Source organism: Rhinoderma darwinii, chromosome 10, assembly GCF_050947455.1.
Source record: "Rhinoderma darwinii isolate aRhiDar2 chromosome 10, aRhiDar2.hap1, whole genome shotgun sequence".
Lineage (NCBI taxonomy): Eukaryota > Metazoa > Chordata > Amphibia > Anura > Rhinodermatidae > Rhinoderma > Rhinoderma darwinii.
Window position 1 is genome coordinate 22,981,411 of NC_134696.1, and position 72,089 is coordinate 23,053,499.

At 41.6% G+C, this 72,089-nt stretch overlaps 1 protein-coding gene across 1 annotated transcript; it reads right to left on the bottom strand.

Moving 5' to 3' along the window:
• Positions 1-14,170: 14,170 nt before the first annotated feature.
• Positions 14,171-33,542, bottom strand: ERRFI1 (ERBB receptor feedback inhibitor 1). Its single transcript, XM_075839501.1, has 4 exons — positions 33,375-33,542; positions 19,392-19,587; positions 18,752-18,822; positions 14,171-18,401 (listed from the first exon to the last, which is right to left on the bottom strand). Exons 2-4 carry the CDS (start codon positions 19,505-19,507, stop codon positions 17,236-17,238), a joined length of 1,353 nt encoding a protein of 450 aa, XP_075695616.1. The 5' UTR covers positions 19,508-19,587; positions 33,375-33,542; the 3' UTR covers positions 14,171-17,235.
• Between the last annotated feature and the right edge of the window lie 38,547 nt (positions 33,543-72,089).

Consider the following 72,089-nt stretch of genomic DNA (forward strand, 5'->3'; position numbering starts at 1 on the left):
TTGCCGAAGTCTTGAAAAAGAAGGATCAACACTGTAAATATTGAGTCTTTGCATAAACTTGATGTATTTGTCAATAAAAGTTAAAAACCTTATGAAATGTTTATAATTGTACTTCAGTAACCATAGAAACATCCGACTAAAAGATCTAAAAACCCTGAAGCAGAAAACTTTGTGAAAACCAAAATCTGTGTCGGTCTCAAAACTGTTCTCAGATGTGTCCTCTATGGTGACCCGGCTCTAACAAGCGGTACAGAAAGTCGGTTTAGACGTAATCCGTTAAAGGGGTTTTCCACCTTCTGACAACTGATGACCTATCCACCGGATAAGTCATCAGTATATCATCGGTGCGAGTCCAGCACCCGGACCCCACATCTTTAAACCGCTCCAGTGGCCTGCGGGCACCGGATGTTATGGCACATAATTTGATGTACAGAGCTGATCTGTGCGGGGTCGGGGGATCGGACCCCCACAGATCATGTACTGATGACCTAACCGGTGGATAGGTCATCAGTTGTCAGAAGGTGGAAAACCCCTTTAATGAACTCCTCGGCTTCTCTAGATGTTACTGACACCGTTCTCTTGTATAATATTTGTGCAATATCTTTAGTAAGAATAAGGGTATGTTCACACGCACTGTTTTCAGACGTAATTCGGGTGTTTTACGCCTCGAATTACGCCTGAAAAACGGGTCCATTACGCCTACAAACATCTGCCCATTGCTTTCAATGAGTTTTACGATGTTCTGTTCCCACGAGGTGTAATTTTACGCGTCGCTGTCAAAAGACGGCGTGTAAAAAGACACCCGTGTCAAAGAAGTGCATGTCACTTCTTGGGCCGTTTTTGGAGCCATTTTTCATTGACTCCATTGAAAAACAGCTCCAGTTACGTCCGTAAAATACGCTGCGTAAAACGCCAGTTTCTACAAAAACGTCTGAAAATCAGGAGCTCTGTATTTACAGATGTTTTTGGTCATTGCGTGTGAACATACCCTAAGAAGTATAAGCTACTGTACAGTGGGGAGAAGAATGGTGATGGGGGGACGCACAGGACCATATGCACATATATCACGTCTTTGTAATTTGATTATCATTTTTTTTTCTACTTGATTTATATTGAGGTTCCTCCACCCCTTAAAAAAGCGCTCCTGTGGAACATGATGTCTACGTCTGCCATTCTTTACCAAGAAATATAGATTAAAAAAAAAGCCCGTCAGTCCTGCGAATATCTTTCTCAGCTGCTGGCGATAAAGCGTTTTACTAATAAGGTGCTAGTGGCATGTACTGTTGTGTCTGAACACATAAGCTGCAGGACGACGGCTCCACCAGATTACATTTTTCACCTCATAAAAAAAAGCGCGGTAATCTGACTTTCAACAGCAGTCACTTTTGACCACATCGTCTCATGAGATCGCTGTGACTGGGGGGCTTGGGGCTAAATTGTTGAGTTTAGGAACACTATGGCGTTAGCCCTTGTACCTGGGTTTGCTGCATGCAACTTGTGTTGCACACTAGGGCATGACCACACAGTGGCTTGGGGCTTAAGTGCTTAGGCCTGGTTTGCTTTGGATTTCGCCCATGTGCCTGGGTTCGAAGCTTGTGTGGTAGGTGTCGTTCTCCTTACTTATATGAGTTTGCTGCTTGTGCTTAAGGTTGACAACAATTTTGGCAAGCGGCTGACTCTCAACAGGGCAATGCATTTCTATTTTAAAAGGATGCCTCGCCTTGTCAACCTGCACTGGTGAAAGGCCTTCAAGGAGGAGATCACAGGGATAGAACCCACACGTTCCTTACTCCTAATTTATTAGCAGAGAACGTTACCAGTGCACTACTTCTGGTGTCGCAAGCCGGCTGCAAATTCTTCCAAAGATTAAATGTTCTTATGCCTGCTGGAAGTAATGATTTCAATTGGCCTCACAGAAGCAATATGAAAGTCCTGAGCTGGTGGTCTGGTGTTTAAGCTGCACCCTCAACAGTGAGTATCTTCTGTGCAGCCACTGGTTCAAGTCCTGATGTGTGTGCTTGTCTAAAAGGGAGCTTGGTTGGGTGGTGTGGAAGCAGTGCAGTAAGATTGTTGCTGCTATAAGAAAGTTACTTATGCAGCTGTCTCTTTTGAGACAGCTGCATTTATATAGTAGACATTGCATATTTCAGCAATATACTCATCACTCAAACAGGTATCAGAATCCATTACTCCATAGATGGCTCTTTGGGAAAGGGGGAGCAGCCCAAGGTCACCAGGAGGACAACATGGGGGTTAGAACCCACATTGTATAGAAGTGATTCCTGCACTCAACTCAGATCACACAAGCTGTGAGCTAGCTGCACAGCAGCTTTACAAGGATGCATTTTTCACACCTTAAAAACAGGTAATCTGACCTTTTCCAAGAAAAACTTTAGATCACATGGGGGTGGGGGGCGGGTGGTGTAGGTGGCGGCGGCAGTATGACAGCATGGTGGCTTGGGGCTTAAGTGCCTAGTCCTGGTTTGCTATGGAGTTAGCCCATGTTCCAAGGTTCAAAGCATCCTGCATGCTGCTTGTGTGGTAGATGGTGGTCTCCTCACAGTTTTGTGCTTGGTGCCATTTTTCCAACAATTTTGACAAGCGGCTGACACTCAACAGGGCAATGCATTTCTATTTTAAAAGGATGCCTCGCCTTGTCAACATGCACTGGTGAAAGGCTTTCAAGGAGGAGATCACAGGGATAGAACCCACACGTTCCTTACTCCTAATTTCTTAGCAGAGAACTTTACCAGTGCACTACTTCTGCCGTTGAGAGCCACTTGCAAATTCTTCCAAAGATGATATGTTCTTATTCCTCTTGGAAGTGACGATTACATTTGGTCTTATGGGAACAATAAGAAAGCCCAGCAGTCGACCTGAGCTGGTGGTCTGGTGCTTAAGCTGCACCCTAAACAGTGAGTATCTTCTGTGCAGACACTGGTTCATATCCTGATGTGTGTCCTTGTCTAAAAGGCAGCTCTGCTAGGTGGTGTTTATAGTGGTGTGGAGGCAGAGCAGTGAGATTGTTGCTGTATAAGAAAGTTACTTATGCAGCTGACTTTCTTTTGAGACACCTGCATTGTATATAGTAGATTATTGCAGATTTCAGCAATATACTCATCACTCAAACAGGTATCAGAATCCACCACTCCATAGATGGTACTTTGGGAAGGGGGAGCAGCCCAAGGTCAACTCCAGAATTAGAAGCCACATTGTACAGAAGTAATTCCTGCACTTAACTTAGATCACACAAGCTGTGATCTAGCTGCACAGCAGCTTTGCAATAACACTTTTCTCACCTTTTTTAAAAATGGGTAATCGGACCTTCAACAAGAAAAACTTTAGATCACATTGGAGGGGAGCAGCAGCCTGACAGTGTGGTGGCTTGGGGCTTAAGTACCTAGGCCTGGTTTGCTATGGAGTTAGCCTGTAACCCTAGGTTCAAAGCACGCTGCATGCTGCTTGTGTGGTAGATGGCGGTCTCCTTACTTATATGAGTTTGTTGCTTGTGCTTGAAGGTGCCAACAATTTTAGGAAAAGGCTGACGCTCAACGCGTTTCTTCTTTAAAAGCATGCCTTGAATGGTGAACCTAAACTAGTAAAAGACTTTCAGAACTGAGACACAAGGAGGAGATCCTGGGGATAGAGACCACGTTTTCCAACTCCTATAATTCATCAGCAGAGAACATTACCAGTGTACTACCTCTGCTCTTGAGAGCTGGCTGCAAACTCTTCCAAAGATGAAATGTTCTCATTCCTGCTGGAAGTAATGATTTCATTTGGGCTTATGGAAGCAAGAAGAAAGTCCTGAGCTGGTGGTCTGTTGCTTAAGCTGCAGCCTAAACAGTGAGTGTCTTCTGTGCAGCCACTGGTTCAAGTCCTGATGTGTGTCCTGTGCCTAAAAGGGAGCTTGGTTTGGTTGTGTTTATAGTGGTGTGGAAGCAGTGCAGTAAGATTGTTGCTGCATAAGAAAGTTACTTATGCAGCTGTCTCTTTTGAGACAGCTGCATTTATATAGTAGACATTGCATATTTCAGCAATATACTTATCACTCAAACAGGTATCAGAATCCATTACTCCTTAGATGGCACTTTGGGAAAGGGGGAGCAGCCCAAGGTCACCAGGAGGACAACATGGGGGTTAGAACCCACATTGTATAGAAGTGATTCCTGCACTCAACTTGGATCACGCAAGCTGTGAGCTAGCTGCATGGCAGCTTTACAAGGTTGCATTTTTTTCACACCTTTTAAAAACAGGTAATCTGACCCTTTTACAAGAAAAACTTTAGATCACATTGGGGAAGGGGGGCAGTATAACAGCATGGTGGCTTGGGCTTAAGTGCCTAGTCCTGGTTTGCTATGGAGTTAGCCCATGTCCCTAGGTTCAAAGCATGTGGCTTGTGTGGTAGATAGTGGTAGATAGTGGTCTCCTCACTTATATGAGTTTTGTGCTTGGTGCCATTTTTCCAACAATTTTGTCAGGCGGTTGATGCTCAACGGGACAATGCTTTTCTCCTTTACAAGGATGCCTCGCCTTGTGAACCTGCACTGGTGAAAGACTTTCAAAACAAGGAAGAGATCGTGGGAATAGAACCATGTCCCTGACACTTCTAGTTTATCAGCAGAGAACATTACTCTGCTGCTGAGAGCCAACCATAAACTCTTCCAAAGATGACATGTTCTTATTCCTGCTGGAAGTAATGATTTCATTTGGTCTTATGGGGGACAATAAGAAAGCTAAGATGCCCATGTGAACTGGTGGTGTGATGATTAAGTGGTGTCTAAACAGTGAGTGACTTCTGTGCAGTCCTTGTTTCAAATCCTGATGTGTGACTTGTCAAAAATGGTACTTTGCTGGGTGGTGTTTATAGTGGTGTGGAGGCAGCGCAGTGTGATAGTTGCTGTATAAGAAAGTTAATTATGTAAAGAACGTTAATTATGTAAAGAAAGTTCAGCAACATACTCATCACTCAAGCAGGTATCATAATCCATCCCTCCATGGGTGGCACTTTGGGAAAGGGGGAGCAGCCCAAGGTGCTCCAGGACGACAACATGGGGGTTAGAAACCATGTTGCATAGAAGTGATTCCTGTGCTCAACTTGGATCGTGCACGCTGTGAGCTAGCTGTACGGCAGCTTTACAAGAAAGCATTTTTCACCTCTTTTAAAAACGGGTAATCGGACCTTCAACAAGTAAAACCTTGGGAAATGACAGCACAGTGGCTTGGGGGTTAACTGCTTTTAAGGCTGGAGATCCTGGGGATAGAACTCACATGGTCCTCACACCTCTAACTTTTTAGCCAAGATCTTTACCAGTGCGCTACCTCTGCTTTCAACTGTTGGCAGCAAATTCTTCCAAAGATGACATGTTCTTATTCCTGCTGGAAGTGACATTTACATTTGGTCTAATGGGGACAATAAGAAATCTCAGAGATCAGCCTTAGATGGTGTTCTGGTGCTTAAGCAGTGTCTTCTGTGTAGACCTGGTTCATATCCTGAAGTGTGGCCTTGTCTGAGAGGATACCTCGCTGGGTGGCGGTGGTGTAGTGAGGAGGTTGATGCATAAGAAAGTTACTTATGCGGCTGAACCAGTTCTCTTTTACAGAACATTATTGCAGATTTCAGCAATATACTTATCACTCAATCAAGTATCACGTTCCGTCACCCCGTAGGTGTTGCACTATGGGGAAGGGGGAAAGCTGAATGTTGAGCACATAAGCTGTGAGCTTGCTGCTCCACCGGTGATCTGACATTCAACAGAAATCACTTTGGACCGACGTGCGCTGTGCGCTGTGACTGGGGGGCTTGGGGCTTAGGGCTAGGGCCTGTTTTAGACAGAGTGCGTTGGCTGCCTGGGCTGCTTTTTTTGTCTCAGTCCGGCTCCGGACTTGAGCCCATGGAGGAAGCTGTGAAAACGGAAGATAATAGGACATGTTCTATTTTTCAACGGACCCTTCACACGGTCCGTTGAAACAATGGCCATGTGGACGGCCCCTTTGAAATACATGCATCAGTGGGATGCCCGTTGTTTTAAAGGGTTATTCCCAAGTTGAGTTAAAAAAAATTCTAGACATTCTAAGCTGGAATTAAATAATGAAACATTTGCTGTGAAAAAATTTAAAAAATTCATTCCCTAACTACCTTTTTTTAAAACTTGATAACTCAGCTAGTGCTGGTTATCTTTTCTGCAGTGTGCGCGCTCCCGACGTTGCTAGATACTGTAGTTCTAGCAGCATCGGGAGAATGTTCGTCTCAACCAGGCATGATAAGCCTGGTTGAGACGAACACACCGTGAATGTTAACAACACGCAACCCTTCTATGCAACTCTCTATTCACCCCGTTTCGGCAAGCCACTTCTCCCCCCTCAGCTAAGCTGCACGCCCCGCCCCCCTATGTAATATCTTTAGTCGCCGCACCGGTCATGCATCAGCACCCGGCGAACAACAGTAAATATATTTTTTTTAAAAACTCACCTAAGACGTTGCTACGGAGATCTGAACGGTCCCGTCACTTTCCATCTTACTGCTACTTGGCACCTCTCGCATTCACAGTAACAATGCGTTGTGGCGCAGATGACGTAATCATATCACACTCACGTGATTATGTCATCTGCGCCCACCACTCTGTTATTGTGAATGGGAGCAGTAAAAAGAAAAGTGACGGGACCGTTCAGATCTTCATGGGAACGACTTATGTGAGTTTTTTTTCTTTTCATTGGAGCGAAGTCACCAAACCTGGGAGCATGGACATTGGAATAACTACTATATGGGGTCATGATGTATGTGTGTGTGTATGTATGTATGTATGTATGTATGTGTGTATGTATGTATGTATGTATGTGTGAATGTGTGTATGTATGTATGTATGTATGTGTGTATGTATGTATGTATGTATGTATGTATGTATGTATGTGTGCATGTGTGTATGTGTGTATGTATGTGTGTGTGAATGTATGTATGTATGTATGTATGTATGTATGTATGTATGTGTGTATGTATATTTGCATGTATGTTTGCATGTATGTATGTATGTATGTATGTTTGTATGTATGTATGTATATATGTGTGTATGTACACTACCGTTCAAAAGTTTGGGGTCACCCAGACAATTTTGTGTTTTCCATGAAAACTCACACTTATATTTATCAAATGAGTTGCAAGATGACTAGAAAATATAGTCAAGACATTGACAAGGTTAGAAATAATGATTTTTATTTGAAATAATAATTTTCTCCTTCAGACTTTGCTTTCGTCTTGGAATGCTCCATTTGCAGCAATTACAGCATTGCAGACCTTTGGCATTCTAGCTGTTCATTTGCTGAGGTAATCGGGAGAAATTTCACCCCATGCTTCCAGAAGCCCCTCCCACAAGTTGGATTGGCTTGATGGGCACTTTTTGCGTACCATACGGTCAAGTTGCTCCCACAACAGCTCTATGAGGTTGAGATCTGGTGACTGCGCTGGCCACCCCATTACAGATAGAATACCAGCTGCCTGCTTCTTCCCTAAATAGTTCTTGCATAATTTGGAGGTGTGCTTTGGGTCATTGACCTGTTGTAGGATGAAATTGGCTCCAATCAAGCGCTGTCCACAGGGTATGGCATGGCGTTGCAAAATGGAGTGATAGCCTTCCTTATTCAAAATCCCTTTTACCTTGTACAAATCTCCCACTTTACCAGCACCAAAGCAACCCCAGACCATGACATTACCTCCACCATGCTTGACAGATGGCGTCAGGCACTCTTCCAGCATCTTTTCAGTTGTTCTGCGTCTCACAAATGTTCTTCTGTGTGATCCAAACACCTCAAACTTCGATTCCAATCTTCCTCTGTCCAATGTCTGTGTGCTTTTGCCCATATTAATCTTTTCCTTTTATTAGCCAGTCTCAGATATGGCTTTTTCTTTGCCACTCTGCCCTGAAGCCCAGCATCCCGGAGTCGCCTCTTTACTGTAGACGTTGACACTGGTGTTTTGCGGGTACTATTTAATGAAGCTGCCAGTTGAGGACCTGTGAGGCGTCTATTTCTCAAACTAGACACTCTAATGTACTTGTCTTGTTGCTCAGTTGTGCAGCGGGGCCTCCCACTTCTCTTTCTACTCTGGTTAGAGCCTGTGTGTGCTGTCCTCTGAAGGGAGTAGTACACACCGTTGTAGGAAATCTTCAGTTTCTTGGCAATTTCTCTCATGGAATAGCCTTCATTTCTAAGAACAAGAATAGACTGTTGAGTTTCACATGAAAGCTCTCTTTTTCTAGCCATTTGGAGAGTTTAATCGAACCCACAAATGTAATGCTCCAGATTCTCAACTAGCTCAAAGGAAGGTCAGTTTTATAGCCCCTCTAAACAGCAAAACTGTTTACAGCGGTGCTAACATAATTGCACAAGGGGTTTCAAGTGTTTTCTAATCATCCAATAGCCTTTTAACACAGTTAGCAAACACAATGTACCATTAAAACACTGGAGTGATGGTTGCTGGAAATGGGCCTCTATACACCTATGTAGATATTGCATTAAAAACCAGACGTTTGCAGCTAGAATAGTCATTTAGCACATTAACAATGTATAGAGTGTATTTCTGATAAATTTAATGTTATCTTCATTGAAAAAAACTGTGCTTTTCTTGCAAAAATAAGGAAATTTCTAAGTGACCCTAAACTTTTGAACGGTAGTGTATGTATGTGTGTATGTATGTATGCATGTATTTTTGTATGTATGTATATATGTGTTTATGTATGTTTGTATGTATGTATATATGTGTGTGTGTATGTGTGTATATATGTGTGTTTGTGTATGTATGTATGTATGTATGTATGTATGTATGTATATATGTATGTATGTTTGCTTGTATGTATGTTTGCATGTATGTATGTATGTATGTAGATATGTTTGCATGTATGTATGTTTGTTTGTATATATGTCTGTATGGCCATGTATGATACTGTCTGCTGGGGCCCTGTATCTAAGCCAACTTTGTGGTAGGCTTCTATACATGGTATAACAGTCAGTATCACACATGGGCCTGAATCTAAGCCTACGACATGTTTTATTACTTTTTTTTGTTTGTGGTTTTTTTACAGGTTTGGTCGTTGGACTACGTCGGTTTCGAGGACTACTTTGATGACGGCTCTTTTTTTTTCTACAATAAAATGGTTAATGAGGGTTGTGTTGGGGGTGCTTTATTTCAATAAAATATTTTATCTATATCTTTGTCTTTTCTTTTAAACTTTGATTACAACCATTTTAGTAATGGCCGCTGTCTCAGTGACAACGTCCATTACTAAGAAGAGGCTTAGTGTTAGCCGGTGCAGAGGCTAACACTAACCCCCATTATTACCCCGGTACCCACCACCACCAGGGGTGTCGGAAAGAGCCAGGTACGATCCAGTACCCAACCATCTGTTGTGTTGGTCGGACAACGGGGCTGCCGCAGGCTCGTATCATGAGGCTGGAAAGGGACAAAAACAGTGGCCCTTCTCACCCTTGTAATGCTAGGCTGCTGTGTTGTATCTGGCTGGTTATGAAAATTTGGAGGACCCCACGTCGTTTGTTTTTTTTTAAATTAACAAATTTAACAATAGACGTGGGGTCCCCCACATTATGACTGGTGCCTTTTCCTGCATCTACTGCGCATGCGCCGATTTGAGCCGATATGCGCGTTCATGAGAAAAATGACATCCTCTTCTAAGAACGAAGAGGATATCATCGCACATGCGCGGCCACCGCTAAAGGTAAATAGCGGTGGCCGGATCCCTAGACAACGAGCTACAAACAAAGGGGGACGGACAGCGACTTCAATTAAGAATATCACGAAAACGACATCGCTGGACTACAGACAGGTAATTAGAAAAATTCTTAACTTTAGAAGAGTGAGCTTAATTTATGAAGATGGGAATAACCCTTTAACAGCCATCACACGGACGTATTCAACGCTCATGTGAATCCGGTTTCAGCAAATTAATATTGTTATTTATATTATTAAAAGTTATACAATTTTCCAAATATACTTTGTGTATTCATTCATCACAGTTTTCAAGATCTCTGCTTGTTGTTACTCAGTGGGAACATTCAGTGTTTACTTCCAGTGGATACAATTCTGTCCATGGTCATGTGACTGAGACACAGCCGCACATCTCGTTACAGTATGTCTATCACAGCTGTGTCTTCTAAAGATTCCAGAACCTGTGTGATTATCACATGACCATGGCGCTCAGCTCCCGCATGTTTAAAAAACGGCTGAAAATAGCCCGTGTGAACATACCCTAAGAGAGAGCAGAATATCTATACAACACATTCAATGCATCATGAGGGTATGTGCACACGCTTAGCTAAAAACGTGTGAAAATACGGCGCTGTTTTAAAGTGAAAACCTCCTGATTTTCAGACGTTTTTTTAAGCAACTCGTGTTTTTCGCTGCGTTTTTTACGGCCGTGTTTGGAGCTGTTTTTCTATAGAGTCAATGAAAAACGGCTCCAAAAATGGCTCAAGAAGTGACGTGCACTTCTTTTTCGCGGGCGGTTTTTACGTGACCGTTTTTCAAAACGGCCGCGTAAAAAAAACGCCTTGTCGGAACAGAACGCCGTATTTCCCATTGAAATCAATGATTTTTCGGCCGTTTACGACACGAAAAACGTACGAAAATAAGCCGTGTGAACATACCCTCAGTCTGCTCTGTATGTTGCATATATCCATAGGGATCTACTGTATATATATATACACACACATTCCGGTCAAGAGAAGCACTCTTTAGGCTGGGTTCACACGACCTATTTTCAGACGTATTGGAGGCGTTTTATACGTCGGCAAACATCTGCCCATTCATTTCAATGGGTCTTACGATGTACTGTGCCGACGACCTGTAATTTTACGCATCGCTGTCAAAAGACGGCGCGTAAAATAACAGCCTCATCAAAGAAGTGCAGGACACTTCTTGGGACGTAATTGGAGCCGTTTTTCATTGAATCCAATGAAGAACAGCTCCAAATTACGTCCGTAATTGACGCCTCGCAAAATGAGAGTACGAGCAATTACGTCTGAAATGAAGGAGCGGTTTTCTCCTGAAAACAGCTCGGTAATTTCAGCCGTAATTGACGTTATCGTGTTCACATACCCTTATGTGGTTGCCAGGCGTTCACATTAACTTGATGGCACTTAATAACTACAGTATTTGTACATTTTGAGATAAAACGTTTTATTCGCTCTGCAGGTCGAGCATGATGTAATGAAATGATAAACGTGTCTCTCGTACTGATCAGATCTGTCTGGTTGCTTGGATACACTTAACGTTTACGATGAATGATTTATCTCCAGTGTGCTTTATGGCTTCATGGGTGTTGGTATCTCCTGGCACAAGGCGCATGTGGTTATACTGAGGAGATGTGACGAGATACAAAACAAAGACCAAAGAACAATATACCAGCTTGTCTTTTGTCCCCTTTCACACGGCCCAATGACCAGGCAACCGAGCGTTCGTAAGTTCGTAAAAATCTCATTCCCGATCATTGCCCTGTGAAAACAGCGCAGTGATCAGCCAACGAACAAGCAAACGCTTTTTTGTCAGCTGATCGGATCTCTTGTGTGGCCAGATAAAAGGTTGCTAATCGGCAGCACATCTCCCTGTGTAAAAGGGATGTGCAGTCGACAAAATGGAGATGTATGGGGATGAGCGATTTACAATCGTTCGCCCTCATACATTCCGATCTTTGCTACATTTGAATGGAGCAAATGAGCGCTGATTGATGTGCTGTATTGTCGATCGGCGCTAGTTTACCGGGAAGAATATTTGCCCTAAGGCCGCACGCTGCAGAATTTCCAACCGGATTTTCCGTCTGCAATGTTTCTGCGCGTCTTTTCTGCAGAGTTTTTTCTGTTCAATTGTGTATGAGGTTTGTTCCTACTCTAAACGCTATGGATATTCCACACCATATACGCAACGTGTAGCCTTACCTTTAGTATCTGCAGTGGAGTCCCTCCCTATATGTTGTTAAATCCTGACCCAAGATTTTCAGCCACGATACTTAGGTTTCCTTTAGCTTAAATGAACAACTCCAACACACGTATGTGTTGTTGGTAGACAGGACCGCATCAAGGGCTATAAAGCTCCTTGATCAAAACATGGTTGGCGGGACCCTTTCCCATACGGTCACATTAATAACCAAATAGTATCATAATGTGCCTAAATAATACGGCCATATACAGTAGTGCCAAATAATACTGCCATGCAATAAGCATACAGCACCTAATGAACCGTGCTATATAGTACCCAAATGAAACCACTTTATGGTGCCTACCTAATATCACAGCAGATGCTTGGACATAAGTTTGCGAAAGCCACCAGAGAAGACGTTTAGACCTCTGCATGGTTTGGGTCGTGGTGAAAGCAACAAATAGTGGAAGAACTGGGTTAATGCCCCTTTTGCAGACACTGTAATCTGGCCCTGTATGCAAGACATCTTGAGATGTTAACTAAACCATATAGTACTTCTGGAAGTATTGAGGGTTACAGAAGAAACTCTGTGAGGAGTTTCAAAAATAAACAAAAAAGGACTGTCGTACTGCTAAGGGTATGGTTCACAGATTGATCTACCAATGTGGCCACCATCACAGAGTTAGAGAAGACAAGGAAGAATGGGTCCTCCATTGGCAGCCATAGTGGTGGTCATCGCACAATATGTATAACCACTAAATATTTGGACCCATAAGGATTTTATCCGAAAATACTTTATGACTATTGTCGTGCCAGATCAAACTTTATTTTAATATATGCAATGTCGTTCTCTCGAATCATTGTTTTCATAGGGATTTGCCCAACTGTTGAGTTCAGGAGAGGTGTGTGCACCAACACAATTGAAGCAATTTAAGGAGGAACTAGGAGTTTGTCATAGATGCGACACCCATTCTGGTGTAATCTCATTAAGTGTCCACACCCCTAAGTGTATAATTGTGATGACAAAATGAGCCTTCCTTTGTGTAAGCACTAAAAGATGAGTGTCTTAGGTGTGCGGTTGTAAATTAGGTAATGTAAATAAATGGCAACTGAAATCTGTAACACTTGGAAGCCTTTTGGTGACTGCATTCGATTTTTAGATTTTAATTGGAAGACGTAAAAGGAGGACATATGTGGCTGGAGGTCTCCGGGTCATTGAGACTTGCGCTCGTCATTGGATACCCAAAGGTGCACAAGACGTTCAGCACTTCTCTTCTAGATCTATTGGATGTAGATAACTTCTGTGAGGGGGTTGACTGCGGTTTGATAACCCCGTTTCATTTGCCCTATCAGGACATCTGTGGCTATAAGAAAACACCCTATTAGCGAAAACTAGATCAATGGCCAGAGTAGATCTCAACACTAAAATACATCAGAGACGGTTCCTATCAACAATCAATGGTATATATGTACATGAAATTCTCCTTCGTATAGGCCATCAATGTTTATTCGATGATGGTCCGAACCCAAGGATCACAACCAATCATAATGTAGGTGCATTTATTGTTCACATAGGCAGAGCGGCACAGGCAGCCATGAGACGAACTAGGGTGACCCCACAGTACAAGGCACTGTCGAGTGTAGAGAGGAGCCACTGTGCCTAGGTAAACCATAAAGGTCCCTTTCTTGTGGTGATTGGTGGGATTACCAGAGCTTGGACCTCCACCCATCAGTCAAGGCTTATCCTAATTATAAGCCATCAATTGTACAGTCCCGGAGTACCACTGTTAATAGTGAGGTTTCCGACTATTTCCAAAGAATTCAGGAAATATTTTCAACACATCTGGCCATGCCATGTAATTCTCTATTGAAAGGGAGCTCACTTCCCAAACAACCTAAAAAAGCTCACATAGCCCTTATTCCGAAAGATGGCCAACTTTTTTTTATGTGGAATATTACCCCTATCATGCCTATGGGTGAAGCACAGATTTCATACTTTACCTTGGGATGAGCTTTCTTATTGTTACTCCCCTCTCCCACTAGATAAATACCCTTTATATGAGCTGCCAAGAGGAGTGGGGGAGAGGAAGTGACAAAAATTCGGACATTGGAAAATTAGTTGCCTCTTTCCATTCTCATGAAGTTCTTGACAAGTTATACATATTTACTACACCGGCAGTAAATAAAATATTGTCCCCATGGACTATAGATCTTAGTGGGTCAAGGAAGAAACTGGCACCATAAGCAATGTCATAAATAAGTATATTATAGCTTTATTAATTTCAAAAAGACATGATAACACACAGTATTATCCAAAAATAACAAAATGAACAGAATCATTCTTTGTCAAATACTGTACATCTGCCGGAATATCAGTGCATTTTATGCTAATATTTATACCTTCATTTAGTCTGTATTAAAAAAAAAAAAATGTAACTTAAATAGTTAATTATACATCAGTTTCAAACTGTAAACAGCATGTGTATCACTGGTCTATGAAGAGACAGATACAAGGGGTGATGTATTAACACTAGTGCACAGGTAAGCGGGGGTGTTACCCTCAGCAACCAATCAGGTCACTGCTTTCATTTTCCTTCTATAGTTAAAATGTGATGTCATCTGATAGGTTGCTATGAGCAACACTACTGTCCATACTTGCACCGGCTTTTATAGATCTTCCCTACAGTGTTGTATCAATTTTTTTTATTCCCAGCAGCAACTCTTTTCCTTTTTAAACATTCCAAAAACAGGGACAACCAAAAAGCACTCACAATGTAGGGACGCAAATCCTTCTGCCCATGGGTGAGGGTGTTGCGCCATACCTGACGAGTAGCTTGCCCATCCCTGTAAGCGTGACATTGGAAACTGCTAATACATCTCAGTTTCTTCTAAATGTCTACATTTTAGGGAAAAGAAGCCAATAAAAATATAGATGAAAGGAAAGAAGCTTTTTTTTTACTTACAAAAAGGCACAAACATACATTTCCTGGTAGAATGAGGGAAGATGATCCACTGTGGGTTCTGAATTAATACTCCTGGTATATTCTATCAGACACCGCAGGTTGCCTCTGTATCCTTGTTGCCTATGACAGAGGCGGCCATTTTAGGGGAGAAGAGCTTGGGGGGGGGGGATTCAACTTTGCTGGCCTTCATAGAACGTGTAGATGGGCCTACTCCGCACAGCTCTGTTAAAAATAGGACCAGAGGGCAACCGTACTCCGTCATGCCACCTTCAAGAGCATGCATTTCGATTGGACAAGGCCTCCTCGGCTATCTCGCCTGGCAATTCTGCTGCAAAACACTTGGAACCAGCAATAAAGTGCCTCAGTGATATCACTGGTTAAAAGTGACTAGAACCGACTTCTCATATTGAAGAGTTCATTGAATAATTCGTTAATTAACTCATTCAGCAAGACATGTTTTTTTTCTCGTCATAATTAGCTTTGATGAATGGATATTGGTCCCTATGATGGACTGTTAATCTATGCATTTACTCCCGATTGTAAATAAAGGGCCAGCAACAGTTAAACATTATAGGCACATATTATATTCTGCTCCAAATGGAAATATACTTTTTAGTTAAGGTTTGGAAGACTGGATCAAAATTGAGTATTCTAAAAAATATATATATAGCATTAGGGGCTATCAAAAATAAAAATCTAATTTCCACCGTTCCAAATTGGGAACCCAATGCAGGGATCTTTTTGAAACGTTTGAGCTTAGATAAAACATCTGCTCAGGCTTGGAGAACTTCATTCTCCCTCATTTCAGTTGTTATGGTTTGTTGCCCACCCAGCCATTACCATGGGCCTACACTGTTCAAATCATAGTCCCGTGTACACTAGTAATTTTTCTTGGTGTAGCCCATTGGCCTCAATCTCGACTTCATATTTGACCCACCTAATGTAAAGTTTTGTTGATAGGAACGCCCTTGGCCCACTCAATGGAAAACTACTGCTCTGTCCTCTATGATTAATCAGTTATAAGACCATATAATTTTTAGCTCTCTGCTTGTCTAAAACGGAGAGTCCTGTGAATCAGGAAAAAAAAAAAAAAGAAAAAAGTCCATATATATGTATACACACAGATTATACCACCACACACTCTAACTCCTCTATTGACCTTGGCAAAACGTTTGAGGTCATGCCACTCGTTCCCAGTAAGTTTGTGCATAACTTCCTGTAGAACGATCGTGCCACGTGCCACCGATTATATTTGCTATAGATTTATTCAACGCACAAGGGAAAAAAAAAAATACTGAATAGATGTGAGTTACACAAGGCCAGCTTGTGCTTCAGATCTATATTAGAAAAAGAGGAAAAGAATGAACAGAGAGAATGTACTGGCAATCTAGAATAAACACTTTACTAGAACCTTAGAAAAGAACACTGGGTTTTCTTCATTTTTCATTTCACTCTTTGGACCATAAGAGGAAGGTAAAGCAGAGTCTGACAAATACGAAACGAAGTACGTGAACAGGAGCTAATTGTTCCAGTCATCTACATAGTAGAGGCAGCCATTTTGTTAGTCACTTGCCTTGACCATACAGCCTTTCGAACCAGTGACATCACAGAGACCTAAGGCACCCCACCAAGTGACGTCATAAGTTCTACTAGAGGTTGGCTTGTTTGGACAACACCATCTCAGATTTGCCAGAAGCCAAGAAAATTTCTGCCTCCACAGTTTAGATTGACAGGTCCATGGAAAACAGATGAAAATTTCCCATTCAGAACATTTTAGAAATTACATTTGTTTGTGCTTTTTTATTATCTAGAAATAGATAAAATAAAAAACGGTGTTCTAATCTAACAGAACACACAGCTAGCAGCTTGTTGAGCTTAGGCCTACATTGAAGTCCTGATCTTCAGACAAGTTAAGAGGCAAAAGTTTTAGGAAGGGTTAAAAACAAAGTAGGATACACAAATACTGCACTATTCTTCTCGAAACCATTCCGTTTTCATAAAATATCAGCAGTAGAAAGTCACAGAGTAATCTTTTCATATGTAACTGCACAACCTATCCTTACTGTGGTCTACAGAAAGGGACTGTTCAGCAGTGACTTCGGCTCCTCGCCCACCCATCACATTGACACAACTATGAAATTATACCTCACATTATTTTAATAAGTAGACCATTCATAGGTTCCATATCGGTTCAGTTTTTGCTTCATAGAAACTGGAAAGGATCACTTAGAACTTAGAAAATAATTTTAGTCTTTGTTTCTTTAGTTCAGTTTGTCCTTGTTCCACCTCTGAACCAGCCATATAGGCAAAGTAACATCCTGTAGTATGCTAATGACCTATTCATCCCATACGTTACAGAGAAACTACATCCGGAAAGTGTTTGCGCTTGGTATGGCTATTGTCCAATTTAGCCTTGGCATCCGGCTTTGTAGAAGCTGAAGATAGGCTACTGTCACTAGACCACGCTTCAGAGCTTGCGTCTTTAGATTCTGTAAAATACTTTTCATATCGGTAAAGGTACGGGGGCTTCTCTGGTAAAAGATAATAATGTGTCGAACTGGCCTTCTTTCCATTTTCTATAATGGGCAAAATGCAAGGGATCTTATTGGCGGATCCTTCACTGTTTTGTCTTTGAAGAGCTTTATTGCTAACGTATTTTGGGTCTGGTGCAAAACTCTGAGTTGGGGGCATTACACCATTGAGGTATGAAGGCAGACTCTTCGGGCTTGGTGTACGAGAGTTGCTCCTGGATAAAGGTTCTCTTGGTGGTACCTTAGGAGGTCGGTCCTCATCACTGTATGTGGTTGAGGAAACTTCTGCCGACCACCTTCTGTAATCTGGTTTTATTGGCCTAGGGGGTATTGGAATCCTTGGTGGAACTTTAGGTTTATCTTCATCTGAATTAGGAGAAGTCCTATATGCATGTATCCGAATAGCAGGTTTATTATATGATCCAGCTGGCCCAGAATGAGACCTCCTTAGCCTCCTATGACATTGTTCGGGTTTCTGAGGTTTTAAGTTTTGTACACATTCATTCTGTTGACATGTTGGGATTTCATCTGCTTTTTTGGTGGCAGATACGGATTCAAAATAGGCATAATTGATCTGTCCACATCCCCTGAAGCTTCGCCTGCTCGGAACACCATACTTAAATGCCAAAGGTCTTCCATCTTGTATGAGCAAGTCAGTCTCGGAACTGGTAAGAAATTCAACCTCACTATCTGCCTCATCCAGAGAATGATCTTCTGAAATTGGGAGAGGCGGTAAAGGTCTTGAGCTCCGATCGCTAAGAGGAATGGCATAAAATTGTGGTGGTCCACTTTTAACAGGCGTTAAAGGAGGGGTCCTCTCTGCCCCTTCATTCATTGACAGTTTCTTAAAAGAAGGAACAACTTGGTCATCTTCACAGTTTGTAGAATGTTCTATGATAGGCATGGTAAGATGAAGAAAGGTAGATTTCTTCATGCAGTTTTCAGAGCAGCAATGTCCATTCACGGTGGTTGGCCTAGAATGTGGACCTGAAAAAGACAACCAGAAATGTAATATTTGATTTCCCTGCGTCTACAGTTATACGAATATTTTTTGATGACTTATATTTGGACTTGGAGTGCAGAATTGGTAAACCCCATGTGAATTACACTGTTAGGGGACTTTGAAGTAGCATATTTTTGCTGTGGTCAAGTATTGCTTTTTCATTTCCAAGATCTGGTAGAACAAATCTGTAAACTAGTTCAGACACAAGGTGGAGCTTCCAACAACAACCATTCGGATTCAAGCTTTGTCCAAAATTAAAACAAAGGCTCCGATTTTGGTCTACAGTTAGACCTGAGGACTATATATTTTTGAAAACTACTAAGGACAGACTTACCAATAGAGGAAGTTTGCTGTTGAGCAGGGGATTTTATAACGTACGGCATAGAATCCATCCCGTAGAATGTACTGCAACAGAAACAAAGATTATTATAAATGACATCATCTGAATTATCATTAGCGCTTAGATTTAACGATTACTTTAATGTTCTGGCCTTATTAATATTACTACTACCCTTTGGCAGATGTAATGGTGGTCATATTGGGTGTCACCAAAAACAGACGTTAACTGAACAGATTTTTTTAAGTCACAATCTCATATTTCCATGGGAATTTTTTATTTTAAGTGGCAAATATCTTCTATAAAGCAGTAAATTTTTAGTCTCAGTCTGCAGCACTAATTTTGCCATTAAAATTACTGTAATCCCAACTTCCTGATGGACACCATTATTAGCCAGTGGGGTCCGTCCGGGTCCGTTCAAAGGCAACTCTGTATAGCGGTCATGGCTTTGTTACGAAGGTAACCAAGATGCTAATGTGAACAGAGGTTTGAAGGAACCAAACAATATTCTGAAACTTAAACCAGTTACTCAACCCCAATGAGTTCTTCCACTTAGGTTGACTTAAATGTTAGGTCTTATTTTAAACTAGAAGAATGAGTTTTAATGTCTAACATGTTATCAAATCCCATTACTTACTTTTCATACTCGCTATGATTTGCCCAACATGATTTGCCGCACATTAAACCCTGCGCACTGTGCATAAAGCTGTTTTTCAAAGAGACGTCTTGAGTTGCGAGCCCAGCTGTTGTCATTGTGTCTTGTTCCTCGTAGACTTTAGCTATTCACAAAGAGTTCCAGACATGGGATCTACGAGCAGCTGTCATTCCTTCAGCTGCAAGAAAAAACAAAAAGAAAGAAAAATAATGATTATACAATGATATAACAGTCTAAACACATGGTGGATATAGGACAGGGTGATATCACTGCGTACTTATGCAATTTTATGCAGATTTACAAGTCACATAGGCCGGGCATTCTTCATGATCAAGAGGAGCGTAGCACATCAAATTATATTAAATGACAGCTTCTTGTATGTCCAAGTACATTTCTCACGAAGAGGATCGTGCCAAGTAATATTTTTCATCTACATTAGATATACTATGGTCCGGATTTGAGTCTCCTATACAGTAATAATAACCAACCCTTACAATAATTATTTGAGGACCAGATAAGGCCCACGTTTGGGGGACAACGCGAGGCTCGCACTCGGACGACAACGCGAGGCTCGCACTCGGACGACAACGCGAGGCTCGCACTCGGACGACAACGCGAGGCTCGCACTCGGACGACAACGCGAGGCTCGCACTCGGACGACAACGCGAGGCTCGCACTCGGACGACAACGCGAGGCTCGCACTAGGAGGACATTATGAGGAACTCTACAATATGTTCTTTGCTCTGGCAAGTCCTGCAGACAAACATTACCTTATATCTAAAGCGTGTCAGACACCTACTCTGTATTTAGACATAACGCAGCTAGACAAACATATGGGTGGTGGATTTGTATTTGTTTATAACCAGTCCCATGAATGAGAAGGGGAACTGTAGTAGGATTGACTTCGCCTACGTTCATGGTCAAGTCTTTTTCTTTTAATACATCCTGGCAACCACATAGCATTACAGAGTGACTATTACATGTTCCTCAATGCAACCTTGTGATGGACAATAACCGTACAGAGCAATGTTGTTCTTGGGGATTCATGATGAATGAATTCATTAGGCTTAGAGATTTTGCACATTGCTTATAAATGTTTGTATCAAATGGTCCATATAAAACAAGCATTCTCTTGTAACCCAGAAATTAAACATATTCAAAACAGCACCCCCGATCTACCATGTGCCATTTATTCTACGGATGTCTTATGTGGCAGAGAAGCCTTTGGGCCCCCTTAGGCGCCAGAGCCCGGGTGCAACTTCTACCTCTGCACTTCTTATAGCTATGCCCCTGCTGGGACCATCAAATGTTTTTTTTATTATAACTGGATTTTCACTTGCTTTAAAGGGGACTGTAAAATTTTGAAATGAACCATATACTGGCTTGTTAAAGGGGTTGTCCGCTTTTCACAGTCCCTTATTGTTGGAATGGTCCGCTGACAATAAGCTGCTGCTGGGACCCCAAGTGATCAGCTGTAATCTTTGGGTGAAAAAAAGTATTACATTTCCCTACAGCGCCACCACAGAAAAAATTAAGCATTACACAGTCTAGACAATGGACTGTCTGTGTAATACGTGGATGTGCTGGGTCCTCCGGAGCAAGAGACGCTCTTTGTAACTGCTCCCCTTTATGGCTAATAGATGTTGGTCCTGACCAGGAATTTCTATTCCTCCAAAATTCTTTCATAGGGTATTTCAAAATATGTATTCTAAACCAGACAGCCCCTAACGTGCACAATAATCAGGCATATCGGTCATTTGGGGCGGGGGGGGGGGGGGGGGGGTTACCTACCGCTATCAGGCTCATACCAACACTAGAGTCAGCCTATTACCTAGCCTGGCTGATAACAGGGAGCAACATGGAGATAACATCGACTAGAAGTTTAATGTTTTTTTTCAAGCCTTAATACTTTATTTGGACATTTTAGATTTAGAAACGTTTCTATTCTGAGTCTTCAAAAATATATTAGGCCATATTTGTATTTTGGAGGGACAGTGCCCTTAAAAACACCCCTGTGATGTTACTCTGTGTACACGCGTTTCTATGGAGCCTCTCATGGAAAGTAGAATTGATTCTGCCCATTTATCATGGAGTCTCGTGTTTTGACTGCTGGCATCAGACTTCATCTGCGTTTTCTTCCATGTATGGACTTCTAAGATCATGGTTTGTTTTTGTGACAAGCACCGAGTCCTAAGCACAAAATGTTCTGATCATAAGCATCCGTTTAGCCATTAGGATGATAACGTATCCTACATGTAGAACTATATTTCACCAGTACATATAAGTCCTTGAGTCATCTTTTTCCGTTATTCCACTCTGGGAAGGCTGGGTGGCTACTAATATGGCTGCTATATAAGCACCCACAGGGTTTCCACCCAGCTTTCCAAAAAGAGGCAAATTTGTCATTCAGGACTCAAGGAAAGATGGTCGACAAACCCTGTTAAGGGCTGTAATGGCCATATTGGTAGTCACCCAGCTTTACCAGAAGCAGATAAAAAGGCTGCATAGAATTTGTTTACAGCTTGACAATAGGAAACTCATTTACATATTTACCTGTGATTTTTTATTTTAGGTAAATTTAATTTTTAATCCTATTAAAAGATTTTGGTTTCAGCCTACTAGATTTTTTGGCGGTGGAAATATTTGGTGACCGGTTATAATTTACAGCATAGGATACCATTAGAATGGTACAGTGGAAATATAAACAGTGGCGTGGTCCGTATCAACCAATCAGATCACTGCTTTCATATTTCAGGTTGCACAATAGATGTAGTGTTCTGATTGGTTGATATAGGCCACTTCTTTACTACGTTTTTTTGCACCACTTTCATAAATCTCCACTTTTATCTTTACTAGAAATAAAATACATAGAACAAAAACAAACTACAAAAATACATAAAGTCAGAGGACCTTTCACATTTTATTCTAGGAGTATCCAGATGTACAGGAGAAAACGGTGCAGGTTACATGCGTCCGCCCCTCCCTTGTCTACAAGATTGACCAGAGTCCATACCTGCGTGAATCATTACGCCACTGTAAAGATTGGAGGAAATACTGTTTATTTAGTCTTTAGTGTTCCATTTTGGGAATGTGTAACCCTGGAGTGTTAACGTTTTACATTGTAGGTTGTAAAGTCCAGCCGGTTAATTTCCTTTGGAAAGTCTCAGCATTAGGTAGTGAATGGACATTAAAGGGGTTACATGAGATTAGATAAAGGGTTCTACTTTTTTTCCCCCACTAGAAACAGTGGAAATCCCTACAAGCTGATCACAAAGTGTGCTCCTGCTGCAACACCCAGCGATCAGCTGCAATCTGCAGGGAAAACTGGCAGGAAGTGTTTCATTTCCCTGCAGTGCCACCACAGGGGAAATGATGCATTACACAGTGCCCATTCAAATCAATGAGTTGTCTGTGTAATGCAGGGCAGGACAGGTCCTCCAGAGTGAGAGACGCTCTATGTAATCACTTTCTACTCTAATCTAAAGCACTAGATATAATAAAGCACCATAAATATGTAGTATTTTCCATCTACCCCTCCCTCCATGCACAGCCAGACACCAGGAATTTTATTATGATGACAAAGTGGTCACTTACATTCCCAGCTATGTACTCACAAATTACTACACGCAAAAGCAGCGACATAGATGGATGTGTCTGGCCGCAGTCCGTCTCCCCACTGCCATTTGTAAGCCAGGATATAAAAACAAACGTGTCAATGGAGTATAAATATAAAATCCTAAATAAGTCAAACATGTACAAATGTTCACATTAGCTGCACTTTACAAGATGAGCCAAGACAGGAAGTCAGATAAGGGAGTATTGGTAAGTGGATGCTTAATGCCTAGTAGCGGACAGGTCTCAAGGGATGTCTAGAATGTCCATTAAGAGGCTTTAGATACATGGCTCCTAACAAACGCAGAATAGGAAGGCCTAATGAGAACTTGTCACCGCTTTATGAAACAGCTCTTGAAAGGTACTGCACTGATACTCCTTGTGGAGATCCAGCTGGTAGGGAGTACAATGCTCTCTGGGAAAAAAAAAAATGCAAAATAGCACTTCATGTAACCACCACTGTTCTAGGCAATCAGCAGGGTAGCAGTAAGCTCTTGGGACCTGATGCAAAGACTATACCATAGCCTACCAACTAACCAGCAATGTCTTTCCTCCTTATTTTATTTATATACACTAAAATGAAGCATTTAGTTTAGGGAGTTCTCTCCGTATAGCATGATTATATTATTGCACAGTGGGCTTGATCCATCATTGTGCCTCCAGTAGTGGACGGATTCCAACCTCTGCACTCGCTATGTGGGTTTCATTCGGAATACCAGGCATTTTTACTGTGCGTCTAATTCAATGGCCTAAATTTTTCACACTATCCTCCCCAATATAATATGGCCACTAGATGGCACTGTTCTACTGTAATCTGCTGAAGTAATATATGTTGCAGCCCCTAATCAAATATAAACATCAATATATACCTAAACTAAATATTATATATATATATACACACACACACACACACTATATGTATTTATATTATGTTAGGTTATAATAAACAATCCCAATATCTTCATATGAGAGGCATTTTTAACACATATAAAAGCGCTCAATGATAGGTTACCGTGTACCCTATAGCAACAGTGGACTTATGGGTTGTCGACATATCCCAACCCCCACCTGCACCACTGCTATATCTCATCATTTTTTGTCAGCGTTTGTGTAACTAGGATCTGCTCCAAATTCCCTGTGGAATTCCAAAGTTTGAATGAAAACGTAAAATATTTATACTTGCTCTAAAAAAAGATTATTTTTGTTACTCTTTTAAAAATTGTGCTCGCTTCCAAGCGTAGGGGGGGGGGGGGGGAATCCATCTCCAGCCTTGCCTATGACAAACAAACGGAGTCTTTGTGTCAAACGAGGTGACCTGCCTTGGGTTTCTGCGGAGAATTGTGAATGGGAAGTATTATAAATGTGGGGAGCGCTGCGTGGACAGGAAAGAAAAGAAAGCGATGGGGGAAGAGGATACAAAGTAATTATATACTGTTGACAAGTCAACTTAGAAGATTCGTGGGAAGCAAAATAAAGGCCCTGAAACGCGTTTGATACATTTCGGTTTGATCGTCATGTGTATTCGTGCAAGGTTTGATGTGTGAACGTAGAATCGAATGGAGTCGCTACTGAAGTCTATCTGGTCATTGAAAATCCTGCGACATAATACAGCTCAAATAACGTAAATGCGCAATGTCAAAGGCAACCAATCAATATCGGTTTTGTCGCCCTAAGCTGAGCAATGAATGGAAGGGTCTCTTTGGTTGCTATGGGTTGCAGGACACTTGTGCAATGGTAGTAAATAGACAATACGGCACCAGTGTTGTAATACATGACAGCTTTATTCCATTTCATCACCGACTTTAGAAACTTCTTTTGTTCCATATCAAAAAGGTGAACAAACCATGCGTCTGCTATAAGGCTCTTGGAAAGAAAGGGCCCGGCCATGGTTGGTCCCATCTACTTTGCCATTGGGTGTTGAGAACCTGTCAGGACTCCGCTCTTCAGAGAAACTGGATTGATAGGAAATATACAGGAAGGGGGTTGGCCCATGAAAAGGGTGTCGTGGGGGACCCTTCCGGCCTGGGTGGCGTAATCTGGCACAATTTTAATATTTGCTATGGGACCTGCTCTACTATGCACGCCACTGTCTGTAGCAATTAGTGGGACATCTGCTCATTATTGGACCCCCTGAGGGTGGCAGACACCTGCAGAACACCATAAAATTGGATATCTTAAAAATCCCAGCAATAGGTCATGGAATAGAACAAACACTGTCAAAAATGACAGCAGCCAAAATGTTTTGTTCGCAGTTTTTCAGGCACGTCTCTAAGGCTTCTTTTGGCCATTCAGCCATGATGAAGGGAGGGATCCGTAATTAAAACGTATCACCTTGTGCTAGGTCGCTGGCATATTACCAATGAAAGACAGTAGTCAATTTAAGGAGGAGAGGCATTTCTGTGACACATATATCATTATCATGCACTGCCCTTCCTAATCTCCCGCTCACTACAAGCAGTTCTTAAAGGGGAAACCACAATTCTACAATACACACTGATATCCAAAGTTTCTAAAGTGGTATAAAATACAAAGCACAATTACAAATTTACGCCTTTTTCTAAATTATTATATATGAAATAAAGCCCTAAATTTAATTAAGAACCTAAATAATTGTCTACAGCCGTTGGGTTCCTTGCCAGTAATATTGTTAGAATTACAATATCATTGTTTCCAAACTCTGCGACAAACCAGATCCTGACAATCAAGTTGCAAATCCAGATTTTTGTTATATGAACATAGTAGCCGTATTCAATAACAACTTCACATTTATATAGCGCTAAACAGTTGGGTAGTCTGGCATCGGTGAGGGCTGGGTTAGACCCATGGTGGTGCCCAGTGATGGATCCACAATGCAGCGGATTGATGTCCATTGCGGTGACTAATTCGTCCCCAATTCTCAATTAGGGTCCTAGAGACCAGTCAATAGACCTCAATGCCAAAATATTGCCCAGCATGTTTTTGGATTGTAACCCAAGTCCCGAGCTGCGCTACCTTACCCAGGATGTATCCAGAAGTGCGCAAGAAGGAAATACATACATACAACTCCTCTTATACACATCAGTCCCTACAACGTATCTGAACAGATTTACACAGGGAACACTTTGGTTCTATACAACGTTCTGTTTTGTCACTTAATAGTCAGTAGTGGACAAAACACATTTTTATTTAGTCTTTTTTTCAGTTTTATGTAAAATTCAGCAGCGCCATCTGCTAATCACTTTCCAGCCGTTCCTACATCTCCCATGGGGTATAATTTGCATAATAATAAATGTGGGAACTGGAGATGAAGGTAGCAGATTAGTTGGCAACACTTCCCAATTTCCTTAAGATTTCCTGAATTAAAAATAAATTACATAAATGATCCAAATTGTCTGTTTTAATAGATATGTTCGCATGGACAAATTCTGGGAAAAATCTATAATATCTATCCATCTATCTATCTATCTCATATCTATCTATCTATCTATCCATCCATCTATCTATCCATCTCATATTTATTTAAAATCTGTCTATCTAATATCTATCCATCTATCTCTCATTTCTATCTATCTATCGAATATCTTTCTATCTATCTCATATCTATCTATCTATCTCTCTATCTATCTACCTAATATCTATTTTTCGAACATCTAAGGCTTTGTTCACACCTGCGTCAGGGTCCCGTTCTGACGTTCCATCTGAGCTTTCCGTCAGAACGAGACCCTGGCTGAAGCAAACGGAAACCTTAGATTGATGTCAATGGTGACGGATCTGGTGCCAATGGTTTCCGTCTGTCTCAGTTGTGCAAGGGTTCTGTCGATTTGACGAAATGAATAGAGCAGTCAACTACGGTATGGATTCCGTCAAAACGACAGACCCCTTGCACAAGCGGGACAAACGGAAACCATTGGCACCAGATCCGTCACCATGGAAATCAATCTAAGGTTTCCGTTTGCTTCAGCCAGGGTCTCGTTCTGACGGAAAGCTCAGATGGAACGTCAGAACGGGACCCTGATGCAGATGTGAACGAAGCCTAATATCTATCTTTCTACCCCATATCTAATATTTATCTACCCAATATCTATCTATCTTATTTTTAGTAGCTAGAAGCTGTAGTATTCCTATATAAATGGTTTATTTATCCTTGAAAAAGGGTCACAGGTCTCTGTAAATAATCTATAATCTGATTGGTCACGAAGGAAAACATTGAACCTCAAAACGGTCTTTAAAAACGGTGTAGTGTTGACCATGGCAACCATAGTCAATGCTTCAGTTTTGAATTCCAGTGCAATTTGAAAAATGAAAGCGGTTCTCTGATTGGTCGCTATGGGCAACAAGACTATATTTCTCTGGGACCGTTTTAAGGCCTGGTGTTGGCCTGAGCTACCAATCAGATTATAGCTTTCATTTTTGTAATGCAAGTCGGACAATGAAAGCAACAATCTGATTGGTTAATCTGGACAAAGCCTCCATTTTTCTTTTGCAGCGTGCCTTATACATTTCCCTGAGGGTCTGCCCAGTGCTTGATCAATTCCAGTAGGAATTTCATTAAACTTTAGCTGTTCTGAGATAAAAGACTGATACTCGGAGCTGCATGCAGGAAACACAGCAAAAATAAACAAACCATGACATTGGGAGGTTGGAAAACACATCTTTTTTTGTTATTCCGCAGACAGGGGCACTTGGCAGTCTCAAGACATTGAAAAGTCAAAACATGACATTTTCTTTTAGAACGCAATGTACTCGGCCTTAGAATTTCACCCACCTCAAATAAAATTCTGACTACAGCATGGCACCAAATTTTGTATATATGTATAAAAGATGAGCGAATCCGCATCCCCCTCCCATGATTCCAGTTTAGTGATCGAATGATAATCTGCCTATTATTGAGCAAATTAATTCCCGGTGTTGTCAATCACTTTTGGCATATAGTCTGCAAATTGATTTGCCCGTTGCATTCTATGGGCCGGTATGTTGGCGGACCAATTTACCGCTCTCTAAAGCATCATGAGCACGACGTTTCCATTATGCCGTCCGGTAATTTTGCGGACCCAAAGGCCTGAATAGTGGCACGGGTCCGCAAAAAGGCACAGGGATAGGACATGTTCTATAATTTGTGAAACCACGAATCCACAATAAACCCTGATGTTTGCGTGGCCTCATAGAAACGAATGAGTTCGTGTGTTATCCGCAAAAAATCCAGATAGCTCACTGAAGAAAAACACTGTTGTGTGCATGAGCCCTAATATACATATTAGTGGAGACAGCGAAGTCTGTGAAGTCTTCATATACACTGTATACCAGCTCTTAAAAGCATATTTTTAGCTCACCTATATCACTCTTCTACACACCCAGGACTTGATGTAGTGTTTTTATGACTAATGGGGAGGAAATACTGTACTAAATGAATGAGCAAGGGGTTATTTGGACTATTTGGATCTAATGGACGTGAAGGTAGAAAACAATGACACAATAGACTCCGATGATGCATGGATCCTCCTGCAAACTTGTTTTTGCTGTCGGAGTTATGCGACCTATTTGCACGCAGTTAATATAGCAGGCATACCATAGTAAGTTGCAGGTGAGCCATCAGGAAGAAAGCTGGAAATTGGAAGGAGAAGAGGGCAGAGGTGGTATGTGAAGCTCCAGAGCCCTGGTGCAAAAGCTATAGCTGTGCCAAAACTAATCATTAGTGGCATAACACTGCATAGGACCTACATACACTATAATATAATAGCATTGTGTGTATAGTAGCATAGCTCAGTCTTGTAGGATTAGATCCTTGCACTATTAGCGGTCTCTGCACCCCCATTTTCAACAAAGCAAACCTGTAGCATGTTGCCTCTATTCTATTTTTGTGGTAGGGGGCTTGTAAGAACCTATTGCAGTTCTCTTATGTGGTAAGGGTTGTGTGAGACCCCACCACTGTTCTCTTGTGTGGTAAGGATTTTGTGAGACCCACCGTTCTCTTGTGGCAGCTGACCTGTGCGTCCCCACTTATCTTATTTAGTAGGAGCTACATGGGACCCCACTACAGTTCTCTTACGTGACAAACCTGCAGTACTCTTATTTTACAGGGGGCCTGTGGGACCCCATCGCTGTTCTCCAATGTGGCAGGAAACAATGTGTGTATGTTAAAACATTTTACTGGCTTTAGTCATAGTAAGAACAAGAATCATCTTCATCCATTTAGCACCGCAGCAGAAGATTCAGCAGTCATGCCAACCACAGCTTATTTCAATGAACAGTAGTGCGCCCTTGGTATGGATCCAACCAGGCTGCTGCTATCTGCAAGGAGATTGTCTGTTCTTATCAAGTTCAATTGGGTTTCCTTGTGTAGTCTAAAAGTGACCTGATAATTTCTATTTAAAAAGCCTCTTGTGTGATGGCAATAGGAGGAAATTCGATAGTAAGCTCCTCTTTGACATGAATAGGATCTGAGTGTAGAGCACTAGGGTAATAATAGGGCTATTGTATAATTCTGGAGCCATCGGTCATATCCAGGAGCCATCCACTCAACCAAGTAGAACTAACTCCCACATGTGCTTACAGTATATCCTCAGGAGCATTGACAGTATTGAAAAATAAAGTCAATATCTCGCCTACAGAATCCATCTTTTGGGATTATGGCCTATAAGAATAACTAAGGGTATATAACGCGTGCAAAATTATATTTACAGTATCTCTATCTATCGATCATCGAATAATCAGTAGCCTCACATTTTCAGGTCTAACTGTTGAAGACTTGATGCCGTAATACATGTCCCAATTTGTGGCCAGTTTGGATACAGAATATATCTAATTCAGTGGGACTTACTGTAAGGGTAGTTTTAGGGTCAAAATGGGGTAAGATATAAAGATATTTAAAAAATATTCCTAATATGTAGTATTATTCTCTACATCCAATTTAGGAGATGGAGAAAGTAGAACCATACCTTACAAGATTCTGTCTAATCTACTAAAGTGAAAAAGCCATATTTTACTTGATGCTACCTCTATAGTCACCATTGCTACCTTTTATATCATAAGTCTAAACATTCAACACCACAACTTAATTTACTCGTGAGAATATATATATATATATATATATATATATATATATATGTATATATATAATATGCTACACAAATTACATAGTTCAACCCCTTTAGCTTATATGCGTTCAATATTTTTAAGGTTGGTGAAACCTTGGGGTCCAGGTAGACATTGCATCTAGAAATGTACCACTCATGTCAGTTTTTAAAGTTCTTATGGTTTGGATATTACAGTAATACTTAACTAAACAGCTAAAACAACTGGTCTAATTGGATTCTGAATTTGTCTAACCCTGAAAATATAAATAATATTTTTATATATATATATATATATATATATATATATATATATATATATATATATATATATCTCCCATCTAAATCATGGTGAGGTGGGTCATTGACACAAATTACCTATTCACTGTCCACCACTATACCACCAGGGAAGGATGGTTGGATCCAGCGTTGGTGGAAATAAAAGGAATCTTTTTCCAAGTTTTAATTATTCTTATTAAAAAATAGGGTATTCGATAGCATATATAGTATCTTGCAATGAAGAAAGGAGTAGTGGTAGGTAGCCTACGCGTTTCGGACGGTATCTCCGTCCTTATTCATGGCTTAAGCCATGGTATCTTAAGCCATGAATAAGGACGGAGATACCGTCCGAAACGCGTAGGCTACCTACCACTACTCCTTTCTTCATTGCAAGATACTATATATGCTATCGAATACCCTATTTTTTAATAAGAATAATTAAAACTTGGAAAAAGATTCCTTTTATTTCCACCAACGCTGGATCCAACCATCCTTTCCTTCAAAGTATACTTTTTTCGTGAGCCACCACGAGGATCCGAGCACCAGGATTATCCATTACAAAAACAAACAACTTTTACAAGGTGAGCTGGAGAAATTCTCCTTATATTACTTGTCTCTATACCACCAGGGCTTGTGTTTCTATGCATAATCACTAGATTTTTCAACAATCTCTGCATGATATCGCTTTAGCCGCTCATGATACACTATGCAGTTCAACAATGTATACATCAGTCATAGAGTCTGGAGGCATAATGGACCCACTGGCCACCATACGGCTACCCTATTACTATTAAACATTGCCCTACGGCATGACGATTTATTTAAACGTTCAGCGACAGTAACATGCTCAGTAGTGTTTTGAAATCTTATTGATAATAGTACGCTGATACACGAGTCCTTAAGAACACGTTGCATCGCTATTTACTGAATGAAGAAATTTGCAGTGACAACATGAGCTAGGTACAAGCCAATATACTCCAAAATTACAGCACACATTTACAATCTCCACCACCACCGCCAGCGAGATAATAATCAGTGAGTCACCATTATGGCTCACCTATGTTCTAGTCATATCATGCGGACAACGCTCTACTACCAATTGTGTAAGCTGTCACTTACCCTGACAGAGGAGAAAAAAAAATTATCTCAATGCTACAGGAATCTACAAAACCAGATTCACAATGGACAGGGGGGAAAAAAATGGCAAGATTTCAATCACAGCATCGGTATTGTTATGCATGTTCCTCTGCAGCACTACAACTCCCAGTATGCAACATGCATAGGAATCAAATCTGGACAGCATTTGAGCAATATATTGCGGTTAGCCGATACAATTCTGACTACAAGGGGTTAAATCAATTAAAGCAGACTCTTTAACATAAGGGGAATAGGTAGATAATATCAGTGTGTGTGTACAGCGCCCAGCAGGATCATAGTCCATGTTGTATGTTTGCAATGCTGATTACTTTAGAATATGTTCTGAAATAAACAAGGCTGCAGCCTGTAAAATAAAATAAAAAAAACCAACCTCACCTTTCTTCACCCCTGACAGTTGCTTCGCAACCGTTCCTGTCATACCTGTGTGGCAGGTGCACCTTTAGCCAGTGACACACCTCCTTAAAGTGACACTTCCAGCCGTAAATCTAGTTACGATTTGGAATTCATTAAGCCGAGATTTCTTTTACAGATAATATTGCTTTCTACGTACACGGCGGCCTCCATAGATACGTGCAACATGTATGGGGGATGAATCACGTTTTGCTACCTGTATGTTATACATTACGCATATGCGGAGATAATGCACAGGATTTTGAAGAGTGTGTTTAAGATATGAAAATTTTGGTAAACCAGTAGTTGGCAAAAATACTTGATTACCAGCCAACCCTTAGATGGTCTGACACTGGACTATGGGGTGCAGACCACAAAGTGGTGGTAGAAGAATAAACCAGAGTATTTTTTAATATTTAGGTCCTTCCTGTTCTGTCTTCTGTCCCTACACTTGAGGTCCCGGCTGAACTGCCAACCCACCAGGGCCACTTGTTTGCCATTTTTGATCATCTAGGATCTGTATGGTCCCAGATTATTGGAATTTTATTGTATATATTCTTTATAGCTATCTATGGATATACACTCCTCTCCATATATACACATAGATCTATATCCCTATACAAGATTTATTATATTTTTCACTATCTCAGTAGTGTGCCAATGGCTAGCAGAGCATGCTGGGAATTCTAGTTCCTCGCAGCTGGAGAAGTACAGTTGCACACACCTCTAGACCCACATATAGCATATCCAAGAAGACGTATTATATATTCTGTCCATAGTTACAGGGTGTCGTTGTAACCACCTAATTCTAGGGTCTCCACTTTATTTGGAAGATGTATAGGATAATATCTTACAATTTGTCTCCTTAGAAGGATTCTGACACTTCTAATTTGTAACAACCTCAGATAAACTGCAGCGACAATGTTGCTAAAATCTGCCCCATTACAGAGAATGGAAACAAACTCATGATAGAGCCAAGGACACCTATGTGTAGGTTACTAGACGTGTGTGTTATTATTTATTATGACTATAGATGTACGATAGATAGACTAAGTAATAGAGTGTAAGCTCTGGGGTCCTCTGCTTCCATTGTCCATAGTGTCAATGAATATTCTACGTATGTTCTACTGATTGTAGCGTAACTATAAGATATAATGAATATTATGCTTAGATTCATATATACATAGGACTGCAGGTAAACCTACTGTATTATCTTAAAGAAACAGTTCAATGACAAATTCAGCACTGCTACATACACACATATATATATATATATATATATATATATATATATATATATATATATATATATATATATATATATATCTCAAGATCCTATAGCAATAATATTATTGATTGCCGGCCCTTTATTATCCTACTAGTTACATAATTAACAGGTTAGAAAAAAGACATATGTCCATCAAGTTCAACAATTTCCAGTGGCCAGTAAGGCTGATACTCGTACTGAGGCTCGTACCTGTACGTGGAGGGTAAGCTCAGCTCATGTTTATCTTCCCCGCATGATACAAGCGTTTCCTGTGCGTTACGGTTCTAGAATCCAGAGCATTCCAGAGGCTTCTTCTGCCGTACAGAGCGCTGCTTGTTATGTCCCTGTGCGTGCCTGACTCCACATTCACTAGCCAGTGTGTAATTCCTCCAGCCTTCTAGAGGGAGGCCAGTTTATATGAATGGGCAGTGACATCACATATATACGCCTACCACTAGGTTGTGCTTCTTAAAAGGGCAACAGCCTGCGTGGGGGTGGGGGTGGGGGTGGGTCCCATGAAAGAAGTGTATGTGTGTGTTTGTGTCAATGATGGATGACTAGTGTTATATCATATTATAGTTCTATGCAGCCCCCTACATGGGAAGTTAGGAAGTTACAATATTTGTAACTCTGAATTTGTTTATATAATAAACTGTTATAAGGTTTATAATATTTTTTTCTTATATTAAGAATCAATAATTACATTTCTTTTTTTTTCCTTCTCTCTTTTTCTCTCTCTTGCTCCCTCTCTCTTTCTCTTATATCAATCATTTAATCTTTGTCTCTCTCTTTTGCGTTCCTCTCTCTTTCCTTTTTTCTCTCTCTCTCTCTTTCCTCTCTCTCTCTTTCCTCTCTCTCTTCCTCTCTCTCCTCTCTCACCCTCTCTCTCTTTCCTCTCTCTCCCTCACCCTCTCTCTCCCTCACCCTCTCTCTCTCTTTCCTCTCTCTCTCTTTCCTCTCTCTCTCTTTCCTCTCTCTCCTCTCCCTTTCCTCTCCCTCCTTCCTCTCTCCCTTTCCTCTCTCTCTCTCCCTCTCTTTCCTTTCTCTCTCCTCTCTTTCCTCTCTCTCTCTTTCCTCTCTCTCTCCCTCTCTTTCCTCTCTCTCTTTCCTCTCTCTCTTTCCTCTCTCTCTTTCCTCTCTCTCTTTCCTCTCTTTCCTCTCTCTCTCCCTCTCTTTCCTCTCTCTCTTTCCTCTCTCTCCCTCTCTTTCCTCTCTCTCTCTTTCCTCCCTCTCTCTTTCCTCTCATTCTCTCCCTCTCTTTCCTTTTCTCTATCTCTCTCTCTTTCCTCTCTCTCTTTCCTCTCTCTCTTTCCTCTCTCTCTCTTTCCTCTCACTCTTCCTCTTTCCTCTCTCTCCTCTCTCTCCCTCTTTTTCCTCTCTCTCCTCTCTCTTTCCTCTCTCTCCTCTCTCTTTCCTCTCCCTCTTTCCTCTCTCTTTCCTCTCTCTCTCCCTCTCTTTCCTCTCTCTCCTCTCTTTCCTCTCTCTCTTTCCTCTCTCTCGCCCTCTCTTTCCTCTCTCTCTCTCTTTCCTCTCTCTCTCTTTCCTCTCTCCTCTCTTTCCTCTCTCTTTCCTCTCTCTCCCTCTCTCTCCTCTCTCTCCTCTCTCTTTCCTCTCTCTCTCCTCTCATTCTCTCCCTCTCTTTCCTCACTCTCTCTCTCTCCTCTCTTTCCTCTCTCCTCTCTCTTTCCTCTCTCTCACTTTCCTCTCTCTCCTCTCTCTTTCCTCTCTCTCTCTCTTTCCTCTCTCTCTTTCCTCTCATTCTCTCCCTCTCTTTTCTCACTCTCTCTCTCCTCTCTTTCCTCTCTCCTCTCTCTTTCCTCTCTCACTTTCCTCTCTCTCCTCTCTCTTTCCCTCGTATTTATGAATCATTCAATCTTCTCTCTTTCTTTCTAATAATAATAATAATCTTTATTTATATAGCGCCAACATATTCTGCAGCACTTTACAATTCAGAGGAAACATGTACAGACAATATCAGACATCACATAGTGACAAAGCTCGTTTAGAATTCAAACAAGATGAGTGAGGACCCTGCTCCCAAGAGCTTACAATCTTTATCAATGAATCAATCAATCAATCAATCAATCAATCAATCAATCAATCAATCAATCAATCATTTAATCTTCCTTCACTTTTCTTCCCTTCCCTTCCCATATAGGGGTCTTTATGCTACTTCAAGCACATAAAAAGAATAGTAAAGCATGAACGTGCCGGTTGGCGAGAGCGGGAGCTTCTCTTACAGAACAACTCTCTGTACTGGCTCATAGAAGGGGATCTTAGTGGGGACCGGCTTGAAGTCATCCATATGTCCTAAAATGGCATATGGGCAGGGGTGGTCTTTATGGAAGTGAACCTCCAGTAATGTAGGAGCACATGAAAGAGGCTGTTGGTGTCGACATGTACCAGGCTGGTGGTGTCCATTTTTATTTTGCCATTGGCACTTCCTTCTTTGCTTTATGCTCCTTGATAAATGTATGTACTTGATTAATGTTGCTAATGCCCTATGTATAGATGCCAAACTACACCCATCATTGTAGACATAACCTCAAGACACTTTAGACAAATTCACCCAACTGCGACCTGTTTACCAGCGCCGGCCTCATTACTGTAAGTGAATTGTTGATTTCTAAGTGTCTTACAAGGAAAACCCTTAAGGTTATATCAGGTGAAGCTTAGCATGTCTGCATTATATCATCTACAGTCAGGACGAGCTGTTGGCACCATTGAACGGCTTCATTTCAAGTAAAAAATAAGGAAAAGGTCTCCTTTGAAGGCTTGATGGGGTCAGTACAGGCGTGTTTGTGTACTGTACAAAAGACGGCAAGTTACAGTACACAGGGCGACAGGGATCAAGTCCAGTAGGAGGTTATGAGAGGCTGAGGCAAATACACAATGTACACACAGCCATATGAAACAAGAGTTAGCAGTGATTTCATACATCATTTACATCATCCAGGTGACACTACACAGAACACTGGCATCATGTATACAAGAATGCAGACAAAAAGTGGAGGTGGCATTGGTGTATAGAAACCACTCATTATCTATCTATGGGTCAGCCAATGTGCTCAGGTTTTGACATGATAATGGGGTCATGCAACAAGAGGGCTATCCATCCGTCTGTCCATCTATCCGTCCATCTATCTATCCGTCCGACCATCTATCAATCCATCCATCCATCCATCTGACATCTGACCAATATATATTATAGATAGACAGACAGACAGAGATAGATTGATAGATAGAGATAGATAGATAGATAGACATGCGATAGATAGATAGATAGATAGATAGATAGGAGATAGATAGATAGATAGATATGAGAAAGATAGATAGATAGATAGATAGATAGATAGATAGATAGATAGATAGATAGATAGATAGATAGATAGAGATAGATAGATAGATAGATAGAGATAGGAGATAGATAGATAGATAGATAGATAGATAGACATGCGATAGATAGATAGATAGATAGATAGATAGATAGATAAATAGCTAGATAGATATGGGATAAATAGATAGATAGATAGATAGATAGACATGCGATAGATAGATAGATAGATAGATAGATAGATAGATAGATAGATAGCTAGATAGATATGGGATAAATAGATAGATAGATAGATAGATAGATAAATAGATAGATAGATATGGGATAAATAGATAGATAGATAGATAGATATGAGATAGACAGATCGATAGATAGATAGATAGATATGAGATAGACAGATAGATAGATAGATAGATAGATAGATAGATAGACATGCGATAGATGGATAGATAGATAGATAGATAGATATGAGAAAGATAGATAGATAGATAGGAGATAGATAGATAGATAGATAGATCAAAATTGCAACGTTTCAGCTCTTCAATAGAGCCTTTCTCAAGCTCTATTGAAGAGCTGAAATGTTGCAATTTTGATTGATGGAATAAAGCACCTTTTCTATTTTTGCTGAATCACTGGAGTGCTGCCTGATTTTTGGAAATACATGTTTTGGGAGACCTTGGCCGTGTCCCTGGCGGGCTAGCACCCTCATCTTTATGAACAATTGTACTGTGCGGTTGGCATTTTCTTGTGGATAGATAGATAGATAGATAGATAGATAGATAGATAGATAGATAGATAGATAGATAGATAGATAGATAGATAGATAGATAGATAGATAGATAGATATGAGATAGATAGATAGATAGATAGATAGATAGATGTCCTGATTATAGTCAGGTCTACAATGTATCAAAAAATGGAAGTTTAAAAAAATATTAACTTTATTTCAAACATGATTTAAAAAAAAGAAGAAAAAAGAGTCAATACATATTGAGGAGGTGGTGAACACAAGTGACACTTGCTGGTGTTACAAATAGTACATGTAACAAACAAATTTAAAAAAAAGAGTAGTCAGATTCCGCAAAGCTAACATGCAATTAATAATTCATAAGTAAGCAAAAAGTGGAAGACAAAGTTTGTTATATAACCGTACAGTACCAGGTCTCATCCACCACACTCAAATCATCTATCCATCTATCTATCTATCATCTATCCATCTATCTATCTATCTATCTATCTATCTATCTATCTATCTATCTATCTATCTATCTATCTATCTATCTATCTATCATCTATCTATCATCTATCTATCTATCTATCTATCTATCTATCTATCTATCTATCTATCTATCTATCTATCTATCTATCTATCTATCTATCTATCTATCTATCTATCTATCTATCTATCTATCTATCTATCTATATCAATTTCATATCCGTCTTCTGTTTATCTATTATCTAGACATATGCAGGCTGTTTATAACTACATAATTTACACACATAACATTTCCATTTTTTTATGTACCCCGTTTTAAAGTAAAGTATTTTGAAAGTTTGTCACTTATGGGTTAATGCTGAGCTCAGCCATTTTCAGGCACCATCAGTCCTGAGAGGGTTATCTGTAAACTCACTGCTATGTGTTATGCCAGTCACTGGGGTCCGCTTTATTCCAGCACAAAAGTTATTTGGCACTGGTGGTAGATTGGGCAGTCACGTACTTCACTAACTAGTACATGTGATTCCAAATGTCGGCTGTTTTCATAAACTTAATCAACTGCTGCATTGCGTTCCTTTCCAAAAATGTGCACAATTCTCTAGCTCTCCCCACGTCCTTCCTGCTTCCCTACAGATTCCCAGCCAGAGGAGCTTAACACATGAACCTGTCACCCACAGACAGCACAACTATTCCGCGGATAAGGTTGGTGGGGTGACCAAGAATCTATATTTTACTATGTTTAGAAGAGGAAAAAAAAAAATCACAAAGAGAAAAATGAACTATTATATTGTTCATCTCTTTAGGTCCGTGGGAGCTGCAGTAAGCTGAATACGGATAAGGCCCCCTAATGGAAGAAGGGGACACGGGGAATATTAAGGTGAATGGTGGGCAGAACTGCTGTGCTCTGTGTTAAATGGAGGGTTGTCCGCCAAGCAATAAGCCGGTCACAGGGTGTCACCCTGCTGGGCCCACCAGCGATCAGCAATCACCTGCTAGGGAACCCAGCAGCAAGCATTCGATTCCTTTGCAGTACCACCACAGGAGAAATTGAGTATTACACAGTGGTCATTGAAATCAATGGGGTGTCTGTGTGATATATTGACTTGCTGGGTCCTCCAGAGCAAGAGACGCTCTTTGAAGCCACTATCCGCTTTGCTAAATAGATGGGGATCCCAAATGTTGAACCATCCTCTATTACCTTTCCCATCAAGGAGTATTTTCCCCAAAAATTTAAGATTGACTACACATCAGTAAATCAGAGGTGGGAGCAGCAGCCAAAGTTTTGTCATTATGCTCGTTTTACTTACAGAATTATTGGCATTTTTCTGTTTTGTTTTGCATTTTTGCACAAGTGACAACAGGAAGTTCAGCCATATTGGTTGTCACCCTTAAATTAGCTTCTCAAAAATGGATTGTTGTTACCCGTGCCTTGTTACCTGTTCCTGTTTCCGTGCTGTGCCTTTAGTATCGAGTCGTGCCACGTCCTGTGTCATCTGCCACGTCCGGAGGAATCCGCGACATCCTGTGTCATCTGCTACGTCCAGAGGAATCCACCACGTCCTGTGTCATCTGCCACGTCCGGCGCAACCTGCGGCACCTGTGTCATCCGCCACGTTTGGCGTTATCTGCTGCACCCATCTCCATCAGTGCCAGAGCTGCGGCCACTTTCTGGACTATCCAGGTACCCTTGTGCGGGACATTGTATTGCTGGGGTTTCCTGTTGTTTGGCCAGCTGCCTCCCCGCTACGGCGGTACGGCCTAGTGGGTCCACAAACCCACGTCGTGACACAGGTTTTGTCATAGGGCATAAGGACAGGGATTGTCATAGGGCATATGGGCAGGGGTTGTCATAGAACATATGGACGGGTTGTCATAGGGCATATAAACAGGGGTTCTCATAGGACATATGGACAGGGATTATCATAGGGCATCAGAACAGCGGTTGTCATAGGGCATAAGAACAGCGGTTGTCATAGGGCATAAGAACAGCGGTTGTCATAGGAGATATGGACAGGAATTGCCTTCATGAGCCAACCTCTAAGAATAAGGCTTTGTTCACATCTGTGTCGGGGCTCAATTGGGACGTTCCGTCGGAGCTTTCCATCAGAATGGAGACCTGACTGATTGAGACCATAGGTTTCCGTTTCCATCACGATTTAGATGGTGACGGATACGTTGCCAATTGTTTCCGTTTATCTCAGTTGTGCAGGGGTTCCGTCGTTTTGATAGAATCAATACCGTAGTCGACTGCGCTATTCATTACGTAAAAACTACAGAACCCTTGCACAATGGAGACAAACTGAAACCATTGGCACCGGATCCGTCACCATCTAAATCAATGGGGATGGAAACGGAAACCTATGGTTTCCGTTCGTGTCAGTCAGGGCTCCATTCTAACGAAAAACTCCAGCGGAACGTCGGAACGGAGCCCTGACGCAGATGTGAACGAAGCCTAAGACATTCCTGTCAACAATCAACCCATTAAAAGCTCCTTTAAATCTTTCAGCTCTAAAAAGCACATCAGGACAATGAAAGCAGATTTTCTCCAGAAAGCACTCACTCGCTCTCTCTCTCTCTCTCTCTCTCACTCTCAATTAAAAGAAAAAGAAGAAAAACATTATGCAAGTTATTTCTTCTAATCATGTGATCTGCTCGCTAATGCTTGCAATGGCTCGCGGATTGTCGACAGGTCATGTTATTCATTAACTCTACCTGCTATTTACCCAAACTGTTTGTATCCCCGGAACATCTGCTGGGAATATAAAGCTGTAATGTTCCAATTTGGAGAACAAAATCTACCGGATATCGTACAACTGTTAACACTTGGGTGTCTGCAGTGCAGGATGAGGGACATACCATGGGTTAAACAACAATGACTTTGTCTGATCTAATCCTTTCATACCAAATTTTTAGAAATTTTTTTTTTTTAATTAATCCCAAAAATGTCTGCCTTCCATCCACCTCGCATTATAAAATGGAAAACTTGATAGAGTTTGGGTGTTTATAAAAAATTAGGAATGTGAGCGGGAGGAGGCTGACAATCTAACAGGAAATTCCAAGCCCAGTGCCTCTATTCACATTTTCACGTAGTCACCCACTTGGTCTCGGTTAATAATATTTACTTTTGCCCACTCTGAGGACAGGGGAGTCTTATATCCAGAGGTAGGAGAGACAAGGCTGGTGTTTGCTTATATTCTGGCAAATCTCTGGTTAAACAACGTGCTAGACCAGTGTGTGGCGGTCACATACATTAACCTGTTCATACCCCAAATATAGCCACTTCCATTTTGTGCATTTACAGTATAACATCTTGTTACATTCTTTCTTGTACTTAATTTTTTTTTTTTTTAGCTGTATGTCCTTTAAAACTTAATGGAAAATTCCACTTTGTTTTAACAAGTCACGGTTTAAAGTGAATCTCCACCTTGTATTATTAGGTTGTTTTTAGATACAACATTCTGTGCTGATTCATTTCTTAATATATCTTTATAGTGGTTATGGCTTTATGTTTCTGATACCGAGCGCCAAATTCCCTGCATAGACATAGAGGTAAATGATAAAATTCTGTTTGCCTGCAGTCACCACTAGAGGGAGTTCAGGAGCTTACTGTATACTGTTTTATTATTAAGTTTAATGTATAAATGTATTCAGTAAGCTCCCTCTAGTGGTGGCTGCAGGCAGATAGAATTGGATCATTTAATTTGAAGTCTATGTCACTTCTGGTACTAGAGTGGTGTATTATGGAAGCCCAGATGAGAGTTAGAGATAAGCCATCTCCATTAAGACTGTGTAGAATAAATAAGCCATGGATGTGACTAGAGATAATTGTGAATTGAACATACTGCAATGTAAATCCCATTAACCAAGGCACCTATAAAAGCAGAGGTACACTTAAAAAATATGTAAATATATTTAAATGAAGATTTTATAATCTATAGAAGATTCATTATTACATTCTTTTCACAAAATGCACCAAACATTTGGTACAATTTGCACCAAAAAGTTGGAGTACATGGCATATATTTTTTACACCTCCCTCAAAAGTTTTGAAATGCTGTTTTAAAGTTTTAAAATGCACTAAATAACAACATTACCAACAACATATGGAATAGTTGGGTCAAATAAACCTTGCATTCCTAACATAAATCTGGCCACTGGGGGCACTGTTTCAGTTGGAAATAAACTGATCACAGGTATAATAATGGTAAGTATTAAAGCGTTTGTCCAGTTTTATCTAAATATAGCTTAGTCATTGTATCAAAAATCTATGCAACTTTCGAATATACATTGTGTATCAATTCTCCACAATTTTCAAGATCTCTGCGTTCAGTCAGTAAATGAACACTGGTGCACGGCTCTGGTACACTGTAACGAGCAGCATGCCTGTGTCAGATAAACAGGATAAGAACAGGTTTTCAGCTTCAGGATGTAAACAAGAATGTTCAGTAGCTGAAGCCAATCTTACATTTCTCCTGCAGCGGCCACAGCAGGGGAAATGTAGTATTGCATGCCGACTATAAAAATGAATGGCTGACCATAAAATATGTGGACCGGCCAGGTGCACCAGAGCGAGAGCTGCTCTTTGTGAGTAATTCTCCGATCTGGCTTATAGAAGGGGGGAACCCTCTCTACGATGTCCGGATACTCTCCAAATATGTTCTTAATATTTAAGGGAAACCAATACAATTATTTTTAGAGAATCAGGAATGTTCACTATTCATAGTATCATATAATGTTATTTCCTGCAGTTGATTCAATGTTTGTAAAACACATGCGTGACCTCAGGTAGTGACCTAACAAGAAATAAATTGACGGCAGCTGTTACCCAGCACACTTTGTGGCGTCCTAAGCCATGACCTCACTGACCTTCACGCTCAACGAAACCCTATTTCTTAAACTAATGATCCACAGCTGAACTCTGCATAAAGCTGCATTGACTGATATGTTGAAAAAGTTTCCTACTACAGACTGTACGTTATATTCTTTTCATTGTGTATAAAATGACCTCAGTGCCCCCTTTGTCTACACTCTGAATGAGCTCTCAACATCTTCTACATCAAAACATATGTCTTGATCAAGTTCAAGAAGAAAACATACCAAGTTATTTAAAGAGGCTCTGTCACCAGATTTTGCAACCCCTATCTGCTATTGCAGCAGATAGGCGCTGCAATGTAGATTACAGTAACGTTTTTATTTTTAAAAAACGAGCATTTTTGGCCAAGTTATGACCATTTTTGTAGTTATGCAAATGAGGCTTGCAAAAGTCCAAGTGGGTGTGTTTAAAAGTAAAAGTCCAACTGGGCGTGTATTATGTGCGTACATCGGGGCGTTTTTAATACTTTTACTAGCTGGGCGTTCTGACGAGAAGTATCATCCACTTCTCTTCAGAACGCCCAGCTTCTGCCAGATCACGCTGTGACGTCACTCACAGGTCCTGCATCGTGTCAGACGAGCGAGGACTCATCGGCACCAGAGGCTACAGTTGATTCTGCAGCAGCATCAGCGTTTGCAGGTAAGTAGCTACATCGACTTACCTGCTAACGCCGATGCTGCTGCAGAATCAACTGAAGCCTCTGGTGCCGATGTGTCCGACACGATGCAGGACCTGTGAGTGACGTCACAGATCTGCACTGTCACAAGCTGGGCGTTCTGAAGAGAAGAGGATGTTACTTCTCATCAGAGCGCCCAGCTAGTGAAAGTATTAAAAACGCCCCGATGTACGCACATAATACACGCCCACTTGGACTTTTACTTTTAAACACGCCCACTTGGACTTTTGCAAGCCTCATTTGCATAACTACAAAAATGGTCATAACTTGGCCAAAAATGCTCGTTTTTTAAAAATAAAAACGTCACTGTAATCTACATTGCAGCGCCTATCTGCTGCAATAGCAGATAGGGGTTGCAAAATCTGGTGACAGAGCCTCTTTAACCCTGATTGATCCATTATAGGCAAATTAACTAGTGACATACATAGAAGAGATCTAACTTAGTGCTCTATCATGGTTCCTCGGTTTGGAAAAAAAAAAGGACAGAAGGGCCTGGTGTTTTTCCCTCTCCATGACCCTTGGGTCATTTTCCCACCCCTTTTTTGCTAACAATGCAGTTCCTCTGTAGAGGGGAGTCCTGCTCTGCAGGTTTTTGATGGAGGGAATAGGACTTACCAGAGCAGAGCCCTATCTCTCGGACCCCACAGTTGCCTGGACTGCCTCTATGGCTGATACGGTCTTGCAATCAACCATTAGGGACAGTGTATTTCTCGAGACGGGGTCGGTCCTTCTTGCATTTGAACCTTTGTTTTCCTCCACCCTCCTAATGTCTTTTGAGATGACATCAACTGGGCCATTTATATAACCATTTCGTAGCATTCCCCATAAACATGTTATATCAAACCCCTATCCAGTGTATCTCCACCCAAAAACCCATTAACTTTTTTGGGATAAGCTGCAAAAACTACCGAACCCAAAAATAAGGACTCAACCTATCCAAGAGAATGCAGGTTGTCATTGCCATAACAGGTGGTGACATCACCGAGGTCCTAAATAACATTATATGTGAATGTTGTTCAGTCTTCAACAATTTTCTTTCTGGCCACCAAGCAGACCCTCGACTCCTCGTAGGTCAAGCAGTAAATGAACGATTATATGATCCATGAGAAATTAATTGCCTTGCCATAGGACAACCTTTAATCTTTTGAGAAAACTTGGGAACCTTAGAGGGTTTATGCCTTCCCGGTCAATTTACCTAATTTGACTTCTTAATTGTTGCGGCCCGAGTGCTGCCCCCTGTTTTTTTTTTTTGTTTTGTCCTCCGTATATGGACCCTTATATTCATTACAGTTCCAGACCCTGATAGCCCAACAGAGCTTAGTTTTAAGGCAATCACTTTGCCTTATTGTACTATCTTATGCCTTGACTATGACAACTTTGTGCTTCCTTTATTAAAAATGTAATAAAAACTATTGCTTAAGGAAAAATAGTAAAATAGCTGGGAGAAATAACTTTTGGCCGAAAGAGCGTTCAGCCAATAGGTGTCTCCCGTCTATGGCCTAGCTGTTTAGTTGGATCTGTGAGGGGTTTGGTTCATGGTTTTTGTAATTTGTTTGAAGTTGTGTGGTTTGATTTATGAGTTGTATGATTTACTGGACCTGTAAGCGGTTTGGTCAGATCTACAAGTGGTTTGGCCGGATCTGTGAAGGTTTCCGTTGATTTATCAGTGGTTTGGTTGGATCTGCCATTGGATTTATTGTAACTTCTAATGGTTCTATGAGTGTTTGCGTCATCTTTGAGTTGTTTGGTTGGATCAGTGTGTGGTTTAATTGGTTATTTGAGTATTTTGGCTGGAACTGTGAATAGCTTGGTTTAATTTGTGAGTGATATGATGAACCGGATCTGTAAGGAGTTTGATTGAATCTACAAGTGGTTTGTCTGGAACTGTAATGGGTTTCTGTTCATTGGTTAGAACTTGGGTCTATAAGTTTTTGGTTGAACCTAGAATGGTTTAGTAGGACCTGTGAGAGGTTTGGTTGGATCAGGGAGGGGTTTGGTTTGATTTCGGAGTGTATTGGTTGGAACCACAAGTTGTTCTGTGAGTGGTTGGGTTTTATCTATAGGTGGTTAGCGTAGGTTGGTTGAATTGTCTGATAGAAGATGAGGGAGAGAACGAAGAAGAAGATATAGTAGAGGGAAGAAGAAAATTAAGACAAAAGAGGAGTGGAAATAAAATAAAAAAATGAATTACTATTTTAAATTTTAAAGTGTATCACTTATTTGGAATTAGAATAAATATTACAATATGTTTTTATGAAAGAATTTAATTAAATAAAGTCTCATTAATGCCCTGTTGAGCTATTTTACTTAATCACAAATAAAACTAAAGAAGCTCGGCCAAACCGCTATTTCTCCAGACTCCCCCATAAACACGCATGCTTGACCGAGCGGACTTCCTTCTTTTAATGGGGATAGGGCAATAAGCCACTGCCAGACACCTTGGAAATCCAACATGCCCGATCCTTCTTTTCCCCGACATCTGCCATTGGAGACGCCCCGTAAAACATTGGATTGTCGTATGGTCCCGACTAAATAAGCAGATTCGATCTTCTTCCATCTAATGTGGATTTTCCAGTCTTTGAATAAATATAAAGGCTGGAACTTCAGTGACGGAGTCAACCAATCACATTGATTGATGCACAAAAGTTTATGACCGATCACATAACAGGCCCATCAGCCGTTCGGTTATAGAGAAAGCAGCTAACCTGATCCCGGTGGTAGTTAGGATTATGGGTGCTGCTGTGACTTTAAGAGTACCGCTACCCTCCAGTGGCAATATGAGGGCAAGTTGTAGTTAAAGAGGCTCTGTCACCAGATTTTGCAACCCCTATCTGCTATTGCAGCAGATCGGCGCTGCAATGTAGATTACAGTAACGTTTTTATTATTCAAAAACGAGCATTTTTGGCCAAGTTATGACCATTTTTGTAGTTATGCAAATGAGGCTTGCAAAAGTCCAAGTGGGTGTGTTTAAAAGTAAAAGTCCAAGTGGGCGTGTATTATGTGCGTACATCGGGGCGTTTTTACTACTTTTACTAGCTGGGCGTTCTGAAGAGAAGTATCATCCACTTCTCTTCAGAACGCCCAGCTTCTGTCAGATCACGCTGTGACGTCACTCACAGGTCCTGCATCGTGTCAGACGAGCGAGGACACATCGGCACCAGAGGCTTCAGTTGATTCTGCAGCAGCATCAGCGTTTGCAGGTAAGTAGCTACATTGACTTACCTGCTAACGCCGATGCTGCTGCAGAATCAACTGAAGCCTCTGGTGCCGATGTGTCCTCGCTCGTCTGACACGATGCAGGACCTGTGAGTGACTTCACAGCGTGATCTGGCAGAAGCTGGGCGTTCTGAAGAGAAGTGGATGATACTTCTCTTCAGAACGCCCAGCTAGTAAAAGTAGTAAACACGCCCCGATGTACGCACATAATTCACGCCCACTTGGACTTTTACTTTTAAACACACCCACTTGGACTTTTGCAAGCCTCATTTGCATAACTACAAAAATGGTCATAACTTGGCCAAAAATGCTCGTTTTTTAAAAATAAAAACGTTACTGTAATCTACATTGCAGCGCCTATCTGCTGCAACAGCAGATAGGGGTTGCAAAATCTGGTGACAGAGCCTCTTTAAGATTGAGTTGATGGCTGTAATAGATGTCACTGCAGTGTATGTGAATAAAGTGGGTGGGCACAAGCGGGTACAAATAATAAAAAAAGAAAAAGAAATTTAGGGTATTTTTTAGGAAAGATTTATTCAATATATATATGAAAGTCTTAACATGGGATAATATAATATAATCTAACCAAACAAATAATTTGCTCATTTTAAAAATGATAGAAGAACATTACATTGCTACGTGTCAGTTTATACTAATATAATTAATAATTGTATTGTATTTTGTCATGTAACAAGTTCCTTTGTCTCGATTTTAGCATCTCCCTGATATTTTCATTATTGTCCTCTGCCTACACAATGCTATGATTGAAGATGATGTAGAAAACATAAGCTTGTCCTATAGCGGAGGGGATTTCTAAATGATTTTGATAGTAAAACAAAACGTGTGGGAAAATTAGTGGGGAGCCAGGTCTTAATCTCGGTCCTAAGGGAGATGATCTTATTTATATGTTAGAACATGCACATTGTAGTCCACTTACATGGAGAACAATGTATCTATTGTACAGCGGATTTCACAGTCATATTTTATCTGCTTAGTAAATTGGATTTTCTTGACTATGGGATGTGCTTGTACAGTATGTATATATATATATATATATATATATATATATATATATATATATATATATATTTAGACTATATCCATCAACGTCTTCCTGTAAGAGCAAATATTTCTATGTTATGTTTTATTATATATATAAATATATATATATATATGTATATATATATATATATATATATATATATATATATATATATGTATATATATATATTTGATCTTGGAGGAAGACGGTGATGGATGTAGTCTAAATATATAAACCATTAAAAGCAGAGACTAATAGGCCAGGTTTTAATGTCAAGACATTTTGCATAAATCATAGTCCTTATAGAATTTTTTTTTTCAGATTTCTTCGGTATCCTACCCTGGGCTATTATTTACATATCTTGTAAGACACAAGTTTCTATTTAAATACATGCAGAATTGATGACATGCAGTTAAGGCACGGAAAGCATGCAAACGTGAAAAAGACAGACATAGAGTTCGCCTACAGCCACCAATAGGTGGAGCTTAATGTATACTGTTTTATTATTGAGTTCTATGTCTAAACAGTATGCAGTGAACTCATAAGCTCCCTCTAGTGGTGGCTGCACAAAAAAAGAATTGTATCGTTTTGATCTATGTCTATATCCAGGGATTTGGAGCTCAGTATTGGAAAACGTTGCTTCCGCTGCCATAAAGATATATTAGGAAATATATTTTAACAGAATTTTGGATCTATTTGGATTATAAAAATGGTGTACAATGTCGTATATTTTTTTTTTATTGTATACCAGTTATTGTTTGAGAAGTATCTATAAACCAACGTATCCCCATAGCCGCTAATTTAAATACTAACCCGCAGAGGAGACCTCACATTGCTGGTACGCAGGCAGCATGCAGATCATTCCTCCATATCATCACCAGGGCAGGCATTTATGTTATTGCTGTCATTCAGTTTCAACTCCACTACAGGCCATGTACTGAGCTGCTTCTATGTGTTAGATTATACACATTGGAGCAGGAGATTCTGGCGCTCTTCCATGCTTTGATTAGATAGCAACAACTAGAGGTTACCCAGGCCCATTATAGCTGCGTGCTCAAACTTAAGATAGCCTTCATTCTTATACCACTAAATACTATGTCTACACGTTTACTACATTTTGAAGCATTGAGATATATAAGTCCATTGTCCAAGCGTTTATAGCAAAGAGGCAGACCAGGCGGCTGCTATGGGGCCCGTGAGGAGAGGGGGTTCCAGTCTGGTTGGTCACATCAGCGTTGCAACAGTGTAATGAGAACCTGTGCAGGACTTTTCTCTCCTGAGGAATTGCAACACAAAAAAACATAATATATAAAAAATATCAAATAAAATAAAAAGTCATCATATAAAAAAAAAAAATATCAAATAAAATAAAATATGGAAAATGGTTTGGCGACTGGAGGACAATTTTTTTTTTCATTTTTAAGGGTAAATACTATGGAGAGTGGCCCCATAAAAATAAGTAAATGGCCCATTTACACAAACACTTTCCGATACTACCACAAAATATATAAGACCAAGACTAGTAACGTCACAGTCCTTACCTATTCAAATCATTTTTATGTGAGATGTCTTAGCAGTGGATTTCTATAATCTGGATTAGAGTATTAGGTCTCATGCACACGATTGTATTTTTGCATCCACAATTTATCCGCATTTTTGCTGATTAATTGCATGACCGTGATTTACACGGATGGGTGCGGGGGCCGCAAATCTGGACTGCAAAAACTCGGGACAAATCATATTACGGTCGGGATATGTGGAGTCCGGATGACAAACGGACCTCAAAACCAATACGGTCATGTGCATGAGGCCTTTAGGTAGTAAAGTTAAGTAGGAGTTTAGGAATTATGCACTCAGGGAGGTTGTAGGGCCCATGTGTTGTTTTGAAGGGGACCTTCTTTTAGTAACAAGGAATTCAATTGCATATGTCTTGTGAAAGGAGTAAGAGAAGAGAAATTCCGTATGGTCCTTCCTTCATTGCCGCTGTCAATACTCTAGGACAGGAGGGCCCAGAGCTTGTTCCCCTTTTTAAAAGACTAGGGCATCATTGCTAAAGTGGAGATGCCCGTAGAGAAGGGGAACACTACACGTGTACGCATTGCCCATGGTTAGAGTTGTGAGACTGTCTGACCTCACCCCAACCCATAACAGGTTGATCTTCCTCCTCTTACCCAGTTAAGGCCTGGTTGACACCTGCATTGGTGTTTCTGATGTTCTGCTCTAATCAGAGGAGAAAAACAACGAAAATATCGGAATCACCAGTTCTGTTGTACGATGGACACCATCGGCGCCCAACAGAACCCATTGAATTTAATGGGTTCCGACAGGTTTCCATCGGGGTGCGCTATTGTTTCCGATATTTTTGTCTGGATCTGTGACTTATCTGTACCAGCTCTGGCCCTTATAGCCAGGAAGCACTCTGCTTATTTAGGGTGTTCCCAACCATAAATTGTTGTTGAAATGGAGAACCTTGGGCCCACCACAGAAACCTAATCTGATGATGCCCCCTACAGCTATACAGGATAAGTGCATGAACATCTGTAATTATCATGTCACCTAAACTGGTATTATTGCACATCACTAAGAACTAAAGGCCCTTTTACACCGGCCGACAATCGGCTGGTGCAGCGAGCACCGATCAACGAGACAAAGTTGATCAGCGCTCGCTTGCTCCTGTCACACGGAGCTGTGTATGGGGATGAGCGCTCGTCCCCATACGTTATTATCATGTCGGCAGTGCGTCTCCCTGTTTACACAGGGAGATGTGCTGCCGACAACTATATTATTTTAGTTTTTTAAAACTATACGACCAGCAGATGATCGAGCTGGTTCAGATGCTCATTCATCTGCTGATCGCTGCCCTGTTTACACAGGGAATTATCGTCAATGAGCGTTATATGAACGCTCGTCTGCAAGATAATCACCCAGTGTAAAACCCCCTTTATAGGTTATTTGTGAAATAATCCAAAAAAAGGGATAAATCCCAGCAGCTTTACTATCAGATCCATATGGGATTTTCCTCTTGGGCCCCATTATCACATAAGAAATTTCCTGATATAGCCCTGCTCACAGCTGTAGGTTTGTTACAATGTATCAGTGTAAGTGATAGCTATCAGCCTGGATCTAGGACCAGCAAAATATTAGTATTGTGGTTTCCACTGTGTTTAGAGGATTGTTTAAACAGGATTTATTGTACCAAACTCTCAGCTGTGAGCAGCGCTAGGTCAGTTTCCGTTCATTGACAACAATTAAATATTTGAATAATAATACGTTGTTGTTATTTATTTGTATCCTGTATGTGTTACATTTAAAGTTTTCTGCATCTGTTTATATTATTGCGCTACGGAATATGTTGGTGCTATCAGGGCCGGCCTTAGGATAGATGGCGCTTGTGCGAAATTTTCTTCTTTTGGCGCCCCACCCCATCATAAAACAAAATGCCCCTTAAGAGTATAATGCCCCCACACAGTATATTGCCCCACAAACCGAATAATGCAGATTTAATGCCCCCAACACAGTATAATATCCCCCCAAGTGTCCCCACAAAGTATGAATAATGCCTTGAAGGCCCGGGGAGTGAGTGTTGGTTGGTGTTCACTCAACACTGGGCGCTTCTTCCCTGCTTCGGCCCCGGCGCTGCACTAAGTCTGACATACATTGCATTGTAATGTCACATGACACGTCACGTGTCAGTTTCAGTGCAGCGCCAGCACCAGAGCATAGAAGAAGCCCCCGAGCCAGAAGGCAGCTACAGAGTCGCTGGACCCAGGAGCCAGGGCCAGTTTTAGACAAAGTGTGGCCCTGGGCAAAGTTAAAAGTGGGGCCCCAAATGCTGAATTATTGTATCAATGATGCAATCAATTCAGGAGGCGGTGTAGAGAACTGCAACTCTGATTTCTACCGAGACTAGGAGTGCTGCAAGCCACAAAGCTGCAAGCCACAAAATAAAATAAAATACTGTTACTGAATAATACCGCCATACTGTTACTGAATAATACCGCCACACCATAACCACATAGTGACTGAATAATACTCCCATACTGTTACTGAATAATACCGCCACACCATAACCACATAGTTACTGAATAATACCACCATACTGTTACTAAATTATACCGCTGCACCATAACCACAGTGACTCAATAATACCCCTATACTGTACAGTCCACTAAACAAAGACCAATATTACCAGCATATAGTGACCACACAGCGGTAGATATCAGTTATACACATGAGCTCTGCAGATTATATAATATTAATACCATACAGAGACCATATAGTGGTAGATGGCAGTTATACACAGGAGCTCGGCAGACGATCTAAGTGATTACAGCACATTTATATCTAGTGACTCACAGGTGATGTTTTCTCTGATTAGAGTTGTTCAGTTTCCATTTGTTTCTCCATCCAGACCAGACCACTCTAACGACTGATTCCAGCCGCGACTCGTCTCTGCAGAATTTGACACACAGACATGTTGGCTTCTTGATTTTCCAGCACCCTCCCCACCTATACCCCATCCTCTAAACAAACTCATAATCCACACCGCCCCAGACAGTAATAATGATCCTTCAGTGCTCAACACTGTAGATAGTGCCACACACACACAGCCCCTGTAGATAGCGCCACACACAGCCCCCCTCTTGTAGATCATGCCACACAGCTCCCCTTTGTATATAGTGCCACACAGCCCCCCTTGTAGATAGTGCCACAAAGCCCCCCTTGTAGATAGTGCCACATCCCCCTTGTAGATAGTGCCAAACAGCCCCCCTAGATAGTGCCAAACAGCCTGCCTAGATAGTGCCAAACAGCCCTCCCCCTGTAGTGCCAAGCAGCCTGTTTTAGATACACAGCCCCCCTTTTAGATAGTGCCACACAGCCCTCCTCCCTGTATAGTGCAAGCCCCCCTTGTAGATAGTGCCAAACAGCTATCCCCCTGTAGTGCCAAACAGCCCTCCCTGTATAGTGCCACACAGCCCTCCCCCTGTTTAGTGCCACACAGCCCTCCCCCTTTTAGATAATGCCACACAGCCCTCTTGCAGATCGTGCCACACAGCCCTCCTCCCTGTATAGTGCCACACAGCAATCCCCCATTTTAAATACACAGCCCCCTTGTAGATAGTGCCATACAGCCCCCCTTGTAGATAGGGCCACACAGTAATCCAATCCATTTTAGATACACAGCCCTCCCTTGTAGATAGTGCTACACAGCAATTCCCCACCACCCCTATTTTAGATACATAGTCCCCCTTATAGATAGTGCCACACAGCAATCTCCCTGTTTTAGATACACAGCCCTCCCCCAAAACTTACTTACCTAGTCTCGTTCCCGCGACAGACGGATCGCTCCACGGCCTCCAGACCAGCGTAATGCACTGACGTCATCACGCCGGCCTGCGCAGGGACTCTGTCCCAGTGTCTTATAGGCTGCAGCCTATACTATTCAATTGAATCTGCAGCCTGAAGACACAGATACAAGTGAATGTGGCCCCCCCGGTGCTATCGACGCCACAGGGCAATCGCACTGGTCGCACACTCCAAAGGCCATCACTGGGTGCTATATAAATAAAGCTTATTATTGTCTGGTGAGGAAGCGATTCCTGCACCACATTATCTTATAGCACTGAGTTAGATAAATGACTATTTTATTAGATGGTAATTAAGATAAACTCCAAATATATTTTATTTCCAATCAGTTTTTAGTCAATGTTTCAATCTGGACCAGTAAATCAGACCAATGTTTGAATAAACCTTTGAGATTACATATGCAAGATAAGGAAATATTGCATCACTCTCTATAAACCTGGGTCAAAAGGCCTGTGGGGACAGACTAAAAACCTCAAATTATTCAGGAATCAATCATACAAATATGTCAAGGAAATGTGCAATAGTGAAACAAATGACGTAAAAGGGGATCTACGTTTTGGACAGTCCCTACTTGTTGAAAAGTCCCTTGACAATAAGCTGATCACAAAGTGTCCCCCTGCTGAGACCCCCAGCAATTAGCTGTGACCAGTTTGGAAACCTGCCAGTAAGAGTTAAATTTCCCTGCAGCACCACCACAGGGGACATCAAGAATTACACAGTGTCCATTCACATCAAAGGGTTGTCTCTGTAATACAGGACAGGGCAGGTCCTCCAGAGTGAGAGACGATCTTGGACTCCACCTCAACCAAGAGATGAGGATCCTGAACAGAGGAGCCCCCTCTATTTAGGCTTCGTTCACATCTGCTTCAGGGTTCCATTCTGATGTACCGTCGGAGCTTCCCATCAGAACGGAACCCTGACTGAGACAAACGGAAACCATAGGTTTCCGTTTGCATCACCATTGATTTCAATGGTGATGGATCCGGTGCAAATGGTTTCCGTTTGTGTCAGTTGTGCAAGGGTTCCGTCTGCCATATCTGCTGCCATATTGCTCATTTGTCAGCTGATCACTACCCTGTTTACATAGGGCAATGATCGTTTGTACGAATGCTCAATCGCCTGATCATTGGCCTGTGTAAAACGTGAATTATTTAACCCGTTCCCCCTGCTTGCATTCTGGGCCCTAATGACCAAGCAATTTTTATAGTTTTTCCATCGTCACATTCGAAGAGCTATAACTTTTTTATTTTGGGTCTTGTTTTTTTGCGGGACAAGTTGTATTTTTTAATTATTATTTATTGATTAACTTTTATTAACTTTTTTTGGGGGGGGGGAATAGAAAAAAGATGAAATTTCGCCAATCTTTTTTGCGTCCTAAATCTACGCCATATACCGTGTTGTATAAATAACACAATAACTTTATTCAACGGGTCGTTATGATTGCAATGATACCAAATTTTTATAGTTTTTGTATGTTTTACTGCTTTTACACAGTAAAAACACTTTTTTTTCAAAATTATTTGTTTTTGTGTCTCCATATTTGAAGAGCCATAACTTTTTTATTGTAGCGCCGATGCATTTGTATGAGGACTTTTTTTTTTTGCGGGACAACTTGTAGTTTTTATTGGTACCATTTTGGAGTAGAAGCGACTTTTTAATCACTTTTTATAAAAAAAAAATTAAGTCAGGATTCACAGAAAACAGCAATTTTTCCATTGTTTTTTTATTTCATTTTTTACTGCGTTCCCAGTGCGGGTTAAATAATGTAATAGCTTTATAGTCGGGGTCATTACGGACGCGGTGATACCAAATATGTGTAACGTTTTTGCTTTATTTTGTTTTTTTTAATAGTAAAGCAGTTTTTAAAGGGAAAAAGTGGGTTTTTCATTTTTGTTTCACCTTTTTTTAAATTAACTTTATTAAACTTATTTTTTTACTAGTCCTACTAGGGGACTTTAATATGCGATCATCTGATCGCTTTTATAATACACTGCAATATTTCTGTATTAAAGTGTAAAACGGACAGGCATTTGCTAGGCCATGCCTCTGGCATGACCTAGCAGGCATTCACTACAGGCAGACCTGGGGGCCTTTATTAGGCCCCCGGCTGCCATCGGAGACACAGACACTTGGCGATATTATCACCGGGTGTCGATGGGATGAGAGGGAGCTCCCTCCCTCTCTCCAAAACAACTCAGATGCGGCGCTCAATATCCGGTTAAACGGGTGAGATCAATACGAATATCAATCTCATTTTTAATAAAACGTAATAACAAAATTGCACCAAACACACTGAACTGTGGAGGACTCCAATCCAAGAAAAATAAGTAAAACTCGCCATACACGAGAGAAAAAAAAATCCATACTTGCCAATATCGATGGGATCGGCTAGCGATCCCATATATATGAGTTCCTACTGACTGTCCCCCGACGGCTGATGTTGGGGTAAGGAGGGAATGGGCATGTTGGATTTTATCATGCCCAATGCTTAATTCCTGCAGAAGGTAGTCCACAGTGAGAGGTGTCCGGCAGTAGCCTATTCCCCTACCCCATTGACATAAACATGCACACCCGGTGGAGCTGAGCATGCATGTTTATGGTGGAGCTGAGCATGCACGTTTATGGTGGAGCTGACAATGCACGTTTATGGTGGAGCTGAGCATGCACGTTTATGGTGGAGCCGGCATGGTGGACAGCTCTTGCATGTATTTGGCCAGCCTTAGTTTTAGGTATTGGATGGGAGTACTTTGCGTTCTGTAGGGTGCTCCTAGGATTATGACAGTAGAGTCAGCTCTGCTACTTTCGTATCTCTGGAAACATTGACGTATTACTGTATTCTAGTGTAGGGCATAATTAGGGTAACAGGTAAAGTATATACTGAATACTGTATATGTTGGCATAGGCATTGGGTTAGATCATTTTCCTCCACGGTAACATGTTGACTTGAATTATTTCTTTTTTGTCTTTTTAATATGTGACCTTGAGTCATACAGAATGATCACCTGCTGCCTCCATACATTCTGCCCTTGTGAGAGATTAAATAAGGTATAATCATTAGTCATTTCCAACCTCTTCAAACATGCCATGTAAGCGCTGTCTGCCCCATTGTTTACATTGGCACGAGACGCTCCTCTATATCTTGGCTTTAACCTGGGCTGATGCAACATTCCCTCTGACAAGACTTTCATAATCAGCCCCTGACATCAGCCTGTAGCTGCCAGGACGGATTTCGTAGCACTGTATGTGTTCTCCGCGCAGCTGAGTGGGCGAGAAAATGCAAGGTGCTGGAATATAATAAGATCCGACCGTATGTTTGGATCGGGAGAGCTGTCACATGCGCAGGCAGTGGAGACGTGACGTGGGGTGTTGGGTTGCTTATCATCCAGTTTTAGAAATGTGAGCAATATTCTGCGTATGGTCAGAGTCTTTATGGTGGGACAGACGCTTGAAAAAACAGACGCAGCTAATTTACCTCTTATTATCCGGAATTAGGGGCCCTATAGAAACATTCCTGCTTTTCCATGCACCTACTACCAGTGGTGTATATAGAAGATAGGGGGCCCCATAGCACAATTGGATTCATGTGCCCTATTATAGTGCCTTATTTTGCCACCCAGGATCAAAGGACCTGATGTTTCTTTCTCCCTCCGCACCCAGTCCATGACCCTTGAGCCAATTCCCCTCCCCCATGTTTGCCATCGATGCAGTCACTCTGGTGAGCGCTGTCCTGCACAGGTTCTCGACACCCAATGGCAAAGATGAAGGCCTAAAGAAGGCCCCCAGGTCTGCCATCTTTGTACACCTATTACTGTAATACATTAGTATTGCGGTATATCGTGCAATCGATCCAACGATCGCTGGTTCAAGTCCCCCGCATAACATAATTGGTATCTCCGTGTCCGTAAAAGTCCGAACTACTATAATATAACATTATTTATCCTGCACAGTGAACGCTGTAAAAAAAAAATTAAAACACCAGAATCGCTGTTATTTGGTCACTTCATCTCCCACAAAAAAAGTGATCAAAAAGTTTCATGTACCTCAAAATGGTACCAATATAAACTACAGTTAAAAAATAAGCCCTCATACCGCTTAATCGAAAAAAATAAAAAGTTATGGCTCTCAATATGGGGACACAAATGACATTTGATTTTTAACAATTCGTTTTTTTCCTTGTAAAAGTAGTAAAACATCAAAAAAACAATATACATTTCATATCGCCGTATTCGTATGGACCAGCAGAATAAAGTTAACATGTCGTTTTTAATGCACGGTGAACGCTGTAAAAACGAAACCAAAAAACAATGGAGGAATCACTTTTTGTTTCCCCATTCCACCACACAAAAGACATTTTACCCAGTTTCCCAGTACATTATATGGAGCAATAATTGGTGCCATGAAAAACTACAACTCGTCCCGCAAAAATCAAGTCCTCATACGGCTATGTCGATGGAAAAATAAAAAAAAGTCATGGCTTTTGGAAGGTGGGGAAAAAAAATAAAATAAATGAAAATCCAAAAAATGCCTGCGACTTCCTGTGATTGGTAACAACACTGCCTCTATATGTAATAGATGCAATACCCATGGTCACCAGTAGTGGTAGTTGAAGTAATAAATCTAACTTAGATCGCCATAGAATCCTTATAGTGATCAATATTTGGTTTGGTAGAACTGCAGGGGGTTCAGGTCTTGTAACTATAATACTGATGTTAAAATGCACCTGTATTATGGTCATCTGGAACCAGCCTAATTGTAACAAATTCCCAGCTGTGTGAAAGTAGAATTAGTTTAGAATGAGTTTTCAGCATCTGAATGTAAACAAGACCATTCATTCACTGACAACAAGCTGACGTCTTGAAAATAATGCAATTTTTTTTACTCAAGATATATTAGAAACTTGCATAACTTTTTATCTACATAAGGCGGGATTCACACGAACGTGTTAAACGTCCGTGGGACGGCCGTTGAAACAGCGGCCGTCCCACGGACCTATGTATTTCAATGTGGCCGTTCACACAGCCGTTGTTTCAACGGACCATGTGAAGGGTCCGTGGGAAAATAGGACATGTCCGTTCTTTTCACACATCACGCATCCCTCCATAGACTCTCAACTATGGGGGGATGCGTGACATCGCGTCCCGCAGCACTGAGCACGGATGCACCTCGGACGTGAAAAACTGCGGTTTTTCATGTCCGAGATGCGCAGCGCTCGTGTGAATCAGGCCTAAGGCTAGGCTACACCTTTTCCATTTACGGATTGGATCGTTTATAAGTATTATAATATTTTTGTGACAGTTTCTACAGGATCCGGTTTTGTGCCATAAAAGAAGAAATGATTTATGAGCAGTGATCTTGTACACAGACGTCATATCTGGACGTAACATTCTACTAATATTTTACCAAGATGAAGACCAGTGACCTAATTTTCTTCTATTTTCTTTCCTTCGCCTATGTCAACAATGTACTCAAAGAGTTCTGCATGTGACCCCTGGCACATATTGATAAGAAGGCCGCAGGTAAGGACGACCAAAATATATTGTTACTTCGATTACTATATTACTAATACATAGTAAAGTTGTATGGTGTATTTTAGAATATGGACTGGCATTCCTTGGGCCCATCGGAGGAAGTGATTCTGAGTCCCCTCCATCATCTATACAGAGCCTGTGTGCTAAATTTTGTGGTTATCACATAAAGGACAGATCATCAATAAATTCTAATAAGTTATTTGTAAATTTCTGTGGGCGGAAGCCGAGCCAAGAAAGATACATTTTCGCCCCAGAGTGATCCCCTAGTGATCAGCTGTAATCTCTGGGGAAACCTGGTAGCAAGTGTTCTATTTCCCTGCAGCACCACCACAGGAAAAATTAAGCATTACACATTTCCTATTGAAATTAATAATCTGTCTGCCTAATGTATGGACATGTCCGGTCCTCCAGAATGAAAAACTCTTCGTAGCTGCTCTGGCTGCTAACAGGTGAGGGTCCTGAATGGGGGCGTCTCCTCTATTAACTCAAGATTTTCTAACACAGTATTTAAAAATGGGGTTTCTACACCAGAAAACCCCTTTAAAGTTTCTTACTCGGGTTATGTGTATTGGATGTACGAATTACTGGAAGATTACAAACTGCTGAGTCTAAGATTAGGTAAGGGGAAATTATCATGCTGGTGGCTAATTGGTGTCAGTGATTTGTGACAGACTACTTCTGTAGGAGGCGATAAGCAGCGCCAATGTAGTGCCGCTCATCTCTGTATAATGGTCGGGTTCTGACATCAGAATGTGATGTTTTTATATATATATTATTTGCAGACATGCAAAATGGCAAACTTCTGTTCATAGTCTTTTTGATAAACCAGGCCGTTTTCGGATATAGGAAGATTGGTACAAGCGCCCCAGTATAATGGAGTTTAGCGGGGGCTCCCCAGACTTCCTACCTTCCCCTCCTCCCTGTATTGCTGTGATAAATTGGGGTGTCAGGCTCTCGTACATGTCTTTATTGTACAAGCATACTATTTCCCCATAGAAGGAAGTATTACTTCTGTCCTGGCTGTGGACACGAGGCAATGTTGAGCCTGGTTTTAGAATTAAGGACATGTCATGGTAAATGTGCTGACGCATTCTATCACTAACATTGTCTTCTGCTGAAGCCATTTGCTGTATTTTTCACACTGTTTTGAACTAATTCCAGCATGTACAATATTGTACTATGTAACGCTCTTGTTCTGCAATGACAATTTCGGAAACTCGAACCAGCAGCTTAAACTGAATCCAAACATTCCCAGACGAGAGGCAGCTAGACAAGGACTTCCTTACATTTGTGTGACATTAGACAGAGGTTAAAGCATGTGGATGTATTATATGATCAGCGGTGACGACTCAGGAGCCTGTATGAGGTGATCCTCTTATGTAAGACTTCTTGTCATATTCCTCCAATGTTTTTGTTGTACATTTTTTTTATATGGAGTGATGTCATCAGTCAAGAGGATGGAGTACAGAATGTATACAGACTGACCCGTGGTAACATACAAATTCACAGTCACCTGGTCCCAATAACAGTAACAGTAATAGTGATAGAGAGCCAAAAACAGCCATAGGACCCCAATAAATGCGACAACCCCAATAAGAGCGATAAGACCCCAATAAAAGCGACAGCCACAGGATCCCCAATTTCAGTGACAGCCAGAGGAACCTAAATAAAGAGTGACATCAACCCCAATAATGGTGACAGTCAGGTACAGACCTCCAGTAACAGCACAGCCACAGACCTCCACTAACAGCACAGCCACAGACCTCCAGTAACCACGCAGCCACAGACCTCCAGTAACAGAGCAGCCACAGACCGCCAGTAACAGCCCAGCCACAGACCTCCAGTAACAGCGCAGCCACAGACCTCCACTAACAGTGCAGCCACAGACCTCCACTAACAGCGCAGCCACCGACCTCCACTAACAGCGCAGCCACAGATCTCCAGTAACAGCGCAGCCACAGACCTCCAGTAACAGCGCAGCCACAGACCTCCAGTAACAGCGCAGCCACAGACCTCCAGTAACAGCACAGCCACAGACCTCCACTAACAGCGCAGCCACAGACCTCCAGTAACCACGCAGCCACAGACCTCCAGTAACAGAGCAGCCACAGACCGCCAGTAACAGCCCAGCCACAGACCTCCAGTAACAGCGCAGCCACAGACCTCCACTAACAGTGCAGCCACAGACCTCCACTAACAGCGCAGCCACCGACCTCCACTAACAGCGCAGCCACAGATCTCCAGTAACAGCGCAGCCACAGACCTCCAGTAACAGCGCAGCCACAGACCTCCAGTAACAGCGCAGCCACAGACCTCCAGTAACAGCGCAGCCACAAACCTCCCCTAACAGCGCAGCCACAGACCTCCAGTAACAGCGCAGCCACAGACCTCCAGTAACAGCACAGCCACAGACCTCCAGTAACAGCGCAGCCACAGACCTCCAGTAACAGCGCAGCCACAGACCTCCACTAACAGCGCAGCCACAGACCTCCAGTAACAGCGCAGCCACAGACCTCCAGTAACAGCGCAGCCACAGATCTCCAGTAACAGCGCAGCCACAGACCTCCAGTAACAGCGCAGCCACAGACCTCCAGTAACAGCGCAGCCACAGACCTCCAGTAACAGCGCAGCCACAGACCTCCAGTAACAGCGCAGCCACAGACCTCCAGTAACAGCGCAGCCACAGACCTCCAGTAACAGCGCAGCCACAGACCTCCACTAACAGCGCAGCCACAAACCTCCACTAACAGCGCAGCCACCGACCTCCACTAACAGCGCAGCCACAGACCTCCAGTAACAGCGCAGCCACAGACCTCCAGTAACAGCGCAGCCACAGACCTCCAGTAACAGCGCAGCCACAGACCTCCACTAACAGCGCAGCCACAAACCTCCACTAACAGCGCAGCCACCGACCTCCACTAACAGCGCAGCCACAGATCTCCAGTAACAGCGCAGCCACAGACCTCCAGTAACAGCGCAGCCACAGACCTCCAGTAACAGCGCAGCCACAGACCTCCAGTAACAGCGCAGCCACAGACCTCCAGTAACAGCGCAGCCACAGATCTCCAGTAACAGCGCAGCCACAGACCTCCAGTAACAGCGCAGCCACAGACCTCCAGTAACAGCGCAGCCACAGACCTCCAGTAACAGCGCAGCCACAGACCTCCAGTAACAGCGCAGCCACAGACCTCCAGTAACAGCGCAGCCACAGACCTCCAGTAACAGCGCAGCCACAGACCTCCAGTAACAGCGCAGCCACAGACCTCCAGTAACAGCGCAGCCACAGACCTCCAGTAACAGCGCAGCCACAGACCTCCAGTAACAGCGCAGCCACAGACCTCCACTAACAGCGCAGCCACAGACCTCCAGTAACAGCGCAGCCACAGACCTCCAGTAACAGCACAGCCACAGACCTCCAGTAACAGCGCAGCCACAGACCTCCAGTAACAGTGCAGCCACAGACCTCCACTAACAGCGCAGCCACAGACCTCCAGTAACAGCGCAGCCACCGACCTCCACTAACAGCGCAGCTACAGACCTCCAGTACAGCGCAGCCACAGACCTCCAGTAACAGCGCAGCCACAGACCTCCAGTAACAGCCCAGCCACAGACCTCCAGTAACAGCACAGCCACAGACCTCCAGTAACAGCGCAGCCACAGACCTCCAGTAACAGCGCAGCCACAGACCTCCAGTAACAGCACAGCCACAGACCTCCAGTAACAGAGCAGCCACCGACCTCCACTAACAGCACAGCCACAGACCTCCAGTAACCGTGCAGCAATTTTCCCACTTCTCTGCAGTCAGCACTATGCTAATCCAGCTTTGAAATGAACAGCTGAGCCAGACTGGTTGCTAAGAAACAACACTGCCTAACTTCTATAATATTTTACATCCCTTGCAAACATTCTGTCTGCCATTTCTAAGGTCTTCTGCTGAAGGCTGAATTTGCATTGCAATAAGGGCACAGAAGTAGCAAAGTTTATATAATACATTAGTGAAATTAATAATTAATTAATTTTAATTAACCAAGTCAATAAAGGTATATATTCAGAGGTGGCACTTGTATCTCCTGGGCCCCAATTCAAACTCTGTAGCATGTGGAATTTATAATACTAGTATATTCTTATGTGGCAGTGGGGCCTTTGGTCTCCCTAAGGCAACAGGACCCGGATGCAACTGCTACTTCTGCACCGCCACCACCTATATCTACACCTCTGCATATCATGATGCGCTTTCACCGAGTAAACTTACTGCATCGGCTCAGCTCAGATAGTCATCACCATGAATAAACGACATAGCTCCAATGAATTAGATGACAAACACATCTCTGCTACTTTATGCTCCAATGAGTATTATCATAATTGGAGGAAATGAGGGATTGGTGATATAAGAATGCAATTTATGAAAGTCCAGAGAGCAGTGATTCATGAGGCTAAACTTGACCCATTTTTATCCTTGATAAGATACAAATTTGGTTCTACAAGACGGGCCATGGTAAGTACAAATAACCAGTCCTGATGTCCATTAACAGTCCAGTTGCTTAAACTCTAAATGTTCTTGGGTCTTATGCAAATGAGTGTATAGAAAGCTGGAGATATTTGGGCTCATCAAGAGTAGAACTTCGGTCTGCAAAAATGTTATGTCTAAATATTGTGACATTCGGGAGCAGGGATAGGATTGAAGAACAACCAACCTTGACCAAGACTCAAGTTGAATGAAAAGGGGCTATGACGTAATCTCACCCAGTGACAATTTTGCCCCTAGATTTCAGTAGTAATATTTATAATTACATTTGTGGCCATTTTGGCCTATAGTATAGAGATGACACCAGGATTTACCATACAATCTCTAGAAGAGCTCTGTTCTTTTGTCAGATATGACCATCGTAGACATGACCAGCACCTTTGTTGACTTCCAAATTATCCTCAGCATCTAAACTATATCTGGCCACATATGAGGTAACTGTTGGCCAAATCCAATGGCAATCTGCAGTGTATAAGGGCTGCCAAATGGTCCCCATGACATCTGCTATTTGGAAAACAAGGATTGGGCCAACCAAGGGCAATATTTTGTTCCCTGGGAAGGAAAGCAGAAAACCCCTTGTAAAGGATCTGCCAGGCACAGCTTTGGGGTTAGCGCCCATAGATAATCAGTCTGCACCAGCTTCTATGTCTGTGAGACTGACTCCATCTTCCACCACTCAGGGTGGCAGGCTTAGGAGTGGGAGAACCTATCACAGCCTGGCCAGATGGAGCTAGCTCCCGCCCTCTGTCTATTTATACCTGCCTTTCCTGTTCCTCCTTTGCTTGTGATTCTTCTCGTTTGGTTTTCTGGCCCTGCTGCAGCTTCTTGTACCATTGTCCTTGCTTCATATTGACCCCGGCTTGCTGACTACTCTCCTGCTCTGCGTTTGGTACCTCGTACAATCCTGGTTTGACTCGGCTTTTTCACTACTCTCCTGCTCTGCGTTTGGCACCTCGTACTCTCCTAGTTTGACTCGGCTTGTTCACTTCTCTTGTTGCTCACGGTGTTGCCGTGGGCAACTGACCCTTTCTCCCCCTAGCTCTGTGTACCCTTGTCTGTTTGTCTGTCATGCACTTATTGAGCGTAGGGACCGTCGCCCAGTTGTACCCCGTCGCCTAGGGCGGGTCGTTGCAAGTAGGCAGGGACTGAGTGGCGGGTAGATTAGGGCTCACTTGTCTGTCTCCCCACCCACGTCATTACACCCCTAGCAGTAGACATCAATGCTTGGCCAATCAGAGCGTGCATGTTTATGGGGGAGCTGAGGGATAGTGGACGATGAATGAGCAGTTGCCAAACAGCTGTCTTATATCTATGGCCGGCTGAAGGATACTGATAAAGGAAAAGAGATTTGCTCATTAGTAGTTTGCGGGACATTTAATTGCTGTTTCATTTTAGGAACAGCACATGAATAATAGTCATTACTCACTGGGTGTTTGTGCTGGTAATTACTATTTGCGGATCTTACCTAGCCGGTGCCCATTCAATTACAGTAATCAAGATTCACATCCCTTTATCCCCGTAGATTGTACAATAATTATTCAGCCGATGGATCAGTCACTAAAGTCTTATGTTATGTGGGTTGTAGCTATTTTTGAACTCTTATTTAGGGCATATTTCAATATCAATATGAATTGAGTTCAGCGTTTCTTGCAGAGCCGTGCTTTGAGCTGCACTGTTAAAACGTTATGTATTTTATTAAAAAATTGCATGTGATCTCCATTGAAATGAATGGAAAACCTAACAGAAGGAGTTTGCCTTCACAGTTCCCATTACGCATATGGGCTGTCATGTAGCCAGAGGAGGTATAATATCAAGCTCCAATGTAAAGCCCATAAAGGGGGTTTTACACTGGGCAATTATCGGGCAAACGATCGTTCATAGAACGCTCGTTGCGGATAATTGCCATGTGTAAACAGGGCAGCGATCAGGAGATGAACGAGCAAACGCTCGATCATCTGCTGATCGTATCGTTTTAATAAAGTAAAATATTATCGTTGTCGGCAGCACATCTCCCTGTGTAAACAGAGAGACGCACTGCCAACATGATCATAATGTATGGGGACGAATAATCGGATTAACGACCGCTCGCCCCCATCCATAGCTCCTTGTGACAGCAGCAAACGAGCACCGATCAACGAGCTGTCGCATTGATCGGGGCTCGCTGCACCTGCCAAAAAACAGGGCACCAGGGTTTGGTTTTGACTGCTACCTTTGCATCACATATACCTACAGTACACACCAGCAGGTGACCATTTGTACCTTAGTAAAGCAGTATCCTCTCCTTATTTACTATAATTATGCTTAGAGGCATGTATGTAGGAGTAATACAGTATATGCAAGAGACTTGTTTGCAGGTAAGTAATTGGAAGTCCGGTTATTGGCTATAGTTACAATATCCTGAAACATAATTTATCTTGAAAACATTTTAAATGACAATAAAAATTGTTACAAATTATATTGCTGTAAAGGATTGTTGCATTACATAAAAGTAAAAAAAAAAAAAAAAGGTTGTTACAGGATAACCTCTTTAAAGGGCATATTAACATTTGCAAGTATTTTTTCATCCTCCAATCCTCCATCTAAAATGAAAGAAAAATTAGGCAACTTTACAAATAGTCTTGATTAAAAATCTTTTACTACTTTAGGTATACAGCTCCTTTGAAGAGCTATGTGTCTCCATTGTTACAGACTACAAAGAAACCCTGTGTAGTCTGATTCCGTAGTCATACTCTATGTCATCTGTTCCTTATTTATTACTATCCTACTAAATGTACTTTGACATCTGCCCACTAGCTTTTGGTAGAGAGTATGACTGCTGAGCCAGACTACACAGGGTTTACTTGTAGTCTGTAATCGTGGATACACATAGATCTGCATAAGAGCTGTAGACAAAAAATTGTAGGATACTTTTATTACATTTTTTTTATTTTAGATCCATTGGTGCAATAAAAAATTATTGCAAAGGTGCACATACCCTTTAAAGGTTTTTTTTTAATTTTACTTTTCTGACCTATTAGACGGGTCATAATTATGTGTGAGTTTTCAGTATCAGTGTCTAACGCTCCCATTCATTTCTACGGATAGTGGCTGCATAAGTACAGCAAATTCTCTGGCCAAGAGCTTGGACTTTAGGGCCGCGCATTCCGATAATAATGGGAATCCCAGAGGTCAGACCTCAACTGTCGCAAATAATGAAGCACAACATTTTTCCAGCACAATTTGTGACTTTTTGCAAAATTTGGAAAGAAGCATAAAAAGTGGTGTGGTCGCCAAGGGGACGTAGTATAGGCCAGCGTGGAATAGGTAGAAATGGCGCAAATTTTGGCTCATATCTACACTTTCTCGTAACAAGCATAGATTTCATTTCCTGACCGTTAGACAGGTGGAAACGCATTCAATTTATTAAGAGATTTGCGCCTTTTAACAAAAGTAATGCAAATCAGTCCAACTACCTCCTTTACTTACAATGGCGTAAAAAAAACACGCGTGTCATAGTAAATGTGGATTTATTTTATAGCTTCCTTTGTGACTTACATCATCAGACAGTACTGTTTATTTTTCTTGCTCTGGGTTGTGACACCATAATCTGTTCTAGACACAGCTAAATCCAATGCAGAGAGCAAGGACGACCTGTTTTATCTCTTAAGACAACAAAAATAAACAACTGAGACAGATGATATGTATAAAGGGAGAAATAACCAAGAAAGAACCAGAGCGAAGACAAAATATAGGAACAAGTACTGAAGATCCATCTTTGGAACCACTTTTAGGAATAGATTAAAGAATTTCTGAACTAGTAATTCCCTGACATAATATTATCATTGGACTCCCTCATTCAGGACTTCAGGGAATTTCAAATTCTACATAATTACTTTGCAAACTTCTAGATTTCTATATAATAACTTGAAGAGCTAAAGGGCAAAGTTCCAATAATAATATTATTTTAGAGAATTTGTACGTAAAGGGTAGTCCACTTTGGACAATCCCTTTTTTTTTTTAGAAGGGTTCCCCGACAATAAGCTGATCACAGGTTATCCCATTAATCAGCTATAAGTTTCTCGGGGGAACCGAGTGTTCCATTTCCCTGCAGCGCCACCACAGGGGAAATGAAGCATTACACAGTTTCTATTGAAATCAACTGTCCTCTTTGTAATGCATGAATGATTCTGGTCCTCCAGAGTGAGAGACTTTCTTTCTCCACTTTGGCTAATATATAAGGATCCTGAACAGGGACTAACATCTATCAACTCAAAATACTCTACTAGGGAAGTTGAAAGTGGGTTTTCTAAACCAGATAACCGCTTTCTGGACCTTGACATAATAGTAAGTACATCAAGGGCCTTGGGTAATTAAAGCACCTTGGTGTAGTAATACATTAAGGTGATTGGGTGGGCTCTGCCACTGTGGCCGCGAGATCACTGGCAAGAAGACAGCTGTAATACACAACTGCACTCCCGCCGCAACTCTTGGCAGTTCACACGTTCAGTGCCACATTAAAACCAGACAAAAAGGTGCCCAGGTCTGTTTACTGTAGCAAACCTGTTAGGGAATACCAGTGATATGCCCTAATAGGTGCATGTACAGATTTATATGCACAGACTCAATATACCGGTATACATAAATATGTAATATTAAAAAATCAAAGTGAAGTCCCTGAATAGGCCAAAAAATATAAAATCCAAATAAATAAAATAAAGTATTTATAGTAGTTTGCAAAAAGTGACACAAACCCACATATATATTAAGGGGTTTACCCATAATAATTATTTATCACCTATTCACAGGATAGGTGATAAATATCTGATTTGTGGGTGTTTGACCGCTGGGACCCCCACTGATCATGAGAATGGGCTTACCTTACTGTTCCTGGGAGTCCCAGAGAAATGAATTGAGCAGTGGCCGAGCATGTGCACTACCGCTCCCATCCTATAGGGCTCCCAGGAACAGTAAGGTAAGGCAGTTCTCGTCATCGGTGGGGATCCCAGCGATCAGAACCCTACCGAACAGATATTTATCACCTATCCTGGGGAAAACCCTTTTAAGGCTGGGTTCACACTGAGTTTTTTGCAGGAGGAAAATCTGGAATTTTGAGGCAGATTTTCCTCTGCCTGCACGCCGATTTTCGGAGCGTTTTTTTGTGGCGTTTTTCGCCCACGGCCATTGAGCGCCACAGGCAAAAAACGCTGCAAAATACGCTTTCTGTGCCTCCCTTTGATGTCAATGGGAGATCAGAGGCGTAAACGTCCGAAGATAGGGCATGTCCCTTCTTTTTCCCGCAAGCCGTTTTTTACCGCTTGCGGGAAAAAACGCCTCCGTCTCCCATTGAAATCAATGGGAGGCATTTTCGGCCGTTATTTTGCGTATTTTGCGGCGCGGTTTCTGCGTAAAAAAACTCAGTGTGAACTCCCTCTAATATAAACCCCACATATTTTTTTTTATCCCCATAACCATCACAACATGTAATATAAAATAATACGCTTGTTATAGGTCAACGATAAACAACGAAACAAAAAAATGAATTTTTTTTCTTGTACCAAAATTGAATAAATAAAAATAAAACGCTAACATGTCTGTACTCCAAAATAGTAAATGTAGTAAATACAATTTATCCTGCAAAAAATAAGAACTCATACTGCTGCATTGTTGCAAAAGAAATAATAAAAGTTGATTAGTTCCGGAATGCGAGATTTAAAAAAAAAATGAGTAAAAATCAAAAAATACCCAAAAAAAGATACAAAAATAATAATTCAAAAAAATAAAATCTAAAAACGTTGTGGTACTAATGCCAAAAATAGCATAAGGGGTTAAAAATAAATTGATATTGGAGCCTTAATTTGAATGTAAAAACGCAGTTCAGCATCTATAAGCCGATGTGATGGACTGGTCAGAAGGATACAATCCCCTGTATTTTTAGACATTCACCTCTTTAGTACAGTTTGTTTTTGTAAATGTTCTACTAAGATTAACAAGGTGTCAGACGTACGGTGTACTAGTCACTTCCTGGGTGTTCGAACGAGGGTCGCCTGTAGTTTAGGGCAATTCAGCACACGCCCGTGTATGTGTTGCCGATTCTGTCAACATAATTTGATGCTTCAGTGAAGTTAATGAAAACTCCCTGGAAGACATATCTATAGATCCACGTGCAGTCATTGCCTACACTTTATTTTGTTTAGCAATTACAATTTATGCAATACTCAAGTGAAGGTGGAATATCACGGCTTCCGCAAAAAACGTCATACACCTCTCTACAGTTCTTGGGGAGATTTAAAGGAGCGGCTGTCGAGCATGCACTTGCCGTTCCATCCAATGTCTATAGATCTGACAGAATGTAATCAGATGTTTCCGTCATCCCCATAGACCTTGAATGTGGCGGCAGCGTGCACGCTCAACCGCCGCTTCATTCAAAGTCTCCGTCACTGCAGCTAGTCAGTGAATAGGAACTGGGGGTTCAGGATGCACATTCCCACGATCGGTGGAAGTCCGAGTGGAGGGATCCTTAGCAATACGACAATTATCCCCTATCGGGTGGATAGGTCATAGTTGTTGATTCTGGTACAACCCTTTAGTCTGGATTTCTAGACAACAATAGTCCTGTGTAGATAGAAGAGAGGAGGCTCCATAGCAAAAATCAAAATGGTAACCCTACAATTTACTTTGATCCCAGGATGGATAGGCCCGGCTTTTGCTTGCCTTGATCCAATTTGTTTGAGAGTATGCGGACATACCGGGGTTGCCAACCTAAACTGGATCCGCCATCTTCATGAGCCCCAGAATAGTCCCAAGAATAAAGTGTGGGTATATGAGCAAAAATTGGGCTCAAGATGTTTTTTCTAATGGAGGAGATAAGATGGAGATGCCCTGTGTGAGTATTGATATAGACATCCCATAATCTGGGATTAGCCTGTTTTCCTGATGGTGAAATTATCAGAATTGTTTTGTTGTATATTCAGTAGCCAAAATTATATAGGAAAGAAAACAAAAACATATAATCCACTTTGTTAGGCTGGGGTCACACTGAGTTTTTTGCAGGAGGAAATTCTGCCTCAAAATTCCATTTGGAATTTCGAGGCAGATTTTCCTCTGCCTGCGCGCCGATTTTCACTGCGTTTTTCGCCCACGGCCGTTGAGCTCCGCAGGCATAAAACGCAGCGAAATACGCTTTCTCTGCCTCCCATTTATGTCAATGGGAGGTCAGAGGCGTAAACGCCCGAAGATAGGGCATTTCCCTCCTTTCTCCCGTGAGCCGGTTTTACCGCTCGCTGGAAAAAACCGCCTCCCATTGAAATCAATGGGAGGCATATTCAACCGTATTTTGGCGAGTTTTCCGCGCCAAAAAACTAGTCCAAATACCCTGTGTAAACTCACCCTTAGTGAGACAAGACCCGCAAAGAAAACTGTGATCCACTGGTATCAAGTACAGTAGGTAAAGTTAATTTTAAATTGTAATCTTTGAGGCTAAATGTATATTTTCTATTGAATTTTTTAATTAGGCAGCTGTCATAGGAGCTACTTTTCCTGCTGTGCAAGCCCCCCTCATCCTAATATTCCTTGTAGGAAAGTAGGGCAGGAGGATCCTTGGGTTTGTTCTCCTCTACCTTGCTAAGTAATAATGTAATAATGTGGTGGTAGTGGTGGCAGCGATCAGCTGTAATCTTTGGAGGAATCTGACAGTGTGTTCAATTTCCCTGCAGTGCCACGGCAGGTGAAATAAAGCATTACACAATACTCATTGTATTCAATGGGCTGTCTGTGTAATGCTTTAAAGTCCTGGGTCCTCCAGAATGAGAGATGGTCTTTGTATCTGCTCTGATGATGGTTCTGAACATAGGAAAATGGATCTCCAAACCAGACAATCCCTGTGTCCTTGACTGTTCCAGTGTGAACCTATTTTTATTATCATGGTGCAACCTACCATGTTAAGTCAAAATAAATCGGGCAGGGACTTCTTTATTTGAGCATTATCTCACTGTGCTGTATCCTGAGTCATAGCCTACACGCCCTAGGTGTATTGTAGTAGCCAAATAAAGCACTCCCTTTTGTGCTCTAATTCAATGTCTTGAATGTCATACTGCTGTGCTTTTTGGAAGAGGTAGACAGGAAGACTCCTAATCCGTAGACACAGGCAGAATGTTCTATTGTCCATGAAGTGGACCAGAACAGGTTGTTTATCATGATTTCACCAACTGTGGTTATCTTAACTGGAGACGTCATCTACGTTAATGAATCTATGGGTTGTGGTTGATGCAACTGCTGTGTAGGTTCTATTCACTGACTTACCTGGGTGCTCCTAGTGGTAGAGTCTTGCACTGTGCTTGCTAAATTACACTGACAAGATGACAAGTTCTTAAAATTATTTTCAGGGATGCTGTTGAGTCAGTGTATTAAAAAGGAGTCGTCACCTCTCCAGACATATCTATTTTAGTAAATACTTGTATTCCCAATTGAAAAAAAGTTCTGGGACAGGTCTTCTTAGAACTCTGTAGAGTGACAATCCTCCGATATTCCTCCTATAAATTTATGAATAAATTGACAACTAGGAGTTACCCATTGTCAAAGGGGTGTGTCCCTACACAGTCTCACTCTGTCAGCACTGATTGTCAGTCCTTGAAGGGACACACCCCCAACTGGTAACACCCAGCTGACAATTTATTCATAAATTTCTAGGAGGAATTACAGTGAAATGGCAGAATGTAGAGTTCTAAAAAATATACTCCTGAATTGTTATTTCATGGGGAATACAATTATTTATTAAAGGGTGACTTTAAAGAGGCTCTGTCACCAGATTATAAGTGCCCTATCTCCTACATAATCTGATCGGCGCTGTAATGTAGATAACAGCAGTGGTTTTTATTTTGAAAAATTATCAATTTTGAGCAAGTTATGAGCAATTTTAGATTTATGCTAATTAGTTTCCTAATAGACAACTGGGCGTTTTTTCATTTTTATCAACTGGGCGTTGTGAAGAGAAGTGTATGACGCTGACCTATCAGTGAACAATCAGTGACCAATCCGCCCCATACACTTCTCTCCATTCATTTTTAGCAGTACTCGCAAAACACAGTGTGATCTCGCGAGATCACGCTGTGCAGTCACATATTCCCACATTAACTTTACCGAAGTGTTTTGAGAGTGAGGACGCGATGTCTA

Excerpts from the sequence above, each read along its gene's own strand:
- ERRFI1 (XM_075839501.1), bottom strand. The coding sequence starts at position 19,507 with ATGACAACAGCTGGGCTCGCAACTCAAGACGTCTCTTTGAAAAACAGC. Across the intron at positions 18,823-19,391 it reads AATCATAGCGAGTATGAAAA|TACATTCTACGGGATGGATT; the intron begins GTAAGTAATGGG and ends TTTCTGTTGCAG. Across the intron at positions 18,402-18,751 it reads ACAGCAAACTTCCTCTATTG|GTCCACATTCTAGGCCAACC; the intron begins GTAAGTCTGTCC and ends TGTCTTTTTCAG.